This window comes from Lontra canadensis, unplaced genomic scaffold (assembly GCF_010015895.1).
Source record: "Lontra canadensis isolate GAN:19392208 unplaced genomic scaffold, GSC_riverotter_1.0 scaffold39, whole genome shotgun sequence".
NCBI classification, from domain to species: Eukaryota; Metazoa; Chordata; class Mammalia; order Carnivora; family Mustelidae; genus Lontra; species Lontra canadensis.
In genome coordinates, this window is record NW_022631033.1 from 1,509,607 (window position 1) to 1,578,818 (window position 69,212).

A 69,212-nucleotide genomic window follows, 5' to 3' on the forward strand; every position below is an offset into this window, starting at 1 on the left:
AGTAGACGCACTTGACACTTTCTGTGATTTTCTTAATTATTTTCCTGAAGTTGTGCAGACGTGTGACCGTTTTGCGGACGAAGATGACACAACACTTTGGCTGTGGTCTTCTGTGCCCTTCGCACCTGAAACCGGCGCCCTATTAATCAACGTGAGGTGTTTCCCTAAGAAGTGTTAAAAAACCAGCTCTGATTCTTGCACTCGTTTTGAGAACAGAAGGTTACTGGTGAGGCCACCTTTAAAAAGCAGATTACGTTAATCTGGCTTGTTAAAGCAGAACTCTGAGCTCCCATCACGTGCACTGATTTCTTCCACGCTGTAGGTTTATCGTCGCGGCTCACTGTGCTGACCGGCTGAAGTGAGACCCGTTTGGCCCTGTGTGGTCGATGAAAAGCTTCAGGAGCCCACGTAAATACGGTGCAAGTTAGTCATGTCCGTGCGGCCTTCCTCTTGTTAAGTCATTAAAGACCTGTCCTGGAAGGACTGGAAACCATTACTATACTCATATTTGGGGACTTTTGTATTAGTTAGATTAAACCCAAATGGGGGCTTAAGCGATTCCCTCGTCTGAGGGTCTCCCTTTACCAGCAGAGAGAGGGGGACCCCGGGCTCCCAGGTGTGACCTCCAGACGGGGCCACGCCCAGCTCGTAGACAACGAAGCAGGCACGGGAAAGAGGGACATGTTGCTCAGAGCCACCCTGAGTGCACGGGCACAAGGAGGACAGGGGCCGGAGAGAAGCCACCCCTGTGTTTTTAGTTTGGTGGACGCCTCGTGTCAGCAGAGGAATGAAAACTAGAATCAGACATGACCGCGGCCGCCCCAGCCCTGGGGCCCAGCCGACTGTGCAGCTGCCGCCGCCGGCCTCCCGACGGGCTTGCAGGTTCTCGAGCAGCCCGGGTAGGTGCCCAGGGAGATGTCCCTCACATGCCAGGCTCCAAAGGGCCACGGGACACTGGAGTGGGCAAAGACACGTGCGCATGATAAACACAAGAATGGCGACACGTGAGACCTGCAGGGGGGACGTCAGCGCAGTGATTTTCCTGCACCTGTTCCATTGGAGGAAACCGGTCCTGGGGGAGCCCAAGAGACCCGAGAGGAGATAAACAGTCCCGTGATCTTTTCAAACGATGCAAATTCTACAAAAATCCACTTCAGCTTCTGAAAGTGTAAATGTCCTGGCATTTCATAGCAAATTTAGAAAGAACTGGAAATTCTAGAGGACGTATGAAAAATGAGAGGGAGCGAGGGAGCGAATCAAACTTCCTTGCGCGTTGGAGGCCAGCGCCACGTCCGGCTCTTCATCAGTCCGCGTTCTGGGAGCGCGGACGCTCACCTGCGGCTCTGGAAACCAAGTGTCGGGACTATGACGACATTAGGGGAGTACAGTGGAAAAGAATAAATTGAATCTTTCACTTCCAATTCTCAGCAGTTATGGGAAGGTATTCGCATTAAAGGTACCGGATGAAACTGTCCCGCTCGCCCAGCGGCAGACCCTCTCGCCGTTAGCACTCACATCGTGACCTTCTCCGCCACGTTCCCCGTCTCTCCCGAGCCTCGGCCATTTTGCACCCTTCAGACTAACCCCGCATCCCACGCAGCGTGCCGTCTACCCATGCTGAGTTAAGGCTATAAACTGAAGTGCTTTGTGTTCGTACTTCTGTTGAACTACATTTTAAGAAGAATATGAAAATTAGGGACTAAAACCAAGTTATATAAAACCGACTGACTTCTAATTACCGTCTGAGGGAACCTGGTCCCTACCAAGGAGCACTTTTGTCATCGCTTCTATGTCTTCCTGAAGTGACAGCCTGATCAAAACCCGTGTCTCCAAATCTTTTCGTCAAGTCTTACAGGTTACAGGGGTCACACGCGCGAACTCCACACTACTGGCATCACCCCTGCCCAGCAGCAGTGAGAGCAGAGCTGGGGAAACACGTTCAGTTTGGGGATCAAAATGTGAATGAAGGGGAAAGTACTCTCACCCCTCCTAGGAGATGCTCTGACTCTGTCCCGCCACCTTTCTCCCTGCACCTGTCTACCGCTCCGTCCCTGAACCTACCCACTCCCACGTACCCTGTCCCAGCACCTGCCCACCCCTGTCCCTGCACCTGCCCACCCCCTGTCCCTGCACCAGCCTATGCCCCTGTCCCAGCACCTGCCCTCCCCCCGTCCCAGCACCTGCCCACCCCCTGTCCCTGCACCTGCCCTCCCCCGTCCCTGCACCTGCCCACCCCTGTCCCTGCACCTGCTCACTGCTGTCCCTGCTCCTGCTCATCTCCCCGCATCCCAGCACTTGCCCCCCATCCCCACTGCTGCCCCCCGCCCTAATGCTACACCTGCCGACCACCTGTCCTCAGGGCACACTCAGTCCTGAACCCCAGCACCCTCCCCCTCCCCCACCAGCTCCCCCCACCCCAGATCCTGACCACCACTCCAGGCCCACTGCTGCCTGGCAAATCAGATCGAGGAGGAGGGTCTGTGGGGAGGAAAGCTCCTCTCGAAACAAATTGGCAGAACACACCTGGGCCTGGGGATCAAGAAGCATGAAAACATTTTTTTTTAAGTCTGAAAGGATGCCACAGTGTTTTCTAATTTATTCACTTTTATTAAAGCCACACGTGTTCACCTTGTTAATATTCGAGAAGCGACGCAGAATTAGACGCATGAGGGAATGCCTCTCGCCTTCGGAATGATAAGGACGTGACAGTGGCACAGGACACGGCAGGTGACGGACGGGCTGGCTGCGGCTTATCTTCAGCTCGTTCAGGAAGATAAACACGCGCATGGCGAACTACTAATTGCTGATTCGCAGTGATGCGGACGCCTTCCTTTCAGATCCTGCGTGTGTGTGAAATTGTTCATAATAAAACTCTGGGGAGCAGCAAGCGGAGGTCCTCACAGGCAGATGAGAAAACAAGACAAATTGAATTAAGCGTTGAAGTCCATCGTCTTACTCTGGAGAAAATCATTTTAAGGACACGTTATGCCCGATTCCAGCACCTCGCTTTCGAGGGAATGGACTACCACTGCCTGCGGGGACCGCTGGTGCCCACGACACGTCTGGGGCCCACCCACGGGGCCATGCCTGGGACTTCTTCTGCACCGCTTCGTAGCACTTGGTCACATGGGTGTGGAGGCCTGTCCCCACCGTGGTCTCTGGCCCTCTCCTCCGGCGCCAGGCCCCGGGGGGAGCACAGCAATGGCGGGGCTTGTCTGGGGAACGCTCGGCTTCTCCACACGGGGTCTACACACACTGAAGGAGTCTCCCAGGCGCTCGGCTTAGAGGCCGCGGGTTATAGTCACTTGCATTTGGAAAATGGTGGGGGCTGTGGGGGGAGCCGGGTTTACTCCCCTGGACAGGTTTCCCCTCTGTGGACACCTACAAGGCCTCGACAGTCGTGTGTGCCCCGCGGACCGGCACAGGCGCCCCCAGGGGTATGGTCAGGACAGCCCTCCAGACAAGAAGCTGGGGGACGCAAGCTCATCCTTGGTGCGCCTTGAGCTCTAGTCCACGCTCTTCTTGAGATGGGCCGGGAGTCCAGAAATGGTGGGTCTGTGCAAGCCCGCGTGGGAGGGCGACGGTTCTTTCCTCCCCTTCCAGGACGGACGCATCTCCAGGGAAGCAGCCCCTCTGTAACCACCTCCCACCTGCCGTTCGGAAATACAGGCTCCCGTGGCGCTCTTGGTGGGAAGGCCCGAGGTCGAGGCCCAGCCCCTGGCCCCCGGAGAGGCTGCCTCCGTTCCTCACCACGTGCACTCCGGAGGGTCTGCAGGAGAGCCGCAGGGCAGCCAGAAGTGAGCCAGTGGGGACAACCCGCTCCAGCTCCACGACGCCGGTCTGCCAAAACCCTGTGCATAACTTGTATTTGTGTCTCAGGGACGGAGGGGGGCCTGGGCTCAGGGTATGGAGGCAGGAAACGGGTCCCCACAGATTCCCAAATGCTTATAGAGTATTCTGAGTTGGGATCCACTGAAGCTATTAGTTCCCAAATGATTATGGCACTAACGCCTGGCAAGGACTGGTCCATGTGAGGACGGGGGACGGAGGTGGCAGGCGTTGGAGCCACCCAGAGGTCACAGGACTGGGGCAGAGACCCGGCACGTCACACACACAGGCTTGCGTTTCCCCGAACTCCATCCCGAAGTGGTCACCCCACGCTTCTTCAGTGTGTTAAGTCCTCTCCGTGGACAAAACTACAGCAGTTACTTGTTTAAAAAGTGGTGTTTGATTGCTTAAAGTCATATGACTTAGAAATCGTTTGGAGACTTCCTGTCATGTCACAGTGGGGTCACGGGAGCCGGGGGACGAGGGCATCGTCACTACAAATGTCCGTGGGGAATCAGTTGGTGAGTCGAATGTGATGGGAGCCCAGCGCGGTGACAGTGACTTGGCTGGCCACGGGGCCCTGCGGCCGGTGGCAGGAGCTTGGACAGAGCCCAAGGCTGGGAGATGACGGGTCACAAACACACCACAGCCTCTCCCTGCACAGCTCCTCCCTCTGGGCTAGACGCTTTCAGAGCCCCAGAGACAACTCCCATGAGTCCAATGAGGTCACCAAGTCCGATGTGATTTCTTAGAAATTAGGAATTAACATCTTCATTTTTGTGGAGGCCATAAAAAGTAAGAAGGACTCAATGTCTTTTCTGTTCCTACCTGTGCCTCACCTTCTAGCTCCCCTGAGCAGCGTCACTAGGAGAAGAGCCTCCTGCGGTATAGACCACCCTTCCAGACCACACTCGTCCCAGCACTGACCAGTCATAGCCTCACAGCTGGTAGTACTTACCCGTCATCGCCTTTCCCTCTAAACCCGACACGGGCCGGCCTGGAAAAAGCTTCCGTCCGTGGCCGTGCCCCACACAGCGAATTCGAACTTTTGACAAGGGGGAGACTCACTCGGGCATTTGAACCTGACTCCCCGTGCATCACTCTTGCTTTTGGTTTCTTGCTGACTCAGTTTTAAATGTGTTTTGTTTATTCTGTTCACAGTTCTTGGTAAGATCAGGAGTGCCGTGGGGAGCGCGCAGCTTCTGATGTCCCAGAAATTCCAGCAGTTTTATTGGCTGTGCCAGCAGAACATGGTGAGCGGATCTCAGGTGTGCTCGGCCCTTAGAGGCAGCCGAGGGGGGCGGGGTCTCCGCGCTGCTCTGTCGGAGGCTCCTGGGGCCTGCAGAGCAGGGACCAAATTCGAGCAACGTCCTGGGTTGGGGTTCGGGGTTCTGAAGAGGCCACTGTGAGGCCGTGCTGGGGGAGAGGAGGAGCGGCACGGGGACAGCCCCCCAGAGCCCTAGGGTGCCTTTCCGCTGCCCGGTCCACCTCCCCAAGACCCTAGGAGGGCGGGGATGGGAACAGCGGTGATGTCCCAGACAAAGACCGCGACGAGGGGCGGCTTGACTCAACTCATGAACAGCGACATTCAAAGAGATTTGGGAGAGACTGTAGAGTAATCGGGGCTTTCTGTGTCATAGTCAGGACAGAAAAGAATATACCAGGAACAGCCCAGTTGGCTTTAAACTTGGCTCTCACTGTTCTGAACATTGAAGAGAAAGAACACCCACACGTAGGCTGACGCTTACCTACGGCTTCTGTGTACACGTGCACACACGTTCTTTGTCTGATGAAAGCACGTAGCCGTGTCACTTTTTTGTAGAAGTAACTAAGGAGCTTTCACATCACTGTACAGACTGTTTTATAAACCCATACATGGATTTCTTTCAGCGCAAACTTGTCGTTAAAATGCAAGTAGGTCTGTGCACCATGGGAGCGATGGGGCTCACGATGTGACTTTGTTTTGTTGTTTTAACCTGAAGGAGACGCGAACTTACCAAATGTTCTCACACATCAAAGGAGGCAGAGTGCACCAGAGCTGCCGACTACCCTCTTGATTAGGATTGTTTAAAAGTATGTTTTCTCTAGTATTTTCCAGTTAACCCCATTGGAGTTCATCCCAAAATGTACAAAGTGGCCCCCGTGTCTCCCGGGACAGGAGATCATAACCCCCATTAGGAAGTGGGGACAGGAAGCGTCCGTGCGCCTTGAGAGGGACGTGCGGCCACGACGTGCCCAGCTGTGGTGTTTGGGGAGCATGTCCTGCTTCTCCCTGTCTGATGACTGTCCTTAAAGGAACAGATTTAGGCAGTTACTGAGCTCCGTACGTGTCACCTGAGTTGGGTAAGCATCGGTACTCACCGTCTTTAGGAACTCACTACCTACCGCACCTAACAGGCAGTAAAAACATGTAAAAATGTTACTCGAGCTTATAAATTGTCCACGTCCTGTGTGCCAGAAGCAGCTAATACTGGATTTTTAAATCATCCATCCTAATATTTTGGATGCTTCTTACACATGTCCAGTTGCATTTTTTATCCTAACCTTCAAAAAGTCCTTTTCTGAGCTCTAATATACACAGTGTGGCTGCTTCCTTTTGTTTTGGATTCTATCTAGGATTCGAGGGGGGAAAAAAACCCACCCACCCAAACCAGCCTGCAGCAGGGGGGGCAGGAGGGGTGGCTGTCTGAGGCGGCCTGGCCAGAGAGACACGCTGGGGCGCAGGCAGACGCCATGTCGTTAGCTGGAGGACTTAGGCGGCTGACCAGTTTCACGTCAAAGGAATGAGCCCAGAAGATAAGCCAGAGCCCAGACATTCCGGATGGAGAGCAAAACAGCATGTCCAAGGCAAGGGCATCGGATACTGGCCGCGTCACGGGGCGCAGAACCGAGTGGGAGCAATGGCCCTCGTACCCTACGGAACACGGGCTTCCCGGATGGACCAGGAGCTCGGCATCCCCAGCCGGCCTGGGAAGAGTGCGTAGTCCCTTCCAGACCTACGTGCCAGCAGCGGCACCGTCCCTTATGTGCCCTTTGGAGGACGTTAGTTAGCTGGGAACACGGGAGCTAGAGCCCACGCTGTGGGGCCTCTGCCGGCCGGGCCAACAAACCACCGAACTCTGCAGAAGAGAATTTAGCGGAGAAAGACGGCACTGTGTCGCTGTGCTGCGGGAGGGGGGTGGCACAGCCCACCATGGGCATGCAGCCATCCCCACCCAGGAGAGGGCAGAGGACGGGGTACAGAGCCTGGGTGTGCCCGGTGGCTGCACACAGCCGCACCCCTGCCTCAAGAGCAGCAGAGCAGGACAATGTCCACTCTTGGGTCACCGGGAGCCTGCATCTTGCTAGGAGCACCTCCTTAGCTTTTCCCTTTGAGGACATGACCAGAGCCCAGCAACCTGACCTCAGAGATGGGCAGGGTCACTGTGCCACCTCCTGCAGACACGCTTAGGTGTCCCCCTTCCCAAACCCACAAAAAGCAAAGGTTCGTCGGGTTGGTGAAGTTGTTCAGAAGACTTCCACAGCCCCCCTTCAAAACTCCAGTGCAGATGGAACATGCCTCCCAGGTGTGAGAAGCTTCCTCCCGCCCCCCTTCCTTCCCGATGGCCGCAAGCATGTTCAGGGTCCGGTCCCGTCACCGTCACTGCCAAATGGCGGCCCCAGCTATCACACAGTCATGCTGTTTTTCCTCAGGAGTGGCAAATGAGTCAGGCTTCCACACGTGAGGGGACGAGCCCCCATGGCTGGTGGACGGAGCTGCCCCCACGAAGACACTTCCCTGGAGGCTGGCTGTACCCCTCGCCGATGCCCGTATCCCCCCGGCTTCCACGGACACACAGCTCACTCCCCCTGACCTTCACCCGCACAGGCTGCTGGCGGGTCGCACACGGCAGGCTGGGGGCCAAGCGATCATTCTGATAAGGGTGTCAGGCCAGCGTGATGTGGACTGAATGTGTCCCCCAGAGTCATGACGTCAGGCGATGGAGCCTTCAGGCTGTGATGAGGTCATCAGGGTGGAGTCCCCATGAATGAGGTTAGTGTCTTTACAAAAGGGACCCCACAGAGCCCGCAGCCGCCCCCCCATGTGACACAGTCAGAAATCAGCCACCTGGACAAGGGCCCCCCCCAGGACTCGTCCACACCGGCCTGAGCTGAGATGCCCAGCCTCCAGCACCGCGGAGCTCTGTCTCACCCTCCTGATGGACCATAGTCCATCGGACCTTTGACACAGGCAAAGGATGTGGGGCTTACTGGGAACAATTCGCAAGTCAGATGAAATTTGCACATTATAAGCAAATTCACCAAAATTTCTCAGTTGAATCTGAGATCGCTTCCCACTGAATCAAAGACACCACCCGTGGAGACACCCACACACTTAACCCGGGGTCCCAGCCCCTGTGCCTGTAGGCAGGTACAGTGCGAAGCAGCCAGCCTCGCACGTGCAGGGGACGTGGGCGGACGGGGGCGCTCATCTCGGAAAGCCGTCCGACTTGGATGCAGCCGGCGCCCTGGGACGGCGTGCGCCTGGGGCTGGCGTGCGGCTCTGCGGCCTCCCCTGTGCGTGCGGGACCTGTCGGTGAATCCACGGTGCACCTGCCTCGGACGGGCGTCCCCGTCCTCCCTCTGCGGGGGCACAGCAAACAGGGGCCGCATCTGTGCAGCCGCACTGGCCGTGGGATGTAGCGCCGAGATGTGCCAGAGCGCACAGAACCGGCTCCAAGCCCAGCCTCACCACCGCTGCAGAACACGTGTCCCTGTCCTGGGCACCAGTCTGCTGGATAGCCCCGCAGGGAGACCGAAGATGCGGCTGCCTCGTGGCTTTTACGAACTGCCCAGCGCCGGGAAACTTTGAGCGTCACCTAAGAAAGCATTTTCGAAAGGAAGCAAGGAATGAACGTAGCTCACGTATCCTCTTTAACGGGCGTTGTTGTTCTAGAACGGTTTCAGGTTCACGGCAAAACTGAGAAGGGAGAGAGATTTCCCATGCCCCCGCCCCTACAAATGACGCGCTTCCCCGACAGAATGTGCTTCTGCTGCAGTCAGAGACCCTTCATGACAACGTCACCGTCACCCAGAGTCCAGGGCGCACATGAGGGTCATCCTGGTGTCGTGCGCTCTGTGGGTTTGGACGAACGTACCGTGATGTGAATGGTATCATGCAGAGTCTCCCTGCCCAAAACGCCCGTGTCCCACCCGTGTGTGCCTCCCCCCAGCCCCAGGCAATCTCTGATCCTTTTACTGTCCCCACAGCATTTCATCCTCCAGAATGTCACAGAGCTGGGATTACACACTTTGTAGCTTGTCCATATTTGGGGACGTGCAGTGTGTCAGCAGATACCTGTGCCAGCTTACCGGGCCCTTACGAGCCCATTCGAACACTTGCATCGGAGTCTGAATTAGCCGGGCGTCTCCCTGACCCGAGGCCCTAAAAGGTACGTGCGGGGAAGAGTGGGCTGTAAGCTGTGCTCGTGTGTTGGCAGGACCCCAGCGCCATGCCGAGACCCACGTCCCAGGACCTGGCGGGCTACTGGGACATGCTGCAGCTCTCCGTCGAGGACGTCAGCATGAAGTTCGACGAGCTGCACCAGCTGAAGCTCGGCGGCTGGAACGTCGTCGAGTCGCCGGAAAGGAAGGTAATTCTGCCCGGCGTCCTCGCACCCCACCCCGGCTCGGCTGCAGGAGTCACGCTCCATGCCATGGGCTCCTAGTCTCAGCTTAGTGACCCCACATCAAGCCGTCACCGGGCACATGTGTGCAGAGGGATGGAGTCACCGGCCGGGTGTCAGAGGCTCGTTCTTGCTGGCTCTCTTGGGCTTCAGCCCCAAACCACAAGCAGATCTAGAGTCTCCCTTCATGCAAGGTCTGCCCTCTGATCTGTCCTCCTCACACCGTTGCTGGGATCATACGCAGGTGCTTTTCCACAGGGGTGTGTCAGGTCTGGTCACAGTGACTGCTTCCTGTTGAGATAAACATTTCAGTTGCTTATCTCCAGCCGAAGCCAAGAAAGCATTTCAAGCTTCAGTGAGTGGTTTGATGATTAAAACTCCCTCTAGATCTCCCAGCCTCGCCCTTAAGTACCTGAACGTGTCCGTTGAATTTAAACCCTTAAGGTCACATCTTCCCTTTGGATTTCATCTTTAGGGGACTAACATGTGGGTCTGAACCAGCAATAAACACATTGATTTCCTATCACATTTTAAAGATGATCTAAGTAAACATAAGGTAGACATTGTCAAAATAAAATAATGACACGAACCCAGCGTGCTTGGAAGCCGTGGCTGTAGCTTGTAGTACAGGACGGATGGCCATGTGGGGAGCCTGAGCAGAAGCCATCACTGCCATCAGCGCCGTGCCCACAAGGGTGCCCCCCGCCATCCTGGAGTTCTGGGCTCGATGCCGTTGACACCACTGCAGACCGTGACAAACCACACAGACAGTGGGGCAGAGCGGAGTAGGCAGCCGTCGGCGCTCTGTGAGCCGTACAGCATAGGTAAGCAAGTCCCATCAGTGCTCTGGTTTTGAAGTGAAGGTCACAAGTACAGCGGTATAATAAATACTAGTATTTATTTAGTATTTAGTATAATAAAATACTAAAAATAGAACTCAGCCAGCAGTCTAAAGGCAGGCAGGAACCCTCCCATGTTTCTCATTCTTCTGTAATTGACAGCTGATACCATCCCTCCTGCCTGAGCTACGCACAGGGAATGGCCCCTAGCTGAAGACCGTCTCTTGCCGGGGGCGGACACCCCGGTGTAGACGATGGGCAGCTCTTTCACAGCACAGAGGCCCCATGCTTATGTTTCTTGAGTGAGTCCACTCTGTAGATCTGCGGCCACCTGGTCAGCCCTCCCTACCCCGGGATACTGGAGGCTGAAGGCCCTATGCACGGCCAAGTCCCCCCACAGCTGCTGCTCCCGTGTATTTCCCGCAGCCCCTACTCCAGGCTCCCAAGCAGAGACGAGCTAGGTGGTCATGTGCCCGGCACAGGAACCAACTTCCGAGAGAGCTGAACGTCTTAGTGAACCAGTCACCCCATCGTCATAGATGCCCGCCCGAGAGTCAGGAAGAAGGTGTTGCTTCTGGTCCAAGTCATTTTATTTTTTTTTAATCTGTGGAGAGGCAGAAGGAGAGGGAGAGAGAGAATCCCAAGCCGATCCCGTACCCAGTGAAGAGCCCAGCTCAGGGTTAGATCCCACAACCCTGATATCATGGCCTGAGCCAAAACTGGAAGTCAGCCACTCCGGCTGACCAAGTCACGAGCACCACACCCCCTGCATTTTAAAAACATCTCGGTCCGAGCCATTTTAGAATAAGTCGTGGGAATAAAGTGTCAGACAGCAAAGCAAGCTTCCTACCAAAGCCGACACTCGCAGTGGAAGATTTGGCCACTGGTGTCTGCCCCGCGTGTCTTCCCCACAACGTGCCCACAGTCCAGCCCCTCTGGGTTTCTGTAGAGGCTGGAGGGAGAGTGGGGGTGAGTTTCCCCCAACAACGAGGCGTCTGCTCAGACAAGTAAGGGGTTCTGGTGCCTTGTGCCAGGCACCCTTTCCTGGGAAGGGGCCAGTCGACTCCGTAAAGCCCTGTCAGCCCTCTGCCATCAGCACAGTCCGCCTCCAGGCCAGCCTTTCCGGTTAGGGCGTGCAGTGAGTGACGCGGCAGGGTTGGGACACAGACGCGTCTCTGGAACAGTAACAAGCACTACATACCACATGCGCTACACGACTGTGGCCCGGAGCTCTCTAGAAAAGGCATACACCTGTTTTCGTGACTTCTTTAAGAGCATGAAGTAATCATGTGCGTCTGTGTACCATCTAGTTAACGTCAAGGGTTTTAGGGCCCTGACAGGGATTTGGCTGATAGCCCCGCACGTAAGATGGTTTCCAGGAAGGCCCTTAGAATCCGGAGTCCGTAGAAAAGACCGCAGCATGTGACAGGGGTGTCAAGTGTCATCTGCCACACTCCCCCGGGTGCTCAAGACCTTGGATGGCAGGCGTGTGCCAATGCTCGATGACGGCAGAGTCCGCTACCCTAAGCACGACATCAGAATAAAGCAGAGACCGAGGACACGGGCAGTGTTCGGGGGCGGGTTTGAGTTCCTTAAGTGTGACGCCGTCACCAGACCCCAATACCCACCGAGGAAGGCTGTGAGAAATCACGGGCAGGGCCACTGGGCAGGCGGCCAGGCCGTGGGGTGGGCCACGGGGCCGGGCCAATTCGGGCCCTCGGGGGGTGTCTCATGCCACTCGTAGTCACCCCCGCCTGGGGCGGGTTCATGGGCAGGTGCTGCTGTCCTCTGATGGCCCCACTCTTGACTTGTGATGCTTTTCAGGAAGAAAGAAAGGTGCCCCCTCCGATACCAAAGAAGCCCCCCAAAGGGAAGTTTCCCATCACGAGGGAAAAGTCCCTGGACCTGCCGGACAGACAGCGTCAAGAGGCCCGGAGGCGGCTCATGGCGGCCAAGAGGGCGGCGTCCTTCCGCCAGAATTCGGCCTCGGAGCGCGCGGACAGCATCGAGATCTACATTCCCGAGGCCCAGACGCGTCTCTAGGGACGGCCGCGGCCCTCGCCACCGTCCTCTCTCTGCTTTGTAACAAAATGCTCGTACAGCTTCTCACCGGCCCGGTAACTTCCCTCCCGTTCCTCCGCCGAAGCCGCCCGTCGTGTTCTCTTGCGCGCGCACTGGAATGCTTGGACTCCGCAGTTCGCCGAGCTCGCGGCGAGAACAGCTTCCTCCTCTTTGTCTTCCCCTGGAAGGTCGGACTCTCCGTCAGCTCTGATGGCGACGCATGGGGACACTCACCGGGCCACTCTGTTCTCAGAGGATAACAAGAAACACCTCGAGAGATGGAACCCGGCTGACATTTTGTTATTTATATTTTTATAAATCGTGCGATAGCTAGAGGCAAGAGTAACAAACAGCAAACTCAGTGGGTACATCTCACCGGTCACCAGACCCCCCGGGGAAGGTGCTCCAGTTCGAAGGGCAGGAAAGACAGACCCCTCTGCCCCCTTCCACCTGGGGGTGCTTCTCCCTAAATCCAGCTGACCCCTCACCAGGGTCCTTGTGCCAAGTCTCCGGTGATGAGAAGCCATCTCTCCAGGCCCCCGGCTCCCTGCCATGCCGTTCTCCAGAAGCCCAGGGGATTCCGCGTCTGAACCCATTCACGATGCCCAGCACGCGTCTACACCATCAAAGAATCCGCTGCCGGTTCATTCACACAAGGGAGCAACACATGAAGAGAGAGCAAAGTCTTACGCAAGGCTGGTGTCCCCAGCAGGCGTCTGGAAAGAAACGGCGTGGCCGTCCTTCTGACGCCGAACTCGTTGTAGGTCTTGTTCCTTTGTACCTTACATCACACTGTCTCGGCTCTACGTGTCCCCATTTCTGTACGTGGGATTTTTTACAGATGTACCTCTATCCTGAAACTGTTCTATCCGTTCCCTCTCCAGGGTGCCCCCCAAATTTGCTTGTTTAAAATGACAGTTGTGATGTTGTACAAAGTTTAAGAAATATGAATGTGAGTGGTAAGTATCTCAGTTTGAATGGTAAAGAAGAAATGTAGTTTACATTCGTATCTTTCCAGAATTCTTTTGTCCGATGCAGTATTGCTAAAGTCAAGAATCTATTTCTTGCCTGTTTTAGACGTGACGAAGAAAAAAAAAAGGTTACATATGATTCCCATCCGTAGACTCTAAGAAAAGTGGTAAGTTTTAAGAATTCTGATTGGCACCAGAGAAAAGCAGGAAGGATTCAAATGCGCAGGATTTCCGTCGGTACAATCAGACGTAGGTGCAGTGGCTGTCCCTTCAACGCTTCTCGTGTCCCTGTTCCGACACGTCTCCGGAGGAAGAGCCTGTCGCGTTTCTCCATCCGACCCCGAGCTCTGGGCTCCCGCCGTCACGCCAGGCCAAAGCAGGATGGCACCTGGAGGCGGGTGTGTCCCCCCAAACCCAGGCCTCCCCGCCGCCCTGGGGGTTCCGTGCAGCGCAGCCCCGCTTACCCACTGTAGCACTTTTTCCCTCAGCTCGACCGGCACTTTACCTGTACCCATCCCCCACTCCGCCCGCTGGCGTCGGCTGCACCCAGTGGGGTCCCGGCCGCCCCCAGGCTTCCCGCCCCTCACACTCCACATTCCAGAAGCTTCGGTTCATTGGGGCATAGTTGGTAGTAAAGCATGTCTAGCTTCAAAGTTTTACTTTTTTAAAGCTGAATAGTTGAGTTCCCTGTAAGAAAAAAACCCTGTAAATTGAGCCTCATATCTGGTATATTTTACCAAACAGCCTTAAAATATATTTGGAAGCAAAAATCAGTACGAATGTATATCCTTGAAAAAATGCAAAAAAAAAAAAAAATCCCTGAAATATTCTTGTATCAATGCACCCTCCTTCCCCAGAGTATTGAAAGTGTTCTTTTCTACCTGAGTAAATACCTAAATCCTGAGTAAGGGACAATAATGATGCTTCTCCCTGTAGTCACTGTACTCGTTAAAAACAAGCGTACTCGCAAGTATTGGCATTTTAGACTTAAAAATGATGTATTTACTTCAGGTGAAATGCTCTTTGGAAACAACCCAGAGAAGTAAGAGGAAGCATAAGATGCACACACGGAGGCCAGTGGCGCGCCTGTCCCCAGGCGGACCGTTTCCATGCGCTTGTACGAAACATGGAACAACAAATTATACAATTAGACAATAATCATTCTGTGTCCCAGATTCTCTGATCCTGACTTCAACCAAAGTCTTCACTGAATTTGGCTTTTTTTTTAATGTGTTGTATCCTCATTTTTTATCTTAAAATCCCAATAAGTCTAGGCTGAAACATCCGAGAGGAGCAAATTAACCTACCACTAAATTCGACAGCAGCCGCTGATGCGCGCTGGGGGACGTGTGCGAACCCCCGTGTGGTCCGAGTCCCAAAGAAGGTCGTGTGACGGACGCACAGCCGCAGCCACCGCCGGCGCTGCCAGGCCGCCCCGTCACGCTCCATGACGAAGTGCAATACCCCAGTTCCCACTCGGGGACGTCCCCCGCAGGGCCTGCGGCGAGCCGCGTGGGCTCGGTGTGCGTGTCGGGAACAGGAAAGCTGTCTGGAACAGGGTGTCACTGCAGCTAACTTCCTCCAGGCCCTGCGGGCAGCCACACCCTGCGGGGCAGCGGTGTGAGCCGTCACCACGGCGCGGAGACGGTTCCAGTGAACACTGTGCGCCCGCCGGAGAGCATGGCAGGAGACGCCCACGCACAGCGCCCTGTGGCCATCGTCGTGGAAGGAAGCTCAGGGTTCCCGTGGACCCTGTAGCTACGTTCCTGGAGGACACAGCCTGACTGTTGGGACCCCACGTGGGAAACGATACAGCTCACAGCCACGAGCTGACGTTGCCCCACTGAAGGCTCCGGGTGACTCTCGACACCGAAACACGAGGACAAGGAACAGCATCCTGACGTCCCCCAGACCCAGAGAAGCCAAATGTCACCTGTCCACAAGAGCACTTTCTATGTAACCCATCCCACACCACCTCACCTGTCCTCACCATGTGTCACGTAAGTGTTGCGACCCGTAACGACGGTTACGGCGTTCTTCTCAGCAAACGCGTAGAGCCATCCCCGAATGGTGTAAAGAATGGAACCGTTGGATGATACCAAAAATTCACATTTCTGTTTGAAAGGAGCCATTGCTGTGTTCCCCTCAAGGTCAGTACTAAAGACTTCTAGAGCATTAAAGAGCAAAGTGTATCATTAGAGAAAAAATTATATTTAAGGGTCCCTCTTTTAAAAAAAAAGCCAAACCAAACCACACATAGCCACAAAATCAGTGACCCGCAAAGTGGAGGGACCCGCCGTGCAGGCTCCCACAGAAGCAGCCAGACGTGCTATCGGAAGACAGACTGTCTCAGGGCTCGCGGCCATGTGGGCGGACGTCCTCACCTTGTGGTCCGTGTCCCGCTTGCCCCACCTTGCCACTTGCCTTTCTGAGCACGGTCTCCCTCCCTCACGTCAAGCCCCCGCACTGCGTGTTTGCTCCCTTGTGTGGCCACCGACCACCGGGCCCTACAGTCACCCCTGCCCCACCCCGATCTGGGCCGGGATCTCCGGAAAGCTGTGGCGCTGCAGCCACGCGGTGACCGCAGAGTGCACAGCTGTCGGGACAGCTCTCTGGTTCGGGCCAGAACCCCTGGTGGCGAGGAGGGAGGGGTCTCAGGGGATCGTGGCCTTTGCCAGACTGTCAGTCAAGCCAGATGTCTCGTGGCCCAGGGTTTTGGAGGCCAATGGAGCATCTCGGGGGGGGGGGGGGCAGCCGTGCTGAGCCCCTTCTGCCGGGAAGAGCCACCAGCCCTGTGCCCAGAGCCCTAGTGGGCAGAAGGTCCGGCGGCCGAAGGGGGGATCCGCTTAGGAGCCCATGCGTCCCCAAGCTGAAGAGCGTCCAGCCTGGCGTTCGTGAGCGTGGGGACCCAACCTCCCAGTGGGGCCAGCAGCAGGAAGCATGGACACGTGACGTGTCCCGCCCGCATGCCCCCATGTGGGAGGGCACCCGGGAACGGCCTTTGACCCCCGCTTCTGAAAACTGGAACACTCCTGCCATCAAGCACAGATTCTGCTCCCCCCAGAATCGGGCCTAAATGGCTAAATTCCACCCGTTGCCATGTGCTGCTTTCTTCTCAAGCCTCCACCGCAGATGTTTTTTTCTTTCTATTGCAAATTTAACTTACTAATCAGGTAGCTGCGGGCCAGGGTGCCCACCCTGGACTCCTTTGGAACTTCCTGTGGGTTCTCTCTTGTTTTTATCCGCGCATTTGTTTACACTTATTTGAAAGTTTGGGTCGAATACAGGAGTCCAAACCTTGAAAACAGATTAGAAAACCAGGAGCGGAGGCGATGGAGAACGTGGTTGGTTGCTGAGGGCTAACCCGGCCGCCCCGACGCGGCGGCCTGCCTGGTCCGGGGCCCAGGCCATGCTGACGGTCAGGACGGCGTGGGCAGCGAGGGAGGGCTGGAGGAGGGGGCCTCACACACCCCTGCTCCACGCCTGGGTGCAGAGCAGCTGCAGAATGTTCTGGAAATGAATGGCCAGCCGGCTGTTCCCATACCCCAGCTCCAGGTCATACATCAGCCAGACGAAACTTCACGTCGGTTTTCTCCTGTCCCTTGTCTGCCTCACAGATCGGTGGTGAAGACTGAGGTCACGTGGGCTCTACTGTCCTCCGAGCTCTTCGGGAGCAGGAGTGAGCAGGAGTGACGGCTGAGCCGCCGAGGCCCTCGTGCCAACAACCCCCGCCAGGTGTGCGATGCTTGCCAGCGTCAGGCCCCTTCATGAATATCTCAGAGGACCAGCGCCAACCAGAATTAGGCTGTGGGTTTTTCACCCTCACTCAGGCTCAGTTGTACCCTAGATGCAGGGAGAGAGTCCAGGAAGCACGGCAGGGATGAAGGTCGCGGAGGCCGGGGCACGCCCGAACGCAGTCGGGCAGACCGGCAGGACCGCCGCAGGTCGTGAAGCTGCCCTCGCAGCCCGGCGTTTCGCGACTACTCTTCCTCACTCTTTGGAGAACGCAGAAGTGGTCCATGGGGACACTCCAAGAAATAACCATCTTTTCCACCCCGCGACGTTGAAAAGCATCCATACGTTCCTGATTTGCTCCCCTAACCCCGGCCTTCTCACCCAGCAGCAAAACAAGAGCCCGTGTCGAGCGTCAACCTGGACACGTGACGGACGACTTCTTGGCCGAGGAAATGGCAGTTACTACTCTAACCTACTTTTTAAAGTATTTTGTATGTACACGAACTACGGTAACAGAGGGTTACCACCCTACTTTCTTAGATTTTATGTGACTCTTCATCATGGGTGCTCATTCCGAATCTGAGAGCTTGGGGTCCAAGCTCTCGTGTATTCGGTCGGGGGGGTTGAGGACGACAGACGCGCGCCCCGTTCGTGTTCCGACTGAAGGACAGACTGATCCGCTCCAGGATACGGTGGTCTCCATAGGCCGTGCCCTCCACCCTCCGCTAACATGCACGACGGAAGCACTAAGGCCGTGGGGGTGGCCCTTCCGGAGGCCGCGCACCCACTGTCCGATGTTCCCCGACTACACCCACCCCTGCCCCCGCCATTCCAACGTTAGGATCAAATCACGTTAAAAGGGCTCAGCACGTGTGTCTCTCCCTCTACCTTATCACTGGTTTGCTGAACTCAGAGGTCTCCCCACCACCAGTCGTGAACCCTAGGCTACTCTTAACTCTGATTCCCAAGCGCTAAGCCACTTTCCTCTCAGACACGCCCTTCTTGTCGAGAGACCCGTTCACCCGCCCGCCTCCATGTTTCATGCCAAAATACCCAGGTGTGGCCTAAGGACTGAACTCAATGCCTCCTCTAGAAATTCAAGGAATGTTAGAACCAGGAAACTAGATGTTTAGTTAAAGTTTAAAAGCAAAGTATATAAATAAATATATATAAATATATCCACATACGAAACCATATCAACAATGACGGTGAACAGAGTGCCAAATATTCAACATCTGTCAAAGGTTCCCTTCCCTGGAATTAAACTATTTTATGTAATTCTCTTTCTCATGCTTTTACAGTTCTTTTGATAAATTCTCTTCGGTCGCATGCAGGATACCGGACGTGAATGTACAATGTATGCTCTCCATCGCCGCCCCTCCCTGCTTCCTGTCGATAACCCCTTCTCCGAATGTGGGCCACTTCTTTAAGGCTCTGCCGCGTTCTGTCCTTTCAGTTCTCCGTGTCCATGACTCTCCACTCTCCGCCGATCCCGAGAAAACCGTGCCCGCCGTCCTCTCCATATTGCCTCTCTGATGATGCCTCTCTCATTTGATTTCTGTATTGCTGACACTCACCTCTTGTAAATAGTTCCGCAATTAAATTTTTTGAGAAAAGTAATGTTTACTTTTTATTGGAGTGACTTCTCGTGTTATTTTGAACTCGGAAAAAATTATATAGACCAAAGAGTTTTATCACAGAACAATGGCACCCTTCCCCCATGATTTATTTCATTGTTGAAATATCCTCAGTTTCTCTATCTACTAAGAAGAAATGGACACTTATTAAGGCTACAGATTTCATATGTATGCAGAAATGCACAGATTAAAATGAGTTTGAAATTAATAAATAGTACGGAATTTAGCTAATGGTTGTTTTAGACTCTCTTGAGTTGCACTGAGAAGAGACACGTCGTCAGGTCATGACGCCACGTTGTCAGGTCATGACGCCAAGTCTCGGCCCGGGCTCAAGGGAGGCAGGCGCCGTACTGTGCCTGCAGCAACTCAGCCCCGCCCCGAACGGGGAGGCTCCGGCCGCCACCAGCCAGCACAGCCGTGCCACGTGCTTCATCTCTCAGGGACTGGAGTGGGCCGTTCCCCAGGCTGGTTAGGCGCTGGTTCCCCTGCGACCCACGTGATCGGTCCCGCCTGGGCTTCCTTCTCTCGTCTGTTGCTGATGTCCATGCAGGGGCTCCCTTCCTGAGCCTGTCCCTCCAACCCCCGAGGACATGAGAACAGAGGTCCTGAGGAAGAAGATCTCGAGCTCAGGAGGCCCTGGCCCCCGTGCTCACTGGGGACCACGCTTCGTACGCTTTCCTGCCCTCCACCTGCTCCGACGGACATGGCAAGACGGACAGGAAGAGCCTCCGGTGAGGGTTGGGACCGCCGAGTCTCATTTCCAATCACCCGCAGCGAGGGCAACCCAGTGGGTGGAGCGTCCTGCAGAAGCCGCGGACATGTGGTGAGACAGGGCTGTCCAGGGAGGGGACCCGTACAGGGGTCGTTCCCTCGCACCACACTCAGCGACAAGCCTGACTTACAGACGTTTTGGCCGAGAGAAACCATGTCTGAAAGACACTGAGAACACACACCCAGCAGATGTGTTCTCCACTTACCCCGTTACTGACCATAACACACTTGCAAATAGCAAAAGGAAGGCTTTGTACATACGCATTGTTAATCCCATAATTCTTCCAGGAAAGTTTTAATTTTTTTGGCTTTACGCTGAAAAGTTTACACTTTTATCCACATACATTTTAACACTGTTTTCCCAGAAGTCAGCAAAAGTGCAAAGAAAGTTCGGTGATATTCTTTTTATTTATTTATTTATTTATTTACATTCAATGAGCCAACATGTAGTCCATCGCTGGTTTCAGAGGCAGAGGTCAGGGATCCATCCGTGGCACAGAACACCCAGTGCTCATCGCACACGTGGCCTCCTTAATGCCCGTCCCCCCATCCCCCGACCCCCTCCCTTCTGAAACCCTCAGTTTGTTTCCTGGAGTCCAGAGTCTCTCATGGTTGTCTCCCTCTCTGATTTCTTCCCCTTCAGTTCCCCCTCCCTTCCTCTGTGGTCCTCCACGCTATTCCTTATGTTCCACATATGAGTGACACCGTATGATAATTGACTCTCTGCTTGACTGACTTCACTCAGCATAATCCCCTCCAGTCCCGTCCATGTCGATGTAAATGGTGGGCATCCATCCTTTCTGACAGCGGAGTCATACTCCATTCTGTATATGGACCACATCTTTTCTATCCATTCATTTGTTGAGGGGCATCTCAGCTCCTTCCACAGTTTGGCGACTGTGGCCGTTGCTGCTATGAACATTGGGCTGCAGGTGCCCCTTCTTTTCACCACATCTGTATCTTTAGGGTAAATACCCAGTAGTGCAGTTGCTGGGTCATAGGGAAGCTCTGTTTTAATGTCTTGAGGAACCTCCACACTCTTTTCCAGAGCGGCTGCAGCAGCTCACGTTCCAACAAACGTGCTGGGGAAACTGAACAACCACAGGCAGCAGAATGACACTCAACCATTCTCTGACACCACGCACAGAGAGAAGCTCAAAATGGATTAAAGACCTCAACATGAGGCAGAAATCTACCAAAATCCTAGAGGAGAACATGGGCATCTTCGACATCGGCCACAGCAACTTCTTTCAAGACACATCTCCAAAGGCAAAGGAAACAAAAGCCAAAATGAACTTTTGGGACTTCATCAGGATCAGAAGCTTCTGCACAGCAAAGGAAACAGTCAACAAAACAAAGAGGCCACCCACGGAATGGGAGAAGATATTCGCAAATGTCAGTACAGACAAAAGGCTGATATCCAGGATCTATAAAGAACTCTTCAAACTCAACACAGACAAAACAGATAATCACGTTAAGGAATGTGATTTTCATTTTAAATGTGTGACTTCTGGCTTGTCAGCTGTAACAGACTGACCGGGCCAGTGTACGGTGTTGGTGCCAGGGAAGACGGGGGCAGGTATATACGGGGCCCTGTCCTGTCCGCCACAGGCTCCCCTGAAATGACCTATCAGTAAAGAGCAGCAGCAGCGGCAAATCGAGGAGCATGATTAGCAAGAGTCCGGTGCAGCTGTCTGCCCGTCTGCAGCTCGCTCTCCGTCATCCAATATTGTGCGTGAGTTCCTTTTGAAAACTCAGACACTGGAAAGATTTCTGCTCTTTATCTTTGTCCATGTTTACTCTGTGGCTCGGAAGTCGGCGACACTTAATGTGTCCAGACCAATGTCACTTGATTCTTCCTTATGGCGAAGGGCCACGCGCGGACGCCGTATCAGGGAAGGAGCCACGACTTCAGACACGGAAGGAAGCCGCGACTTCGCAGACGCGACTCCAGGCCTTGCCTCCCGCCCCGTAGCACCACCTCGAATTCCCAAGCGCACCTCATGCAGCCGTTGCTGTGGTTTAAAATGGACAAGATGGACGTACTCCCAACGAGTAGTGCCAGTGAAATCCGGTGCCAGAGAAAATCCACTTCCAGGTGATCTCATTACACTGCTATGGTCTTTTGCAACTTAGAGTGTGAAAAATCCTATTTTCTACCAACAACATATTTTGCAAAGAAGAGGTTCAGTGACCGTGAGGGCCACGTTCAAAGCATACGCACCTTTGTGGACATCCCCACAAGCACGTCCTCTTTCCAAGCTCCTGGGACAGACACCCCGCTGGGCTCTGAAGCCTGGGTGGCCTCTCAGAGGGCCCTATGTTCCTCTGGCCCATTCCTCCGACCTCTCCCATGCCCCTTCCCTCCTCTCTCCAAATGCAGGTCCTTGGCCTAAAGCACATTTCCTCCGGAGCCGAGACCCTGCTCAGACCAGTCACACAGTCCTCTGGGGCCCTCGCTCCCTGCCAGCCCCGGCACCGTGTTCCACTGAGCTGACCCACACCACTGCCAAAATGCTCTTTCTACAGTCCCGATCCCCAAACGGCTGCTCTGGGTTCAAGCGCCCAGGCCGTGCATTCTCTGAACCCCTCTCCCGCCACCAACCATGCACCAGAGTCCCTGCTATGACAGTCACCAGCGGCTGCGAATTTTTGCCTCATTCAGCATCACAGCTGTGCCATGGGCCCTGCCCTGCTCTGGGTCCCGTGGACTCATCCTGCTGAGCTTTCACGTGACCTCAGCCATGACCTTGGAGTGCCGCCCTTCTCCTTCCCAAGCGACATGATGGCTTTCTTCTTTCTTCCCCTGAAATGATGTTCCTCCTTGTAGCTGTCGTCCTGGGTCACACTAAGGCCTGGGACCCGACCGTGAGCCTCCCAAGCATGGGGACAATACAGGATTGCTCTCGGGTCTCCGGCTTCCAGTGAAGCACGTGGCGGTAAACACACACGATACTTATACACACTTGAGGGTGACCATCGGGTGAACCCATGCGTCTCTTCTGTGTCCCCATTGATCATACCCTGGTTCATGACTTAGTTATTGGACAACATTTAGGTACTGGGCGCTGTGCTAGAGAGTGTCACGACCATGCACTTGCATTAACTACCAGTAGCATTCTTGGTCTGCGAAGAGTCACAGATGCTCCTGTTTTACTTATGAGCCCACAAGCCAGTCTGTTACTGTTAGGTGGCTGCTGGCCAAAGAGCGGAAACTGGGAAATCAGAAAATCTTACCCCCGACTTGCCAGGGCCCGGGAGCCGGAGCAGGGACGGATGCTGGTGGCACATGTTGGGTAGCACAGCTGGGGGTCTCAGCATGGGTGGGGCGGGGAGATCTCATCAGTACAGATAACAGTAAGGAGGCCGGATCTCGGTCCCAGAGGGAGACATGACCTTCCTCCTCAGAGTTCAGCGAGCTCTGGCCTGAGAGGTGGCCGGGGATGTCACAGGTATGACATTGCCTTCTCAGGACGATGGATGAGACCGGGCGTAAGAAGGATCCCAGAGGATGGCTTTCCCCAGCAGCTGTAAGCTTCTGCCCTGAACAGCAGAGACTCTACGTGCCGGGAGGTCCCCGGGTGGCAGGGTTGTCTTAACCTCTCTGTCGACATCGCTCTTTCCGCTTCCAAGTCTTGTGCTCTCCGTGATTTCCACAATTCCCTCACTGCAGTTGCTTCAGCGTGGGGTCTGTTAGTGTCCCTGGGAGCTGAGCCACGTGGAGGGAGGACGGGGGACTTCGCAGCCGGGTCAGTGGACACGGGGCTGGCAAGTCCCCACCTGGACAGAGGCACCCGGCACAGGCTCCCGCTGCTCGAAGGTGACTTTCCTTTCTTGACGTTGGGTCTGAATCCTGATGAATCTTCTACCTTCTCTGGCACCCGCCAAATTCTCCCCGCCCACCCTTTCTCAGCCGTCTTGTACCCACTAAGGGTATTTGGTCTGTAATTCCGTAAAAATTTGCAAAACGAGCCAGATGGTTGATTCTCAGTAAGAGCTTGTTTTCATTGTATTCGAAGAAAAAGGTGGTTTCCTGAGAAGCTCTGAACAAATCAAAATGCTAGAGGCTTTTGGATCCTTCATCTCGAGTGACCAGTTTCCCTGAGAAAGAGCCCATCCTCCACTGGAATCAAGACTGAGGGAAGCTTCCGGGGGTGAGATACAGACCCAGGTTCCAAGGCCCAGGATCCGCCGACACACCGGATTCAGAAGCGCCAGCCTGCTCTCACCGGGATGCCCGTGAAGACGTGGAGCGAGGAGCCCTCGTCTGAGTTCGGAAACGGACACCCGGCAAACCCGTCTGCGGACTCGGGCATTAACAAGCAGCGGCCCGGGGCCGGCAGACTTCCCAAGGTGAAACGTCTTTAATTAGAGCTGCCTGGGGTCCTTTTGGCTTCCCGGCAAATGGAATGAGACTCCCCCCTCCCATCGGACGCAGGGGGAGGGCGCCCAGGCCATGAAGCCGAGGTTCCTCCCAGCCTCCACTCTGCCCATGACGAGTGTGAAAACCACCACGAAACACCGAGTTTTGAGCTAACGGACACATCGAGTCAATGTTGTTTCTGCGTATTGATTTTCGCTCAGGAATTTAAGTGCACAGGGATTGGTAAGACAACACTATGCCCAGTTTGGCACAAGCTGACAAAACCAGTTTTCTGTAATTGTGTACTGTCGGCTCCCTTCTGACCTGGCCGGCGGAGTACGGCTCGACTGTAAACTCTACCAAGAAAGTGAACGTCGTACACGGAGGAGGGACAGATCTTCCATTTTAATCCTTAGTTAAAATCAGCCAATCATTGCCTCTAACCAGCTAGTGTTTGTGTGAAAATACCAGCTGATGCGGGAGCCTGGACAGAGGGGGTCACCCGCACGCATCCATCCACAGACCCCCAGACTCCTCCACCCCACTGCAGCCCAGTGCCCCAGCAAGAAACGACGAGCATCCCCGCCAGGAAGCTGGGCGTCTGCTAGTGTAGACCGTGAGGATTCACCCATCAGGCACAATGGGGTCCCGTGCAGGCAGGAGGCTCTCCACACTAGCTCCAGACTCAGCGAATTACAGATCTAATGCTGGTTTTAATGCACAGACAACTTCACATTACGCATCTCACACACCTAAACCTGCACACGAGAGGAAGAAAGGAACGAGGGAGCAGAGTGCGAGGGAGAAAGGAGGAGCCCAGTCAGCTGGGCGCTGGGTGAGAAACAGTAAATTTCATCCTATTCCCGTTTGCCGCAGCCTCTGCCTGGTCTCAAGGCAGGAGATTAACAAAGAGCATCTCAGGTTTAATTCAGTTGCTTTGTTCTTATAAAAGGGGAAAAGTAAAACTCATAGGGAACTGTACTTGCCAAAGCTGAGGAGCCTCGACCTCACCTCAGGCCGGCTCTCACCAACCCCCCAGCGGCTCAGCTCTCCCACCCACTGGACTCAGTTCAGTCCCCCCACCAGGGTTTAAGTCCCACCTCCATAGTGCTCAGCACTAACCCACTATGAGGACTCCTGTCTCTCCCCGCAAAGGGCTCAGCTCTCCCCCCAATAGGACTCAGCTCTCCCCTCAAAGGGCTCAGCTCAGCTCTCCCCCACACAGGCTTCACTCTGCTCCCATAGGGCTCAGCTCTCCCCCCATATAGCCTCAACTTCCCATCGTCCCCGAGGGACTCTGTCCTCCCCATATAGGGCTCACCCCTGTCCTCTTGCAGCCAGCCTGCCCCTGCCCCTCCCTCACCCAAACCTCTCCATCTATAGACCCAGCAGCTCTTGCCACAGGACCAGGCAGTGGCCGCCAGTTGGCCCTGGTCGCCGCAGGACCGGGGGGTGCTGTTTTTCACTGACTTCTTTGCGGCCACAATTTGAGAACATTATGCTTTGAGCTCACAAGTCTCTAGGCAGGTTGAGCCAGGTGGTGCGAAGTAACTTCTAGGTCATGATTTTCAACACAAACAAATTCACTATGTGATTTCACAGCAATTTCCCAAACAAACCAAACCAAAACTCCAGCTCCCAGTCGCTCAGCTCCTGACTGGATTAGCAGAATCGGCCCCACCCACACACCTGCCGGGAGAGAAGGAAAAGGCTTTTCCCACGAATAATACATCCACACCCGCAAATTGTGTCTGCATTTTTTCATGCGCAGCAATCAGGGATGGATGGATGGATGGATGGATGGATGGATGGATGGGTGGATGGGTGGATGGATGGTTGGGTGGATGGATAGAAAGGCTCCCAAGGCCATGATGGGCCCTGGGAGGGCTGCGTGGTGGAAGGGGACACATGGGCCTCAGTGCTTCTCAAGCAGTATTATGAAAACAGTCTGTCCAAAGTGGCTGCTCCAGCTTCTGCCTTCCAGATGGTAGGGGAGTCCCCCACATCCCCAGTGTGAGTTGGGATCCAGCCTGAAGGCAAGTCTGAGATATGTGGCTCTGGCTTAGCTAAGCCGACACAACATGGCCACCCCAGAGAAAAGATCGATGAGTAATGGTAATAAAGAATTGTGAGGAGTAACTCAGGAGACACCGAGGACCCCCAGGCAGGGTCTGTGCCTGGCTGGATGGGGGGCATAGTGCTAGTTGAGATTATGACAGATCCACAAGGTCAGGAGAAGGCAGCCCCTGGGCTGGGTCCTGGTGGCGGCAGGGCCCCAGGAAAGGCAGTAATGTGAGCCAGCCCACGGGGTGAAGGTCACCATTGGGACAGGGAAGCCGTGGCCCAGGTGGCGTGGCAGGAGTGGGACAGTGGATGACCTCTGGACCCTCAGGGCCATGGGGGGGGGGCACTAAATTGTATGCAGGTGACACTCTGTCATTACCCTCAGCATCCAGCACGCGGGCCGGCACAGAATGAGTACCATAAACAGAAGAGACCCCTGAGCACAGAGACATCCGCCTGACGTGTTAGGAAGGAAGGATCACAACACGAGCCCAGCAGCGTCACTCAGCGCTGGCCCAGCCCAGTGGAGGTCTCAGTAAACATCGCTCGAGGGCTCGATGAGTTAGAGAATGAAACTCCCCCATTCCTTCCAGGACGGAAAATGTCTTCCCCATAAAGACACACGTCCTGAGGTGGGCAGCCGCTGACAGAAACGTTCTAGCAGTGATGCTCACACCCAGCCCCGAGGCCGCACAGGCAGAGACTCAAGCACGAAGATGCACCACGGTCAAGAAATTAATACGGTGGGTGACTTCTGCTTCCTTTCTTTGGACGTGTGATACGGTGGCTTTGGGTACTGGCGTAAGGATCAGGTGCCGCATGGACTGAGGCATGACCTCCACTGTCGGCTTCGTTACTCTGTGTCACCACACGCAGTGACACGTGTGGCATCTGTGACGAGAAACACTGAAGGTCGTTAACTCTCCCTGACTTCCAAGTCTACAATAGAGTATCGCGAACGATAGTCAGTCACTGACCTTAAAAAGGAGGTAAACGGAGTGGAGATCAAAACCGTCAAAAAGAGGAGTTGAATAAGGCCACGAGACGAATCGCGACTGGGGAAGAGCCAGCCTCTGTGCGGGCAGGGGGGCCGCGGGGGACTCGGGGCTGTGCACGGGCAGGGGGGTCAGGAGAGGACAGTTCATCCGAGTGTCGACGTCACAGCAAAGGCAGACTGAAGCAGACGCTGCCTGAGCCCACGTAACCGAGCTCAGTTCAGCTTACTGGTGAGACGCCCCGATCCGGGCCATTTAAGAAAATGCCGGCCTTATTGGCTTCCTGAAAAGCAGACCCTGGTGGGAAAACAGTGTGTCAGCCGCTCAGTGCTTGAGGGCACACGCACCGGGCTCTCTGTCCCACATCCAGGGTTCAGACGGCGAGTCCTGCCGGCCCAGTGCGCCATACGTGCATCCCCGGCACGGACCCTGTTGCAGCCAGAAGTCTGTTCCCTGAGTGGCCCTCAGAGGTGCTGGCCAGGGGTCACCCGTGGCGGTGACTTCCCGTGTTGCCGGGGACTGTCTGACACATGAGCATGTTTAAATCTTCAGGCTCTGATGGTTCCCATTGTGTGATGGAAGAACGTCATGAGGACCCCTGCCACCAAGTGCTCCGGCAGAGCAGGGTCCAAGCTGGCCGTGCCTGACCGCCAGATGCCCTGCGTGCAAGGCGGCCACCAGCACAGTTCCACGTCGTCGCCACGACTCTGGGCAGGCTCTCAGCCTGAGTGTGACCCAGCCCTGCCGGCCACAGAAGGCGCCTGGCCGTGGGGCTTGTCACGGCCACATGCCTGAACAGGGCGAGACTGCCACCCCCAGAAGGTCAGCCCCACCAACCAGAGCGGAGCCCTCCCCGAGCTCCTCCGCGGCATTCCTAACGTGGAGGTCTGCAGGCTCCCTCTGTGTCCCCGGTGGAAGGACCTTCCGGAATGATGCCTCCTGACCCATGAATTCTCAGCATCCGTGCACCTTCTCCCCTTGTCCCCCCCCCCCCCCCAAGAAGAGAACCAAGAAGGAAATAAGGCTGCCGCGGCGGGTACAGAGGGCAGGAGGACAGTGCAAGACCTGCCTGCATTCCCCGAAGTTGTTACGTGTCTTGTTTTCTGTGCCTGGATCTGTAGGAGCTCCCCGCCCGCGCCCACCGGCCCCCCACCATCGACACAAGCGCGGTGAATCACGGTGGGGGGAGCGGCGAGCGGCCGGCTGCGGGTCCCCCTCCACGCCACCCCCAGGCTTGTGACCTGTGAGCCTCCGTCTTGTAGCGCAGAGGACCACGCGCTCTCTGCCTGGCTGTCCCACACAGCTGTGGCTGGACTCCCCACGTGGCATATTTAGTTAAATGTCCTGACGATATGGAACACGCTTCTAACCCCACCGACCACCGACGGCGGGAGCTGCTCCGGGGTGGGCTGCTGGACCAGAAGCCTTCGCACTGGCACCACCCAGTGGCGAGTGGTGGAAGCAGGCCCGGGAGAGGCCGTGTGGCCTCGCAGGGATTTCGTGGGTCTGGATTTCCTGACGCCCTCTTAGGGGTTGAACTGCGCCCCCCACCCCGGAAAACACATTCCACTGCTGACGCTTCTGAGTAGGGTGCACGAGGAAATCCTCTGAGCTTATTCCCTGGGGAAACGCACGTGCCCTACGCACACATCACGGACGGGATGACGGAGGCAGCTGTGCCTTCGCCCGTCGGATGGCCATCACCGTTCCAGACGGGAAGTCTGAACTCCAGATGCCACCAGGGCCCGTGTCTGGCTGGTTTGTGCCCTCCCAGGGCAGACAGCCCGGAGAGAGGAAGCACAGTCTGTCCTGTCCTTTAGAAGGACGCTGGTCCCATTGCGAGACTCCCCCTCCCAGGCCCTGGTCACCTCCCAGGGCCACCTCCTGCACCACCTCCTCCAGTCTGGGTGGGACACGTTCAGCCTGGGATAGCCGGGCCAAGTGGACTCTTCTGCTCCTGAGCTGGGAGCTGGGGGAGGGGGGGCATCACGCTGACCTCCATGCCAGTGACAGCCTAACCTGGGCGCACAGTGGGCGTTGGGTGAGTGCTTGTGGAGTGGATGCGCGTGGTGCCTTAGGGACCCCCATTCCCACAATGCTGGTTCTCAGGCCCTGCAGACGTTCTGTCGCTGAACTGCAACCTGACGTTTAAGTTCCTGAGGCTGACCTCACGCGCTGGAGCACAGACTGGCCTGAAAGAGGACCTCTCGTCCTGCCCCCACAACCCCCCAGGCCCCCGAGCTGCACCGACCAGCCACGTGGGTCAGCCCCGTGCCCCCCTAAAGGGCAGCCTCCCTACTCCCCGCATTTTCTTCTGCGTCCCCGCCAATGCTGGAGAGGATGTGACGTCTCTTCCCCAAACCGTCGTGGACACACGAGTGCCGGGACGGAGACGGGCGGCGACACCCCCAGCCCCACAGGACGGGCCTCGGGGCACCCCGCAGCCAGGCTTCGTTGGGGACCGTCTGCTCCCAGTCTGTCTGGGCCGCGAGGACCGGCGCGTCCGGCCGACCCTCACCGCTCTCCCCGGTTGTGGCTGACCCGCTCCCGCGCTGGCCCGCAGCTGAGACACGCGGACACCGCACGCGACCTTTGGGAAAACGAAGAGCCTTCCCGCCCCTGGCGGCGCCTGTTAGGGCCGGGCCGTCCCGAGGGCCTCGCTCCGCGTGCGAGCTTGACCGTCCCCCCGAGTCGCGGGAGACCCACGGGGCAGCGGGCGGGGCGGCGGTGGGGCGCCTGGTGCGTGGGAAGCGGCCCTTGGGCCCCCTGGGGCGCGCTGGGACACGCGCCCGCCCTTGGTCACACCCGCCGCCTGGCTCGGGCAGGAGGGGCCGCGCGGTCCCCGACCCGGTGCGACGGAGCCCGCAGCCCCGGGCCCTCCCGACGGAGAAGCGCGGTCTGAGGCCCGGTGCGCGGCCTCGTCTTCCGTCGGGACCTGGAGACGCCCCGCGCGGGGTCTCGGGTCCCCTGTCCCCGACGGTGGAAGCTGTTCGCGGAACTGGTTCCTCAGCTTCACTTTTACTGCATTTGCCTAAGTGGGCGCCGCATCCGCACCGACCCAGCGCGGGCTCGAACTCGGGACCGCGACCCAAAGTCAGAGGCTCGGCGGACTCGGCGCCGGCGCCCTCAGGGGAGACTCTTGTCCCTCGTCAGGCGGAGCCGCACGCCGCAGACTCCCCCGTGCCTGGGGCGCGACTGCTTCCCGCGCTCACGCGCCCACCCGCGCCACCCGCGCTCCCGCAGACGCGCGCGTCGTCACGCTCACGCGCGCACGCCCCCACGCACGTTCTCACGCGCGCACGCCCCCACGCACGTTCTCACGCGCGCGCGCCCTCACGCACGTTCTCGCGCGCGCGCGCCCTCACGCACGTTCTCGCGCGCGCGCGCCCTCACGTGCTCCCGCAGACGTGCTCGCCCTCGTCACGCACGAGCGCGCGGTGCTGGGCGCGTTCAGAGCGAAGCTCGGAGGCGCCGAACCCCGCCTGCAGCCCCGCAGCCTCCTCCTCTCGCGGCTCGTCGCGCGCCCGTGAGGCCCGCGGCCCTCTGAGGCGGATCCACTCCGATTCCCTCAGCAGCCGAGCGCGCGCGCTGACAGGGCCGCGTCGTCGCCGCAGGGAAGCCGCCTCCACCCGGGTTCAGGCCGCACGTCGGGCTGAGGTAAGCGCGCGGGACCCCGGCTTCCCGCAACCCCCAGCCGCGACTTCGGAGACGGGCCGCCCGCGCCCCGGGTGTCCCGCCTTCCGCAGACGCCGCCCCCGGCGGCCCGAGCGTCGTGGGGACAGCGTGGGCGCCCGCAGCGGCCGCAGCCTGCGGTGCCGGGGAGAGAAGGTCCGCGGGCAAGCCCGGCGCGGGGACTCCGGCGGCCAAGCTCCCGGCCTCGGCTCGGCTCTCGGGCGCGGGAGTTGGGCGCGCCGGCCCGTGCGGCTGCGGAGCGGGAGGCGGAAGGGCGGGGAGGCGCAGCGGCCCGTGCGCGGCCCGAGGGCTGCGGCTCCGCCGCGTCGGCGGGAAAACGGACGCGGGCGCCCGGAAGGGCTTCTGGGCGCGCAGCTTCGCCCCTTCCTCACGGAGCGCCTGAGCCAGGCTTGGGCCGCGAGCGGGAAGCGCCGGCCGGAGACGGTCGCCGTCGCGGGGAGCTACGCGGGCCCCTCGCGGCCCTGTCGGCCCCGGGCCAGGCCAGGGACGCCCAGGAGGGCGCGGGGCGGCGGAGGCACGGGCGCGCGCGGTCTCGTCCCCCTCGCGGCGGCGCGTGACGTGGCGCGGACCACCCGTGGGGACCGACGCGCGACCCTCAGACGTGCTGCCTTCGGCCGTGCGTCGGCCCCGGACAGAGCGGCCTCGGCCCTTCCCCGCACGCAGCGCGGGAGGCTTCGCCGCGGGCGCCTGGCCCGTCCGCGCTGCCATCGCGCCGCCCGGGGCCGCTCGCCCCTGCGCGGCTTCCGGTCTGCGTTTCTCCGCGCGCCAGGCCCGCGCGGGCACGAGGCCCCAGGGCGCTTCTCGGAAGGCGTCGCTGTGGCGTTGAGCCGGCTCTGCTCCAAGACGCACCGGGTGGCTCTGGGCGGGTCGGAGACACGCGGCCCCGCGACGACGGTCGTGCGGGACGGAGCCCGGGGCCGCAGCAGGGGCTGTGGGGGGAGGGCGGGCTGCGGGCGGTCGCGGGGAACGGCGAGCCCACGGGGGACCAGCGGGTTTGGGTCGTTTCCGCGGCCCCGGCTGTCGGGGCGGCCCGGCTGTCGGAGGTTGGCGTCGCCCTGAGCGGGCGGGTTAGAGCCCAGCAGGGAGCGGCGCGGGGCAGTGCTGGGGGGGCTGCGGTCCGCCCCCCGGGGGCCAGAGGCCTCGCAGCCACCGCGTCCCGAGACTGGACAGTGAAACCCCGGGCCCGGACGCAAACGTGACTCGGAGGGAGCGGCCGACTCGCGAGCTCCCTCGCGCGCTTGAAAACACGGCGTAGTGTAGACGACATCCTGCCCCTTTGGGGATGCATCCAGTGGACAGGAGCCTCACGTTTACCCGGTAGCGCTCGGGCAACCCGCGCTCCGACAAAGGCTTGTATGCGGGACTCGGGCTCTCTAGCAGGGCGGCTTCCCTGAGGTCAGTCCCCGGTGTCTGGGCGTCTGTGATCTCTTCGAGCAGATCCTGTCCTGACGAGAATTCCGCTCTTACACGCCCGCAGGCCAGAGCTAACTGACCTTCACGGCTGACCGTTATCGGTAGACACGAGCAGAAGGCCTTCTCTGAGGTGCACAGAAGAAAGCAGCCTCGTTGGCGCTTGTGACCAGCAGGTGCAGCCCCCCCCCAGCAGACCGGCATGGGGGGAGCGGCAGGTCAGCGTGCGGGGGCACCTGCGGCTGGTAAGACCGCTCCCTCAGGTCAGAGACCCGCCCAGCCGCCCGAGGCTGTGATGATGGGCATCCTGAGCCGTCGGGAGCCCACGGTCCTCGCTCCGCCCTCTTCGTGTGGGGTGACTCAGGCCTGGGTTGTGCTGCGCGTGCCTGCCAGGTCACTAGGACGGTCAGAGAGGCTCTGTGTTGGTCCAGTGAGAAGTCAGCATCCTGACCAGCGAGCAGGAAGTCACCCGGCCCCTGGGGCCCCTCCACGAGCAGGGCAGGGCTGGGCCGGCTCCCTCGCCTGGGCCTTGATTCAGCTCTTTCCAAGGACTGGAGGAAACAGCGGTCGGAGGGGTGTTTCCTGATCGCCGCGGAGGTTTCTGCCAGGTGTCCCTCCTGCCTCTCCGTTGGACCTCTGCCAGCTGCGGGGGGCCGGACTGGAAGGAGACTCTCGGGTAGGTTCTCCTCGTCGGGCAGGTTCACCAACCAGCCCCCTTGGTGGGTTAGCCAACCTCATAACATTCTACCTGCATTTGTTTTTTATTTTATTTTGTAAAGATTTTATTTGAGAGAAACAGAGCAGAAGCAGGGGGAGGGGAGAGGCAGAGGGAGAAGCAGGAGCCCCGCTGAGCAGAGAGCCCGATGTGGGGCTCCCTCCCAGGACAGTCCCAGGATCCTGGGATCATGACCTGAGCTGAAGGCAAACGCTTCACCGACTGAGCCAGGCAGGCGCCCCTCTACCCGCCTTTTTAAAGACACTGAATCTCTATTTTCTTTTATATGCCTCTGTACGTGATTTTTTTTTTTTTTTAAGATTTACTTATTTAGGAGCGAGAGAGCAGGAGCAGGTGTGGGGCTCAATTTCATGACCCTGAGATTGTGAGCTGCGCTGAAATCAAGAGTCAGACGCTGCTCAGCCAACTGGGCCACCCAGGTGTCCCCTGAATTTGACTCCGTATCACATTACATTTTGTGTACGGGGGAGAGAGGGCACGTTCTGAGCACGTAAATTTGTTCCGAAACTAGTATCTGAGGTTAACGAAATCCAAGGACTTCTACCTCCCCGTCGACAGGACTTACACATTTCTCAGAGCTCCCCACATTCTCCAGGTCCCCGAGTACCTTCTGAAGCCACGCCAGGGGCTGGAACTGGCCAGACCGGCTTGGGGAGAAGGCAGCCTCTCTGCCTCGGGACTAAGTGTGTGACTGGAGGCGGTGCCCTGGGCTGGGCCGGGCTCTCTGTGGGGTTGCACTGGCCCTGTTGTGCTCCTTGTTGCCGATCCGTGCGTGTGGGACGGCGGCAGCATCTCCAGGCCCCTCCCCCCCCACCTCACCAGCTGTGAACACTGAAGGTGCCCACCTTGCCCGATGTCCCCCAGGAGAGGTGGGGCAGACAGTGGCCTGCTTGGATAGGCCCTCAAGAACAACCTGGCCTCCTGGCCCTTGAACAAACATAGTCTTTATCAAGGTATTTTTTTTAAAACGTTGGCTGTTGTGGTCATCTGTTTGGCCAACCGAGACGGAAAGATCCTTTGTGCCCCAGGATGACAGTCATTAGGTCGCAGGTCATCCATCATCTTCCACAGAGAGAGCCTGCCCTGGCTTAGCCAACAGGCACTCGGCAGAGGCCTTGATGTTCCAAGAGACTTGAGACCAGTCTCAGCTTTTTACATCTGTGGCTCAGAGACATTACTCAGACCTTCCAAGGTCACACCACCAGCGGAGGCAGGGGGAGCCAGGTTCCGAGCCCTCGGAAAACCCTGGATGTGAGCCTCAGGCACCGCGGCTTGTGGTTCGAGATCACGCTTCTCAGAACAAAGAGGCGGACACAGCGAGTACTCATTGAAGCAGGAGTGATTCCAGCAAGATGCAGTTTTCTTGGACAAATTTTTTTTCCTTCGAAAATGCTTTCATTGTGCCATATTTATTAGAAGAAAATATTATCCATAACGCTTGTTTAAAAATGCTGACGTGGATTTTATTCAGGAAACTAGCACTGTAAGTAGGGTGCCCCTCTGGTGGGCTTTGCGGCCGGCGGGCACAAGCGGGTGTGTGTCCAGGCGCTGGCAGCTGGGCAACACCAAGGCCAGGCCTCTCTTGCTGGACCAGCCGAACAGCATTCTTGCAGAAGCAGGCCAGGGTGACAGCAGCCGGGCGGGGGTCGCTCAGCAGAACTGACCATCCAGAGCAGAGCCCTATATCCGAGACTTGGGGTTAGAGGACCCCCAGGAGAGCCCGTCTGGGAGCAGCTCCTTGGAGCTGGGGCGGGCACCTACCCCCGGAAGGACCGATGTCGTGAGACTCCTGTGGGGCAGGGTGGGTGTCTGTTGTCTGCAGATCATGAACCAGGGTCCGACGCTTGAATGCCTGTTTGGAATCTGTCTCCCGCGCAGCTAACCGAGCTCTCCAGTGAGAAGCCCTTGGTCTAAAGCAGGAACTTCTCCCGTGAGAACTCGGCCATCCCAGCTGCTGCTTATGGGCGGGAGGAGGGAGAGCTCAGCAGCCCTCTGCCGGTGTCTTTTAAAAATCTGTCTTTTGCTTAACCAAGCCTGTATTGCTTACACCATCGGAACAGAAAGGGAACGTTGCAACAGTCCCCCTCCCCCAAAGAGCCCATTTCTATGGCCTCCAAACACCTCATCGCCTCATGTTTCAAAACTCAGCTTTCTTGTTTGGCCGCTGAGGGTAGTTAGACAAGTTCCTCGGCCTCACCCATGCTGAGCACTGGTTTTCTTACCGAGGAGACATGCCGGTCCGCCTACGAGCCCCTGAGAATGTGCCAGACTCACAGGGCCCAAGTGAACCATTTCGGAAAGCCCCTGCCCGGGTGCCTCACGCGTGTACATCTGTTGTCCTCTCCGGGGGAGGGAGGAGGTGAGGGACCCGGCTGGACACATGGGGGGCCCCGTGGGAGGAGAGTCCCGTGGGTCGTGTGTGCGCAGAAATCAGGCTTTTTATTCAGTCTCCTGGTTCCACCTGGTTATTTATTACCAGCTTTACCTGCCTCTTTTTTTTTTTTTTAAGATTTATTTTATTTATTTATTTATTTATTTATTTATTTGTCGGGGAGGGAGAGAGAGAGTACAAGCAGGGGGAGTGGCAGGGACAGGGAGAAGCAGGCTTCCTGCTGAGCAGAGTCCAATGTGGGGCTTGATCCCAAGACTCTGGGATCATGACCCGAGCTGAAAGCAGATGCTGCACTGACTGAGCCCCCCTGGCATCCCCTGCGGCTGGTTTTTAGCACCGACCCTGGCACTACGGCACTACGCTTTAAAGACTGCAGAGTAGAAGGCACCATCCTTGTTCCTTATACTTTCCTAAGTGCTGGGGATAGAAGGGGGACAGAACCAAGTCCCCCTTCATGCAGGTCACATTTTGGTCAGAAGACACAGAAAATAACAAAGAAGTAAGATAAGCATATAAAAATACAAAATGTCTGGGGAGTTAAGCCAGTAAAGAAAGAAAAGGCTTCAGTGGGGGTTTTCAGGGGTGAGGGCCCTGCTGTATGGTACAGGGAGCCCCTGCGCCCCATGAGTCAGAGCCCCGGGGAGACCCCAGAGCACCCACCAGCTGCTGCCACGTTTCCGTAGGGAGGTCACGCTCTGAGGTTTGGAGGGTGCACACCAACTTCTGGAAGTGGGGGAGTTCGGGGGCCCAGGTCTGTCTCACTGCAGAGCCAGCTGTTTTACACACGGTGCGGCTGCTCCTGGCTCTCCAAAGCCTGGCCATCTATGCTCAAAGACAAAACCCCCAATTCGAAGCCCCCGACTCTGTCTTCTGGGGGCTGGTCCTTGTACAGCGAACCGTGAAAGAAATCGGGGCCACAGGCAAGGGCAGCAAACTTTGCCTTTTCCCTAGAAGTCTCATTCTACAGTCTTCCTTAGCTGGAAGGTGGACGCAAGGACCAAGGTTTTGCACCCAGCTCACAGTTCATAAAGCTGTTTCCACGCATCATCTCACGATTATTTTTGTTATTAAGGAGCAGGTGCCCAGTGCTCATGCCAGCTGCTGTTCAGCACAGGGCAGCCGGGGAGGTGCTACTGGGCGTGAGCGCTCGCGGCCTCAGTTCCTTGTTGCGGGTTCAGATGGTCACAGCCACAGGCGGGTCGGGGCTTCCCGCGCAGCCCTCCCCTCCCCTTCCCAGGCCGCATCCCTGCGCTTCCAGAGTCCCGCTGGGGGCTCCGTGGGGTCCCGGTGGGGGCTTCTAGGGTCGCGGTGGGGTTCCAGCAGGGGCTCCGCGCGGTCCGCTCAGACTCCCCCTCCTCCCTACAGACTCCCTTCTCCCCGGGTCATCCCGGGACCTGACAAGGGCACCCAGGATCAGCGCACTCCAGGGACGGCGGGAGGCCCGGCAGGGCCGCACTTCCGGTCCGAGAACTTCCCCCGGGGCGGTCCCCCCCGCGCGTGGTTCCGTCCGGCCCTCCCACCCCCGCCGTGCGTAGTTCCCCCCGGCCCCGCCATAGGCCCCGCCCAGCGGAGGTGCGCCTGCGCGGTTGTGTTTGCGGCGGGGTCGTGACGAAGGCGGCGGCGGCGGCGGCGGGTGAGTGCTGGAGCGGTGCGCTACCGGGGAGCGCGGGGCTGAGCGGGTCACCGGGCGGAGCGGACGGGGTGGGCCTCCTCTCCGCTGGGGTCGGGCCGGTGCCCCCCTCCGGTGCTGCGCTGTGTGGGTGCGCGCGGCACGAGCTAGGCCCCGGCTTGGACTGGGAGGCGGGGACGCGCAGGGCAGGGCTCCAGCCACTGGGTTTGCGAGTTACTCCTGTGCAGGGGAGCCTCCGGCGTCCAGGGGAGCCCTGCGCAGGTCAGTGCCGGGGGTCGGGAAGGAGCCGGGCCGCAGCTGTGAGCCTTCTAGGAGCAGCTTCCAGGCCCTGTTTTCTGTGCAGGTTCTTGCTGAGCACCTGCTTTCCCTACCGGACAAGCTGAGCGTGAGGCGTGGGATGGAGCAGAGCAGTTCTGGGTGGGGACGGGTCTGGGGGCCGGAGGAAAGGCTCTGAAGAGTAGGGTTGATTCACAGGGGAAGCTGAGTCCCAGACTGCAGAAAGGAAAGCCACAGGAGCAAGCTGGGGTGTGTGTGCCTGATGCCTTTTCATGGGGAAAAATGGGAATTTGTGTTGAGTGAAATGGTTGTACCAGCAAAGGATCGAGCCCAGAGCAATCATGCGCCCGGAGCTGCCTTACAGAGCTTTATTTTTGTGTTTTCACGCTGCTCGTGGTTCCTAAATTGTGTCCCTTGAGTCTCTGTTTCTTTGGCTTTTGGAAGAGATACTTCTGCACACTGCCAAGGCACAATTCTCAAATGCTGCAAACGTAATTCTCACGCAAATGGGGAGCCTACGTCCGTTACTTCGATCTCTGGAAGGTGGACCCGGCGGGAACACAAGGCCAGTCAAGCCAGTGAAGGAAGGGAGGGCCCGGATCAGCTCGTGGGGTTCGCGGGCGCTGGTGGAACCGCAGCCTTTGCACTGGCTCTTTCTCCCTGGGTGGAGAGGGAGATCACAGCCCCTTGGTGTCGTCGTCGTCGGACCTACCACCCCGCCGGCTGACATGGCCGGTCCGCCGGTCCGCAGGGGGCAGTGACCGTCACCTCTCGCATAGTCTGGTGATCCTCAGGGGGTGCACAGGAAAGCATGCAACTTTTCTTTCATCTTTTTTATTCCTTTTCCAAGTTTTGATTAGTTATCGCAGTCAGATAGGAAAATGCTGGTATCCGTGGCAGTAGCTTTAGCCCTCCATGAACTCGTCTGTGGGTGTCGGATGGAGCTGCTGGGGTCCTGGTGGCGGCAGATCCCATCCCTGGAGACACGGCCGCCGGGTCGCCACAGCCCTGAAACTCTCACTCAGGAATTCTTTTTAAAAATGCCTGGTTCCATGCAGTGCGTCCGCTGGATCCACTGAATCTTACACAAGAGACAAAGACGTGGTTTGTAGGTAGATTCTTCACAAAGACAGCAAAGGCCCTCAGAGAGTCGGGAGCGGGACTCTTGGCCCTCCAGGAGCCAGTGCCTCCCTGCTGCCGCTCTCCTACCACGGAGAGGCAGAGCTGGAGTGCCCGGACCCCGGAGCCTTCCATGGAGAAGAAGGGCTGAGTGTGAGCCACTGGGCCTCCCGGGGTGCCTGGGAGGGAGCAGGGACTCCGAGCTGTGACGACGCCTGCACTCCAGGCCACGTGAGAAGCCCTCCCACCTCAGGGGTGGGCATGTGGCAGTGGTACAGCGGTGACCCGGTGTCCCCCGTGCCATCTGGGGGATGCCGTCAGGGGGCTGTGGTCTGGCTGGCAGGCCAATAGGAGATAAGAGGAGGAATGCCACTCTGTCCCACCCTGTCTGCACCGCCTTTCTGGAACAGAGCTTGGCTGGTTTTGTGGGTGCAGGGATTTGGGTCGCGTTGCGACTCTGTGGAAGGGACGGCAGTACCTCCCCAGGGCTCGGGGAGGCCGACTTGCTGCCCCAACTGGGTCCCTGCAGGTGCCTGTGACCCTCGGCCTGGCCATGGTCGCTTGGTGGCTCCCCTCGCTGGAGCCTCCCGGCCCGGCTCAGCAGACCCCGAGACACCCGTGGTGCCGGCTGCTGAGAGACACCACGTGGCAGCTGTGTCGGAGCCCGTGAGGCCAGGTTTGGAGCCGGTGTGAGGATCAGAATGGGGAGAGAACAGGGGTGTTGGTGAGCTGTCCCCGTTTTTCTCACTGGTGCGTCTGTGCCAGCTCCGGGCTGTCTGCGGCTCTGTGCTCCCACCCGAGACCGTCCCAGAACGCTCTCCAGGAGGCTCGCAGACCTGGCCGCAAGCCGCAGGTGTGCCATGTGCCCTTTGGAGCCCGAGGCTTTTCCTGGGTTCCTGAGCCCTTGCCGCCAGTCCCCGTTGCCCAGGGCAGTGCTTGCGCCGCTCACGGCCTGCTTTATGTGGGCCTCCCCCTGAGCCCTGTTCTCCCATCCTTGCCTCAGGGTCGCATTATTAGGGACTCGAGCACATATGGCCGCAGGAAGGAGCCTGTGCTCCAGCCTCATCCTAAGCTCTCAGGAGCCTTCGTGATTGGCTAGCGGCCACCTGCCCCATAACCGCCCAGGACGGTGCACAGGGGCCTGCTCTCAGGGTTTCTCTCCAGCAGGATAATGTGATTTAATTGTATCTGCTCGCTTGTCAAACCGTTCAGGCACATGGGACACAGGTTCCGCTAGCCTGTTTGGGAGAAGGAAGATACTCACTCATCCCACTGCCGAGTCCACGGTTTCTGTGACCAGACGGGGACCGGAGACCGTGCCAGCACAGCGGCTCTGCACCTTCCGCAGGCACCCGGCCACGCAGACCGTCACTCCAGGGCGGTCAAGGCAGAGTCTGAGGTGGGCCCTGTCCTGGGCGTGTTGCACTGGCAGGGGGGACACCCGCCCTTGGCAGAGCCTATGCCGGTGATCTGCATGCCGCGGGGACCGGAGCTCTGCGGCCCCTGACAGGTGCCCATCCAATCCAGAGCAAGGGGGCTGGGCCTGGGCTCGCTAGGGAAACTGGAAACAAAAACTAAATGACCTAGTGCGGTGTGCCTGGCACGTAATAGGCGCCTCGTGTTAGTAAGCACCGTCCCGCTGTCCTGCATTTCTGTGTACACTTTTTGTTCTCGTCAGAAACCGGGGCCCACGACGGTTGCGAAACATGTTTTCTTCGTGCCTGAGTAGTGGAACCAAGATCAGAACCTACTGTTTGTGTTCCTTGGGCCCTGGCCCCCCCCGAGTCCCTCACTCCCGACCCGGAGCTCCCTGAATAACGCCTGTCCTGGCCGCTTCCGCTGGGGCGAGCCTGAGTCCTGGAGTCACGGGGCCCTTCCGCTTTCAAGGCTGAGGCGCCCCAGGAGTTCGATGACTTGGCTAAAAGCACATTGATGCAATCATGGCGAAGTAGGAATGTAGCCCGGATCTCGTGTCTGACTTGGGGAAAAGTGCAAGAAGCAGTCGGGCAGAGTCCGTGTTTTCTCAGAGTAGACGGTCCTGCCGGGGCAGCCTGATGCTGGTCACTGTGCTCCCGAGCCCTGGAGACGGTTGGCCGGAAGCGGCTCGGCGCCTGTACGTGTCGTGGGTGAGCCGGCGATGTACTGCAGAACCAGATTGTTCTGGGTGCTCCTATGGGGCCGGTGCAGTTGCAGGAGGGCACGGAGCAGGGGCTCCGGAAAACCACGGTCAGCATGCTCGTGGGTCCTAGAGAGGAAGGCACGCCAGGCCACCCCCATGCTGGGCCCCGCCGGGGGAAGCGCTAGGTCCGGAGGCAGGGGACGACTGAGACCATGACCTTCGATGGGGTTTCCATGGGATGGGCAGGCAGGACAGGGTGAATGACTCGGGACTGGCTGCTCGGAACAGTTTCCGTGGCTTCGGGCGATGGGGTGGCAGCCTGGGATGATCTAGGCAGAGGAACGCTGCTCCTGGTGCGGACGGTGGGGAGGCTGGGCCGAGGGTGCTGCGCCTGGTGCGGTGAGGGTGGGGGAGGCCGGGCTCGGGGGTCCGTACCCTGCTTCGCTGTTCCCTAGGAGTGGGCTGGGCTGGGCGGGCAGCGTCCCCAGCCGGGGGGTTTGAGATGTCCGAACGTGCAGCGGGAGAGACGTGCACACCCCTGTGCACAGGCACCCAGAGCCAAGTGCTCTCGCCAGCCTGTGCAAAGTCAGCGAATGAGTGTGGTCTCGTCTTTTCTCCCTGAATCCGACTCCTGCTCCCGGAGAGCCAGCCTACTTCAGAGGTCGTGTTCGCTGAGAAATAGGAAGACGAACACTTCCGTGGCTTTGGCCTTTGATTCTAGGAGCATTATCAAATCCAGGCGTTCAGTGGTTAGAAATGGTTCCTTTGTAGCTTGGGTTAAACGAGCTAGTACTCTCTGCATCCTGACTAGTCATGGTGACCGTCCGGGCAGAAGAGCCGTTTTGCTGCTTTTTGCTGAACAGTCACAGATCGGCAGCTGGTCTAATGCTTGTGGCTCTAGGCTCCGCTCAACATGGTGTCTCCCGAGGTCAGAGGGTCATGGCTGCGCTGTGGGCAGCCCGATTCCCCTGCAAGCTCATCATTCGCCAGATGTGGGGGACAGCCCTCGGCTCCCCGGGGAAGTGCCCAATACGGCAAGCCCCTGCAGAGCTGGGGGGACCCAGGGGGCGCCTGCAGGCCAGGCCCCTGAGGCCCCTTGGTGAGCCCCTGATCCTGGGGTCCCCTCTCTGAAGTCCGACATAGGGAGCTTGTTTGGAAGACTCGAGACTCTGGCGTTCGCACTTTTACAAACAAAACATGTCCAAACTTAGGTAAATTTGACTGGTACGCGTAATTTGAAATCTGTGCCCATGTTCAATAAGTGCTTCTTGAGCTCGTCCTCTGTGCCAAGTGCTGGATCAGGCAGTGGGGGGTGCAGAGATGGACAGGTGGGCACGGCTCTGGGCTCTGAGAGCTGCTGGTCTGGGAGAGGTTGGGGTCCCAGCAGCAGTGGTCAGACACGTGTCTAGATAGAGTGGTGGAGGGGCCGGAAGGTGGGTGGTCTGTGGCACTTGCTCTGGTCTCAGAGGGCTTCTGGAGAAACAGCACGGATGCTGAGATCTGAAAGGTTAGAGGGGCTGATGGGTGGGGCAGGTGATGGACTCTGAGGTAGGGAACCCAGGAGGAGCAGAAGCCCAGAAGTAATAAGGGAGACGGGTTTCCAAGGAAGCAGAAGCCTCAGTAGGGCAGGAGCGGGGAGCGGGGTGCAGCATGGGGTCCTGAAAGCGCCGGGCTCAGACTTGATCGGCCGGGAGCACAGACCTGCACCACGTTCTTCCAGGGGTAACTGGGGTCCGTTCTGTCTTCCTAACTAGTGTCACCCCTACGACAGCTGTCTTCGAACACGCAGGCAGGACACTTCTTAACGCTCCCAGAAATCGGATTTGAGGTTCCTTTTCACGCGATCTCCAAGTTTTGTCGAACCTGCGTAGGGATGGGAAGACGGTTGGTTGTGAGAGGAGATTGTTCATGTTTCTGGGCATTGGAAAAATGAACTTTTGTTTTCATGTTGTTACAGAGAATAGTGAGCGGCATTTTCCGCTGAACATATTTCTTGATTAGTAAGTGTGTTCGTGATATTTTCTCTTCCCGTAGGCAGCCATTGGTAGGAGAATAGGAGTTTTGGAAACAGGGCAGTGATAATCTCTACCCACAGCCCTTGGGTCACGTGCCCCGTTCATGTTTTTATGGATGAAGTGGAGGGAGTTGTTTTCATGGTCAGAAGCAGACTTACTTGAGTTGGAGAGCTGCACGTGGCCCTGACGGTGATGTGGTCCAGGGTGGGAACCCGGCACCAAGCCGCGGGGAGAGCAGTTTCCGCGGTCCTTCCTGCGGTCTATGGATGGGCGTGCGCAGCCGCCCTCGCCCCCTCTGATCCAGGCCCTGCGCATGCTTCCCACGGGGGACCAAGGGTGGACTTGGTGCCGTGTGGCAGGTCAGCAGACGAGATCAGGGATGCAGGCTCTCCTAGGTTATGGTAAGGGCTGTGCTCATGATGGAGCGTCTGTGAGCACCTGCCACAATCCACGGGCATGGGAAGCCAGCCCATGGGACACGGGGCTGTGGCACGTGGCCGTGCCCCCACCGGCACCATAGGCGCCAGCAGCCCTCCAGACTGCAGATGACCCTGGCCGGGAAGCTGCAGTGGAACCAGCAGCCACGTGACTGAACGCATGTCACCCCCGGGAGTGTGGCGTGACCCTGGGTGGGCCCGCGGTCGGGTCCGGGATGGTGCATGCTGTTGGCTCCGCTCCTGGCCTCGTGCAGGGCCCCCGGCAGGGTTCTCTTGTGGGGTCTGTGTGCCTTCAGTTACGGGGAAGAGGGTGTAGAAATCTTCACGACAGCAGCATGTCGGTCACGCTGGAGGGGGCTGTGGGCTCGCTCCTGCCTTGTCCACGTGGAGTGACCTGTCCTTTCTGCAGGTTTCTGTGAGTTCATGCGGACCGCCGAGGCCCCCACACTGACACTGTGTTCCTGGGACGCCCATGGTAGACTCCGCGAGGACGATGACTCCTGGGAGCGAGGGGGGAACGGCAGAGAGCGTCTTCGACCTGGACTACACCTCCTGGAAGGTCCGCGCCACGCTGGCGGTCGCCGGCTTCGCCTTCTACCTGGGTGTCTTCGTGGTCTGTCACCAGCTGTCATCCTCCCTCAATGCCACATACCGCTCTCTGGCGGCCAGAGAGAAGGTCTTCTGGGACCTGGCGGCCACGCGCGCCGTCTTTGGCGTTCAGAGCACAGCGGCGGGCCTGTGGGCCCTGCTGGCAGACCCTGTGCTGCACGCCGACAAGGCCCGCGGCCAGCAGAACTGGTGCTGGTTCCACATCGCCACGGCCACCGGCTTCTTCTTCTTCGAGAACGTGGCGGTTCACCTGTCCAACGCGGTCTTCCGCACGTTTGACTTGTTCCTGGCCGTCCACCATCTCTTCGCCTTCCTTGGCTTTCTGGGCTCCGTGGTGAACCTGGGAGCCGGCCACTACCTGGCGATGATCACGCTGCTGCTGGAGGCCAGCACCCCCTTCACCTGCGTGTCCTGGATGCTCTTAAAGGTGAGCATTCCCGGCGGTTCGCGGGGGCCTGGCCTGTAGCATGCCTGGACGACAGCTCTGTGGGTACTGTGCTCCGCGGTCACCCCAGACTGAGTCGCAGTGTCGGGAGTCCGTGGGGAGCTCCTCCCGGCTGAACTCCGTGTCCCTCGCTGTAATCGCTGTGGATCTCACAGGCTCCCAGCCCTGCCGGGGGATCAGTGTCCCCTGCCTCCCTCGCACCCAGACCAGGCAGCCATGTGGTGTGTCCGTGCATCCGCTGCAGGGACCCGGGGTAGGGGCGCGTCTTAGCCGTGGTGAATAGCGCTGCTGTGAGATGGGGAGGCATTCGCCACTCCTCAAGGTCCTGGGGGCAGGTGTTGTTTGGGGACAGTGCTCGGAAGTGGGATGACCGGGTGATGGGGTGGTTCTCCGAGATGCTGACCTGTGTGCTGTCCTGTCCCCAGCTGCCCCCTCCCGTGCCCGCGACGCCTGCCGGTCCCGGTGTCTGCGTGCTCGTCCGCCCTGGTCTCCTGCGTGTCATGGATTCGGGCCATCCTGGCCACGTGTGGCGGGCCCCTGGTGGCTTCTGTTTGCTTCTCCCTGGTGATTGGTGCCCTTGGACACTTCCATGCGGCTGTGGGCCGTGCATGTGTCTCCTCCAAACTGTCCACGGTGCCGTGTTCAAACCAGAGGTTTCTCTCCCCTCGTGCCCTGTAGTCCTTTTCCCGCGATGGAGAGCCGTGTGTTCTGCTCACGTGGTCTGTGGGTACCTTCCCCCCACTGGGGCCTTTCAGCTCCATGCAGTCCGAGTTTACTCGTCTCTCTCTCTCGCCCGAGTCCTTGGTGTCATGCCCAGGCAGTCGTCGCCCAGACCAGTGTCGTGAAGCTCTGTCCCCGTCTCCTCCCGGGACTGCTCGTGTTCCGTCTTCGTGTGAGCTTTCGGCCCATCCTGACTGTAGCGTCTGGTGTAGGAACATGGCCCAGTGTTCCCAGCACCACCTGTCGGAGGGACAGTCCTTTCCCTGTTGTAGGTTCTAGGCCCCTTCGTGGCTGACGAGCTGAGTGTCCACAGTGGACTTTCTTCTGGGCTCTGGCCTCGGTGCCCGCGTTCGCGCCAGCGCCGTGCCGTTGGGAGCAGCTCTGTCGTACAGTTCAAACTCAGGACGTGTGGTGCCTCCATGTGTTCTCTCTCAAGGCTCAGATGACTGTTGGTGGTTTTCTGCCGTTTTCTGTGAATTTTAGAATGGTTTCTCCTGTTTCCGCAGAGAGCGCCATTGTGATTTCGGTATAGACGGCGTTGAACTGGGGCTCACGTTGGTGAGCCTTTTAGTAAAATTTTCAGTTCCTTTACTGTGTTCTCAGCTCCTTGATTTCCTTTTGAGACTTTTTTTTTTTTTTTAAGCATCTTCTGTGTCTGCTGAACTCGTTTTGTTGGTGCGCCATTCTCGTGACTTCAGTGACCTGTGTCTTCCTGACAGTTACGCCCAGTCCTGTGGGGTCAGCTTTTGGAGGTGGACCTTGGCCCAAGTCTACGCTTGCCCGAGGCTGTTGCTGTCCGTGCGTCAGACAAAGCCGGCCCATCTCTCAGGCTCCGCATGCTGTCCCCACGCAGACCCGACCCTGCTGCTCAGCCCAGCTGGAAGTCCTGGGCTCTCTGCTGGCTCTGTCCCTCCCAGGGGATTGTGGGCCACCGGGCCGTGTGCCCCCTCCATGTGCAGCTGGAGTGGGGGGCGGAAGCCGTAGCGTCTGCCAGCCCAGCCGCTGCCTCTTTTCCCGTGGGCTGGGGCAGCTGGACCCTGATAGACCCGTCAGAACTCCAGGACCAACCGGACCGAGGCCAGTCCTCCGCGAGCCCCCAGGGAAGTTGGGGTGCAGGACACCTGCACCAGCTCCTCCCTCTTCTGGGGTCACCTCCTGACCCTATGCTGTGGGAGGGTCCCTTCCCCCCATGTTGAGGGTGGCCCACAGCTCCTCGCACGCAGGAGCCTCTCTCAGATTTCAGATTTGTCACAAGGCGGCTTTGTGCCGAGCCAGGGCGTCTGTGGGCGGCTGGGTCCGGCTTCCCGCCCACTGTGTCCCGGCGTCTGTCCCCGCTCGCGTGCCCTATGGCGCTGTGTCTCCAGATGCGGTGTTGTGTTACAGCCCCAGGCGTCGGGCCCTCACCCTCCCTTGTGCGGCATCTGCGGCTTGTTTCTGAAGGCATATTCTCGGAACCTGTGTGGGTCCTGCGTCCAGTCTTGATTCTCGTTTTGATATCAAAGCGTCCAGGCAAGACTCGAGAGTTCTTTCTTCAGCACACGTTTCTTGCCGTCTCTTTCGGCTCACTGTTCACAGGGCGTTTTGTATGAAACGTGAAATACTGCTTTTCCTTGAGCAGATGTCTGATGCTGGCACCACGGATGGCTCAGGTCCCTGAGCAGTCCCTAATGCCATGGTGAACTTCAGGAGAAAATCGAGAAGCGGGAAGACTCCTCGGAGCCTTCAGGTCCCCTGGGGTAGGCGGTTCGGGAACGTGGACTGAATTACCATGTCCGCGGGCGGACCCCTGCCACGCAGCAGACGCTTGCAGGGCACGGGGCTGGTGTCTGGCCTCGCCACTGTTGACTGGGGTGGCTCTGCCCGGTGCTGCAGGAGGACGTGCGAGGGCAGGGACGGGCACCACGGCGAGTGGGCGGGCTGGGCAGCACGGGCACAGGGGGGTGCTGGGGCTGGCCCGCGAACCCGGGTGCGTGCTGGGAGCTGCAGCCGCCGCTCCATGGAGCCCCTGCAGAGAGCGTCAGAATGCGGGGTTTGGGGATGGTTGAGGTCCTTGGGCTGTGAAGGTTGGGGGAGGGTTGGAGACTGTAAATGGAGTGGAAGCCAAGCCAGCCAACCTCTGAGCAACCACGGAGGCTACCGGTCCAGCAGTGGGTCGTTGCAATAAGAGGCCGTGACTCGGGAACCTCTAGTGTGTCCTGCCCGTGCCCTGCGGCTTTCCGTTCTCTCCCTGTGGGTGTCCTCCCCACAGAGAGGGGCTTCCCGAGGATGGAGAGCAGAGCTTGTGACTTCCCTGTGTTCTCTGGCCATGAGCACAGCACCAGCGTCGTGGTCGGCTGTGGTCGGAGGCCGTGCCGGACAGACAGCCTGTGGTCCTTCGGTCCTGTCCCATGTGCCCCTGTACGGCCTGCTTGCAGGGATGGGCTGGACCGCCGTGGTCAGCAGGGACCTGCGCCTTAAGACGGGCCTGCGATGTAACGCACGTGTTCAAGAAAATAGACGATTAGTTTTATGGAATTCTTGTTGTTTTTGAAAGGAACATCTTAAAAGAGAAAGAAAAAATATCCCTGTCTCTTGCCAGTCCCTAGTGGTGATCAGCGTTGAATGGTTTCACAGATACCTCTTCTATGTACTCTGCCTGGGACAGGCATGGCCACCAGCCTCTGGTCCTCGGCATCCTCGGGACGAAGGCAGACTCCAGCGGCGGGTGGGCACGGGAGAGAGACTTGGTTTTGGGTTTTTCTGCTGTCTCTACAGCTTGCTGGGTGCTGTTTGTGCAGGATGGACGAAGGGATCTCTGTGCTCGCTTCCTAACACCTCACCCTCTGCCTAGCCAGCAGACCCCAGCACCAGAACTGCACCCCAGGTTGGGGCAGCGTAGGGCAGGTTTCTAGATGTGCTGTTTCTTGTTGAGGTTTCCCTCCTATTACATGTAAATAAATGGGGCCTACGGTATTGAAATCATTTTAAGCTTTTAATGAAGCTGCCAGAGTCGTGCGCAGTGGGGCTTCCGGGTTCAGGAAATCCTGGACCGTCAGGTCTGATTTGCTGAGATAGCAAAGGACAGGCGCAGAGTCCGCAAACACCACCGGCTCTTCCCCGGCAGGGATTTGTTCTCCGCATTTCCTTCTTGACTGATTCTGGAAGGTTAGAGTCAGCGAACGAAAGGCCCAGGACTCGAACCTCGGGGTAACATTCGCCCACAGAGGACGGGCCGTGCTGTGAGTGGGGTCGTGTCGGCGTCTGGGCACATGTGCTATGCGACGCTAGCCCCGGGAGCCAGAGCTGCACCCAGCAGGCTCTGTACAGGCCGTCACCGGTGACTTTGTCCCTGTCCCTGCTCAGAGCACGTGGTAACACGGCACGCGAGCTGACGGTGCCCGAGTTACGCTGAAGAAGGCTCAGTTTTCAAACGGAACTTAATTACTGTATGCGGACGAGTTTGTATTTGTGATATGAACGTTAATAATTTAAGAAGGCCACTTTAGCAGTGAGGGGAATAACGGAGAAGAGACCTTCGTTCTGTGAATTTGGGGGGAATGGTGAAGTGGGACGGAGTCCGTGCTGCTCAGTGTGAAGGAGGAGTGATGGGGAGGTGGCCTTGAGGCGTGCTCTGTCCTGGGTCCTCCAGAGTTTGCCTACGGGAAGCCTCCTCTCCCACGGAGCCATCTGACTTGGGAAACGTCACACCTTCTGCGTTTCTGTGCTAGAGCAGTGTGTACCTATGGTCTCCTTGCACAATCCCACAGAAGATACACACTCTCGTTGGTAGGAATCAGGTGCTGTGCCAGCTGCAGGCGGGCACAGGGGAGGAGATGCGGGTGATGGACTGAGCTCTGCAGGTGCAGTCCGTGCGGGGCCGACATACGCTTTGTTCCCGTGGGAAACAGTGTAGCCAAGTCCAGTGGAGCTCACACAGGTGAGCAGAGCCCATGCATGCAGTTGGGGCCAGGTGTCCCCACCTGTGTGCATCCAGGCTACAGCCGGTGCCACCAGTAGGTGTCAGAGGAGGGCACGTGAACAGTGCGCCCATGCCCGTGCCGGGTGCTGTCCGTCGCCGCCTGTGGACCTGGGATGGGGCCACTTGGCAGGGTCCGTCCGCACTGTTTCTCACCAGACTGGAGCACGCGGGAGTGCTGGGGCACCCGGTTCTTGCTGATGGAGGGCTGACGGCCGTCGTGGCTTCGCCTTCAGACAGGAGCCTCAGAGAACTGTAGCCTCGCCCTCTGATTTTAGAGACCAGTTAGCGGACACATTTGGTTTTGTCCTCCTGTCACATGGCCGTCAGGACTGATGAACACTCATCTCCGGGTCTCAGCTTCTTCCCTGTCCCTTCATTCTGGAGGGGCCGCACTTGTTTTGGATTTGTGCCTTGGCCCTGACTCCTGCGTGTTTATCACTCCCACAGAGCAGGGTCCACGGGAAGCACGTGGCTCTGGTCCCCCCTAAGTGGCACCAAACACAGGGTTGGAGCAAATGAAGTACTTGGTGATCATGGGAAACGCTGCCCGCAGGCTCTGAAGGTGGAGCGCTGCGTGAGCACAGCCGTATGCACCGCTGCGGACTCCGCGGCGGGCTGCCCGCGGGAGGCCCGAGGATGCGTGCCCAGAGAGGGAGCACGCTGTTGGAGCCTCCACGGGCCTTTCTGTGGGCCCTCCCGTCCTCGCTTCCCGTCCTTCTCGTGTTCACACTCTGCCGGAGCGGGCAGGATGCCTCTGTGGGGTGTCACACTGACGGGGCATCAGCCGACTGGAAAACACACACAGGTACGTCTGCTCTGAGGTAGTGGACCACGCGGAGGTATTGTGCAGTTATTTTTGGGTAAGTTCACTGTATTTCAGACAACAGGGGAGTTTCTGTTTTTATTAGTTAATTTTTTCCGAGTCATCAGGCCCATGGATTCTTGTTTTCCCAGGTCAGAGCCACGTGGACGCATTTTCATGCCGTGAGAGGTCAGGAGTCCGTCCTCGTTGTTTAAAAACAACTTCGGGCTTTTCTGCATCCCCTTCGGGACTTGGCAGACGCACCTAAAGAGCAGCCCTTCCCTTTTCTGAGGCCACGCTCTGGGGCCCGCTCAGAGCTCCTTCTCAAAAAAGACCTGCCCACCCTGGGGGCCACCTGCAGCACGGAGCTCCTGGGGGAGGTTTTGTAGCTTGGGTTCAGCAGAGAGAAGGCTGGAGAGGCTGCTTTGTGGGAGGTCTGAGGGGTGCTGGAATGTGATGTGTGGCTGTCCTGGTGCCCGGCTGTCCCAGTGCTGACTGTCCTGGTGCCCGGCTGTCCCAGTGCCCAGCTGTCCTGGTCCTGGTGAGGTCCCACCTTGGTATCCGCTATCTTATGGGCCGTCACGTTCTCTGTTCACTTTTGGCTTTGACTCTTGAAAACCAGTTGAGTGTAAATTTAATTGTTTCAGGGAAGGTCTGCATCTGCCTGTGTCCATGGGCCCCTGGGGAGAAAGTGTGGGAACTCCAGGCAGGACACACGTGTCTCCCTCCACGTCCCTCCTCCCGGCTGCGGTGCTGTGGGAGCTCGTTGGTCGGAGTGTGGTTGGGTTACATGTGGGCTCTGCGGGGAGACTGGAGAGAAGATCGGACGCTGCTCATGGGAGGGACAGCGGAAGGGCCCCACTGTCCGTGCGTCCACGCGGGCGGCTCCGTCCTCCAGGAACCCCGGGGAGAGGAGGGCACACACGTGCAGGGATGCGCGGGGACGCAGGGGTGGAGCGCTGACGGCATGTGCTCTGCCCACAGGCCGGCTGGTCGGACTCGCGGCTCTGGAGGCTGAACCAGTGGCTAATGGTGCACCTGTTTCACTGCCGCATGGTGCTGACCTACCACATGTGGTGGGTGTGCCTGCGCCACTGGGACGGGCTGCTCGCCAGCCTGCACCGGCCGCACCTGGCGCTCTTCCTGGCCGGGCTCAGCCTGCTCACGCTCGTCATCAACCCCTACTGGACCCACAAGAAGACGCAGCAGCTGCTGCACCCCGTGGACTGGAACTTCGCGGAGCCCGCACCGAGGAGCAGCCGGCCTGCTGGGGCCGACGGCCAGGTGCCGCCCAAGAAGGGGCAGTAGCCGCAGGGCCCAGACCGCAGCACGCTGCGGCTCCTGCCCCCGGGCCCGCCGGCGCCCCCCACCCCACGGTCCCCCAGCACAGACTCTGAACCCAGCACGGTTTCCAGGTCCGAGCCACTGTGGCGTGCGTGTAAATTGCCACGCAGCCGCCGCGGGTTCTAGAAGGCACGGTTTGCCTCCGGGGCGGGGTTTTGCCATTCTGACTCGGTTGCCTGCTGTGGTCTGTTCCTGCACGCCTGCCTGTATGGGGCCCTGAGCAGCACCGAGGAGGGGTGGGGGGTGAAGGCTGGGCCACAGGCTCCCATCCATGGCACTGTGGCCGCCAGTGTGGTCTTTCTGGTCCCACGGTCGGCGTGTCCTAGGTCCTGTCCAGTCATGGTGTCCCGCTTAGCTGGAGAGACCTGCCCTGGGCTGGTAGGGTGTCCTGTTTGTGCCTCTCGTCAGAGCGCCCTGCGTGAAGCCTGTGGCCCGCTGTGCACATGCGTGTCAGGCGGTAAGAGCACGTGGAGACCACGGGCAGGGCCCTCCACCTGGGACTGGATCCAGCCTGACAGGAACGTGCGTGACAGCGAGGCCTGCGAGGCTTGTAGGTCAGGGCATCTGTAGGAGGACAAGAAGTGTGTGTGCCCGCTCTGTGGCTCCCTTGACAAACAAGGGAGGTGTGTGGGCATCAGGTTTGTCTGGACCGGAGAACCGTCTTAAGTAGACCGAGTTGCCAGTGGGTTCTGTGGCTGATGGCTGGTTTCTGGGGGTGTCCAGGCCGGGCACCCGTCGCCTTCTGCTGTGCGCTGAGGGCTGGACGGCAAGGCTGGCGGCCTGGCTCCCTGTGCAGCAGCCCTTGCTGGGCGCCTGGAGGTGGGTCCCGAGGCTGTCGCCTTGTGCATGCCGCGCCCGGTGGTAGTTACAGCAGCCTGGCACCTGTGCGGGAAGACCTGGGCACCCCACTTCTAGAGCTCGCCAGCCTCTCTGCCTTTCCTAGACACCGGTGTCCCCGCGGCAGCACCTCCTTCCAGGGGGGCAGCCCCCAGTGGGTGTCCGTCAGGCCATGAACACGGGCACAGAGTAAGTCTGCGAAGCCTTAGTGCAGACGTTAGGAAGGTGGGCCATTGCAGCTCATGATGTGGGGGCCCACACACGCTTCTTGTTCTGGCCATGACCGTGCAATTAAAAATTTATTTTTTATCGAAAGTCCCTTAGACAAATTTGCAAAAACCACGTGTTTCTTGGTCATGGGGATGCCCGACCTGCGCTCACCCGGGACCCGCAGCTCACAGGGCCGTGTCCTCAGTGCTGCTGCCTCGATTCTCGGATCGGGCTTAGGTCAAGGTGTGCAATACCTGTTTATCTCCTTGTAAGACGTGCCGTGGGGCTCAGCAGTGCCTGGCGCGCCACGTCCCCGCAGAGACTGCTGGGAAGGCCCGTGCTCCTGCTGCCCGCGGTCACGTGCTGTCTCGCGGAGCTGGTGCGACTGGTGTTTTCTGACGGGACAGAGGCGTAATAAAGTAACTTAAGTTTATAGACTCGAAAGGATGTCTGTTCTTGTCTCTCGATACCGTCCGCATCCGTGCAGGTCTCCTGCGTCCGGGGGAGGCAGGCGGATGCTCCATCTCTGCTCAGAATTTGGGTTACAGTACCAAGTATTTAGCTTTTTTCTTAAGATTTTATTTATTTGACAGCTCCCGTGAGCAGGGGAGGGCAGGGGGAGAAGTAGGGTTCCCGCCGAGCAGGGAGCCCTGTGTGGGGCTTGATCCCAGGACCCCGAGATTGTGACCTGAGCCGAAGGCAGAAGCTTCACCCACTGAGGCCCCCAGGCTCCCCCTTCGTTTTTGTCTGACCTGCGTGAGGACTTGGACCTTCCCCGGTTCCCCCTTGACGCCCTGCATCCTCACAGAGATGCCGTTCTTGCGCAGGGCGAGGCCAGGCAGCGCAGGAGCTCGCCCCCCGCCCCCAGGTCAGTGCTCCCTCCGACCGGGGACACTGTGAGGGACACAGAAGCAGCCTGTCTGTGTAGAAAGAGGCTTCTGAACCCAGTGGACGGAGGACTGCGTGCCGTCACTGCGCAGGGACTGGCGGTGCCTTCCCGGGGGTGCAGCCCCTCCCAGGCTCTGCGCTAGCTAGTGCGAGGCTGAGGCTGTGAGCAGAGAGGCCCCTGCGGCCCGGGCAGCGAGCCACTTGCCTATCCCCCGCGGGTGGGCGCGCACGGCAGCCGGAGGCGCTGGGGAATCGGGAGGGCCTGGCAGCATTAGCTGGACTGCCCTGGCCCGGGTGTCTGAGGGGGAAAGCTGTGCCCCTAGCGAGGACGTGGGCTCTCCAGCCGGGCCTCAGGCAGAGGTCACGCGTCCCGGATGAGCGCGCGGCCCTGCGCTTTCTCCTGGGAGCCAGGCTGTGGTGTTCAAGATGGGGACACAAACCAGGCCAAGGGGGCGGAGCGCGTTTTCTCTGCCCCCGCCCCTGCTCCCCTGTTCCTGAGCGCCCTGCGGGCGGGGGCCGTGCCCCTGTCTCTCTCCGTAGATCCCGGGCCCCTCCAAGTGCCCCGCACACCGCTGACACCCACAGCTCTGGGCCGCGGGGCTCTGCTTGGCGCCGTGCCGGGGACCCTGCAGGTCTGTTTTCATAGCCGGACATCAGGAACCTGACCTGCCTCTGGGAGACGTGGGACAGCCACGCGTCCCCGGGGACTTTCTCCTCTGGTGTCGGAGCTGAGGTTGCCAACCGTCAGCTCAGGACGCAGGACGACCACTGGCAGGTCCTTGCCCGCTCAGAGAACGACAGCCCGGGCTCCCAGACGACTGTGTTGCTGAGGGCGGGGTCTGTGTCCGCCCATCCGCGTAGCCGCAGTGCCTGGCGTGGGACAGCGGGTGAGGGACGAGCAGACGCAGACAAGCAGAGTCCGGAGCCAGCCGTGGAGAAGGTCCCTTCGGAGAGCTGGTACTCGCCAACCTGTGCAAACAGATCGTTCCGGACAGGGCGTGGGGGGGGGCCGTGGGGGGTGTTCTTGGTGAGGAACCGGAGTGCCTGGAAGCTGGCTGAGCTGCTGGCAGGACTCGTGACAGTCTTCAGGCCCCTCTGCCCGGTGGGTGCCGACGTCCGTGCCGTCAGATGGCGTGACACTACGGAAGTATCATTAGATGTCTCTGTCCTCCCAGGAACCCGCCTGCCCTCTGTTCCATCCAGGGAACACGCGTGCGGACAGCAGCAAAGTGGAGAAGCCCACCTCATTCTGCATTGGTGCCATCGGACGGTGGAGACGTCCCCTGACTGACTGGTCACCCGCCAGGGCTCCCGGGTGGTGGCGGATCCCTTCGTGACCCTGTAATCATGCTGTAGCCTCCTGCTCCGGCTGGCCCAGGCTTGGCACCACTCAGACGTCCTGACGGGTGCGTGGGTCCACTGACCCCAGGCTTCGGCAGGCAGGACACAGAGCCCCTACCCCAGGATGAGGTGCAGGGGTGAGTGGGGCTGGCCTTGAGCCTGAGGGCTGCCCCCCATGCCGCGATCAGAGTACCTCCATGCTTGGGGTCCCCAAACCAGGTGCTTGTTTCCCGCCCGCACCCTGCTGCCCCTTCCCAGTGGAGTTCCCGTGAGCTTGCGGGACGGGCGGGAGTTCCCGTACAGCAGCCACATCTGTGGGACCCCGGAGCCCCCGCGCCAGCCGGTGCCGCTGCCGCCAGACTGACGCCCAGAGCCAGGGCTCAGGCCTCCTGCCAGTAAGCAGACGATGCCCAGACTGTGACTCACCCCGTGTTACCATTTGTTTCGCTCTAGTGGGGGACCTTACGGGTTTGAAACCGCTGGTCCCCTTTGTCAGTAGCTAGAGCGTGATACACGTGTTGTCTTCCTGGGTCTTGTCCAGACTACGGCGTTGGGAGGGATCTGGGAACCCGTTTTCTTCTAATGACCTGGGAGGTAGAATGTTCTGGAATCGACTCCAGGGTATCCGGAGCCTGGTAGTCTCAGGACGGCCGGAGCGCCACGTCAAGAGGGTGTGGGTGGGGAGGGGATCCACACCCTTCTGGAGCTGCCTGACGCCTTCCCCTTGAGGGGACTGTCCTCACCTTGTGCCACAAGCCCAGCGAGGGGAGCGGAGGTCTTTTGTCACTCGGCGTACGGCTCTCCTGCATCTGGAAGGGAGTAGTAACGTACTGGGCAGTGGTGAGGGCAAGAGGGCGAGACGGAAGCAGGGGTCCGCAGACGTGGGGTCAGCCAGCACTGTGACCTTGGCCTCCCCACCTCCTGGCTGGTGGTCACCTGTTCGAGCAGCTGGCGCCAAGGGCCCTCGGGTTTAGCGTTATTTCGGTGTTTTATGCCTGCAGCCCCAGAGCAGCTGGAGGACCCCAGACATTAACCCGGAGGTAGAACCCCCCGTTTTTAAATGTCTGCATCTTCAGTCTCCAAATTCCCTGTCGACATTCACCTGGGAAAACGTTTCCTGTACCTTGTAACCCTCCCGGTCACGGAGACCGTAGAGGGCGGAACCACCAGCGTGAGAGGCCACACTTCAGCCGTGTCTTTGGTTCGTGTTAAGGTAACTCAGTTCTCGCCCGAGAAATTCCCGAGTCCGTTCGGCCCACCCCGGAGACTTTATTTCCACGCGACACAAACCCAGAGTGCAGGCCCCTGGGGCCACAGAAGCCCTCTGTGTGCAGAGCCAAGGTTTGGCAGTGGGAGTCACCCCGTGCCAGGACCCCGTTTTCTATCTTTTGTAGTTGCATGTGTCTCAGGTGTGAGACGTGTAGTCCGTCAAAACACGTACAGTTCAGAAAGAGCTTCCTCACCGAAGTGATTATTTTTTAAGGTTTTATTTATTTACTTATGAGACAGAGACCACAAATAAGCAGAGAGGGTGGCGAGGGCAGGGGAAGCAGGCTCCCTGCCCTGGGGCCATGACCTGACCCCTTTAACCCACTAGGCCCCCCAGGCGCCCCTGATTTTCTGCATTTTAATTTGGAGCCAGTTACAGGGACGGTGGTTGACCATGGACTTCAGTCAGTGCATTTCCTTCCCAGATGACGCCTGAGAGCAGACGCCCTTTGCCTCTTTCCTGCCTCCTGCTGGTCTGGGGGGGCAGTCGTGGTCCTCGTCACAGAGGGGACAGCACGAGGACCAGGGACGGCAGGGCACACGGCCCTCCCACACAGTCCAGGCCACCTGCATCCGGACGGCTTATCAGGTGAGACAGACCGGGTGAGCCCTAGAGCCACCGTCATGACGTAGGGTGCGCTAAAGGGACACCACGTTCAGCCCACTGTGTGTTCATAGTCTTCTGTCTGGGGCTCAAGGGAACAGGTGTATTTAGCTCTTGGGGGAGGACGTTTCCGACGTGAGACTGAACTTTTTCAAAATTATGTCTCTTGATGGGAGGGGACGCTGCGGGGACCCTGGGCTCCACACTCTCCTCTCAGCGCTAATGTCAGAGAACAGTTGGGAAAAGAACCTGTCTCATCCCTCCTTCCCCGCATTCCCTACACATCGCTTTCCCCCTGAGCTGGTAAGTGACACCGGTGAGGGATGACAGCCACCTATGCTCAGACCTTCCCTCAGCGTGGGTGGGTTTGGTGTGTTGTCTGTCACAGTGGGTCGTGTGGGGAGGGATGGGGAGCCTGTAAGCTTGTGTCTGCACAGTACAGGCCGCCGACACTCACAGCACCTGCTCTCCAGAGCCCGCTTGTGACGCCGGCCAGCTGTCCCTCCTCGCACGCCATCCTCCTTCTGCGTCTGTTGTCAGGATTATCCTCACCTTCTCCCCATCCATGCTAGTTACTAGTACGAGTTCCTAGAGTCTTTGTGCTCTGACTGTGGTTACAAGAGCCAGAACCACTGAACGTTCTGGTATGTTCTGAGGCTCAGGGTGCCCCAGATCTGTGAGGCGGCCGCAGTTCACACCGGCCCCAGTCCTTGCGTTCGCCCTTTCCTTGCTTCTGACCACTGCCGTACTTCCCCAGTGTCCCCTCTGTGTACTGTCCTTGCACTGGACTCCACTGTCCCTTCAAGGACGTGCTCCAAGTGAGGGCTGGTACGTGGAAATGAGGCGATGAGATGTGCTGGTTGTGCGCAGACCGTCCCGACGTCAGACCCTCCTGCTGCAGCACCAGCCCTGCCCCATCTTGGGCAGTGAGCTCGGCCGCACGGCATCGGCAGTGACACGTGCTCCAACCTTCCATGTGCACGAACCGGGCTTGGGATCGCTTCATCTATGGGGCTGCCCAAGCACCCCTGCTGCAGGGTGGCAGCTTGCGTTCTGTGCCTCAGCCTGAGGGCGTCTCCCCGAGAGTGGCCAGATCCAGTCCCCTTTCCTGCACCATGATCGGGTCCTTCTCTGGAGAACAGTTGGCCACTGGCCATTGCTGCTGTGAACATCCAGGTCACTGCGTTTGTATCGTTAGGGTAAATACCCAGTAGTGCGATGCTGGGTCATAAAGTAGCTCCACTTTCAACTTCCTGAGGAACCTCCGTGTTTTCCACAGGGGCCGCACCAGCCTGCGTTCCCATCAGCAGTGCAGGAGGCTCCCCTTTCTCCGCATCCTCGCCAGCATGTCGTTTCCTGTCTAGCCACGCTGTGGAGAGAGCCAAGGTGCCTTCAACAGACAGGGACAGGGAGGATGTGGTCCACAGGCGCAGTGGAGGAGGACTCCGCCATCAGGAAGGATGAACGCCCACCGTTTGCATCGCCACGGACGGGCCTGGGGAGTAAGTCAAGCCGGGAAAGTCTGTTATCACATGGTGTCACTCACTTGTGGGGCGTAAGGAAGAGCGTGGAGGACCACAGGGGAAGGGGGGCGAGTCGGAGGGGAGATGAACCGTGAGAGACTGTGGAGTCTGGGAAACAAACGGAGGGTTTCAGAGGGGAGGGGTGGGGGGTTGGGGGAGCCTGGTGGTGGTACTAAGGATGGCGTGGACTGCACGGAGCGCTGGGTGTGCTACGCAAACACTGCATCATGGGACACGAGTGACCTCAAACTGATGACGGACTGTGTGGGGACTGACACGACATCAAAAAGGAGAGACGGTGGTCGGCTTCGTTTGTTTGCTCTCAGTCTGTGAGTCTTCTCGAGTCCTTGGGTTTGATTTTGCTGCTTGGATCAGTAGAACACGGTCATGGTTCCCGATCAAACCCTTGCTGAGCAGTGTCTACCCTCCTTCCCTCCCTCCACCCTGAGCCCTCCCCTTCCTCCCTCTGCCCTGAGCCCTCCCCTCCCTCCTGCACCCTGCGCCCCCCTCCCTCCTGCACCCTGCGCCCTCCCCTCCCTCCTGCACCCTGCGCCCCCCTCCCTCCTGCACCCTGCGCCCTCCCCACCCGCACCCTGCACCCCCCTCCCTCCCGCACCCTGCGCCCCCATCCCTCCTGCACCCTGCGCCCTTCCCTCCTCATCGGTAACTGACTCCATTTGCGTTCACAGCTGTCTTGAGCCATACCTCATGTCCCTTTCAACGCACTCATTTCAAGTGTGTGTTTCGGGGTTGTAATGTTCACAGGACCGTGTTGCCATCACCATGTCTGCGTTCGAGTGCCGTCCTCGCCCAGAGCAACCCCACACCGTCAGGAGCTGCTCCCTATGGCCACTGGTGGCCCCCCGGCCACAGCAACCAAGAATCTACTTTCTGTCCGCAGGTGGGCCAGTTCTGGACGCGGCTGGTGGTGTTCTGTGAGCGGCGTCCTTCACAGGGCGCGAGGCTTCTGGGCTCATCCCTGTGGCCACGCAGCATCCCTGTTATGGCCAGGGAGCTTGTCTTCTGTGGGTAGAGCACGTTTCCACCCTTCGGGGGTGGCCCACCTTCCCGCCATCGTGGACGACACTGCCGTGATCGTTCCTGCGCACTTTCTCGCGTGGACACGTGGTCTCCTTTCAGGTGTGAGTGGGGGATGGACCTGTGGGACACGGTGTCTCTCTGTGGAAATCCAGGACGGCTTCTGGGAGTGGACACACCAGCTGTGCTCCCCCCCAACAGCTGTGAGGCTCCAGGCTCCCCCTGGCCCTGGGCCTCGTCGGCCTGTCTCCCTGGAGCCATTCTGGTGGGCGCCCAGTGATCTCATGATGCCCATGATTTTCCTTTCCCTGGTGGTTAATCATCCTTTCATTAGCTCATTGACATTTGTATATCTGCTCTGGAGACGTGCCTACTTACGGTCTTTTTTATTTTTTGTTTTTTTAAGTGGGCTCTACGCCCGGCACAGAGCCCAGCTTGGGGCTTGAACTCAAGACCCTGAGATCGCGACCTGAGCTGTCAAGAGTTGGACACTCCCCTGACTGAGCCAGCCAGGTGCCCTGCTTTGTTCTTTTCTGATTGTTTTCTTGCATTCTTAGTCCTTCTGTCATTGGGCTGTAGGCAGTCTTTACATGCTCTTGTACGTGCCCTTCCCAGACATAAGATTCGTAAATATTTTCTCCTGTCTTTGGGTGATCTTCAATCTTGACGGTGCCCTTTGAAGCACAAAAGCCTTTATTTTTCCCTTGTCATGTACTCTCGGTGTTTAGGAAAGCTTTGCCAAACCCAAGGTCACAATTTACGTCTGTTTCTTTCTTCCAGGAGGTTTATAGTGTTAGCTATAGCAGAGGAGTTTGGTCCATTTTGAGTTAACTCGTGTGTGAGGAGTGAGGGAGGGCCCGCCTTCCTCCCCCTGCAGATGTGTGTTTCCCGCTTTGTTGGAAAGGTGGTTCTTTCCTTGTTGAAAATTTTGGCACCTTTGTCAAAAGTGAACAGACTTCAGTTGCAAGGTTCTTTCTCGATTCTTGGTTCTGTTGTTTATCTGTACATCTGTCCTCCCACCACTGTCCCACTGTCTTAGTACTGTAGCTTTTTCCTACGTTGTACAACTGGGCAGTGTTTCCACCTAGGAACAGAGAGTGTCTCTACGTGTTCATCAGAAGCTGGCAGGTGCCTTCCTTTTCTTGCTGCCTGTCCTTCCCTGCCTCACAGACCCTCGCTCCTTTCCCGGATCTGCCCCCTCCGTTCAGATACCCGTTGGCCCACCACGATCGCGTAGTCCTCTCGGCTGCTCACACCGGGCCTTCCACTGCTGCCGTCTGTCGCAACGACAGACGATGTGTCCGTGAGTAACGTGCCTGGTCGTAGTCCGAGAGGCCTTCGGAGATCCGCTGGGTGGGAGGTGGCTGTGAGTGCCTGTGCAGAGTAGGCGGCCCAGATCCCCATCCCCGAGCCGAGCCGCGTGCGACCGTCCCCACGGCGTCCCGGAGCTTTCTGACCAGTGAACGGTGTCTCTCACACGTGAGAGGTGCTGATGATGACGTGTCTATGAGGCTGAATGTCCCCGTGTGTAATGCCTGTTCACGTATGTACGGTCTAAGTCGTCTGTTCAGGTCTTTTGCCCGTTTGTTTTCCATGGGATCATTAACTGGTTTGTGGCGTTAAAGTCTGTCGCGCATCAGGGATCTGATCCAGCCTTTGCCTCCACAATGTGGTCCCCTTCGCTCAGTCTGTCATTCGTCTCTCCGTGGAGAAAGGGTGTTCTGCTTGGCCGTGCACATGTTTCTGAGTTACAAGGCTCAGGCTCCCGTCGCGTCTGGACCCGTGGTGGGACAAGCATCCTGTCCACCAGGCCATGGAAAAACCAGCCTCATCGTTTCACGCCGCAGTCTCGGGCCCTGGAGAGTTTGCTCCCGCACGGGGTGTGGAGAACAGACCTGATCTCGCCTCTCTCCACGCAGCGCGCCGGCCGTCCCAGCACCGTGTGCTACAGCGTCCATCTTGGCTGTACCGACCGGAGAGGACATCTGTCCATCCATGCTGGGCTGCTTCTGCGCTCCGTCTGGCTGGTGAGCTGAGCAACGTGCTTCGGCTAGAGTGTGTTGCTTGTTCACCGGTTCTTTACGGAGGCCCCGTGGGTTTTGCACGGCAGCTTGGAGCCCTGACATCTGGTGACTCGGAAGCCACACCCAGCGACCGTGGGAGCCTGCCTGTGTATGCATGTCCACCGTCCGGTTACTTGTGGCTGCGTAGCTGACCGCCTGAGATGTGGCACGTTAAAACCCCGTTTGTGAGCCCAGATTCACCGGACTCGGCTTCACACCAGAAGTGGCCGGCCCGGAGAGCCCTTGCTCCCTGAGAGGCTGGTTGGAGGACGGTGACCTTGTCTGCCGTGTCTGTGCGCGCGGGAAGTTTTCTGTGTCTCCTCACACAGGTGTCACACGTCTCGGAACGTCTGCTTGCCAGCTGCTGACTCTGTTTCCCTCCTGTCATCCGTGTGCTCTTCCCTCTTCTCTCCCCCACCGCGGGGTCACTGTGTCCGCATCTGACGGTGACTGCTGTTCGCAGGTTACCTTCTGTCTGAACTTGCTGATTTGTTCTGAGTTCGTTTCTCATAGATAACCTGGATTTTCCCAGCGTAATACTATCCCGCCAGCTGCACACATAGGTACTTTCGCTTTTTTTCTAATTTTCAGGCCTGTGGTTGTGTTTCCCTTGTGTAGTGACGCTGGCTGACGTGCAGCAGGTGCAGAGACCACGGGGAAGCCGTGGGCATCCCTCAGGAGGGCCCCTTCCGGACATGCCGGCCTCTGTCAGGGCAGACCCCACACTGGAGAGCGTTCATGCCCTTCAGTTAGCCAAAGCACTTGTAATTACAACGGTGCTGGATTTTGTTAGTTTCTCTCTTTTTTCTCCGGCACATCTGTAGAGGTAATCGCATAGATTTTCATTTTAGACCCATCATAGGATATTGAGAGATTTCCCAGGATCGAACCACCCTTGTATTCCTGTAAAAATCTCACGCGGCTGTTGGCCACGATTCTCTGACTGCTGGGATCTGTTTGCCAGTATTTTGAAATTTACATTAACGTTCATAAGCGCTACTGGTCTAAAATTCTCGTGTACGTATGGGTGCTTGTCTGTATCAGTTTTTGTTTTGTGTGTGTGTGTGTTTGTGTTTTTAAAGATTTTATGTATTTGACAGTGCAAGAGAGCACAAGCAGGGGGAGAGGCAGACGGAGAGGGCCAAGCAGCCTCCCTGCCAAGCAAGGAGCCTGATGTGGGACTCGATCCCAGGACCCAGCGATCATGACCTCAGTTGAAGGCAGACGCTTCACCAACAGAGCCCCCGGCACCCCGTCTGTGTCAGTTCTAGGTATGTTGTACGCGCTTACGTGCTTGCTAAAAGCAAACTGAACTCTGCTCTCTACAGCCTGCGCAGATGTGGTAGGTCTTTTGTGAAACCATCATGTGGCGCTTTTTGGGGTGGGGGAGCTCCTGATGAATTTCCAACTTTCTTCTCTGGAAATTGGTCTCTTTAAGCTTTCTGTCTCTGTTGGGGTTGATCTTGGTTTTTTTTTTGTTTTCCTAGAAAATTTTTTTTCCTAGAAAATGACTCATTTCATCTAAGCTACCAGTTTTTTTAGATTTTGTGTGTGTGTGTGTGTGTGTGTGTAGAGGGTTCACACGTTTCTGAAGCGACTCAGAATAATCAGATTTCTGATTTTCCAAGAGGGCTTCAGGGTCCGCCCAGCTGAGCACAGAACTGTGAGCCGACAGTCGTCCTTCTCGTTTTTCTTGGTGCCAGTACAGCGAGGTGTTCTGATGCGCCTTGCGTGAGATGCAGGACCCGGAAACCAAACCCAGTCTGTGACGCATTAGCTCTCAACACGGTCGCCTCGTGGGTGGGTGTTCTGACCGTCCTGGAAATAATACCACCTCTGTCGCCTTCAGCATCCAGGCCACACGGTTCTCTGCTTCAGCAGGAGACTGAAACGAGAGCGTCCGTGTGGCCCCGGCCCCGTGGGCTGGTTGTTCACTGCAGGCTGGGCAGGCTGCGGCGTAGGGGCTGTGGGGACGGAGGTAACGCGCACTTTACACAGTCCTCATTCTCCATTAAAAGTTCACACTGAAGCCAGCGGCCTCCTCCTGGGCCCCTTCCTGGGGGAGAACAGCTAGAGGTTTGTCTCTGTTCTCAGACGTCCGGTGTGGGATGGAGCCCATCCCACTCTCGGGCTGTGGGTGGACGTCCCTGGTGGCCCCCGTCAGAGTCCCCCTGTCCCTGCCGCTCCCCGGTTTCCTAGGGGGTTGCTTCTGTCCCCAGTGAGATTCCCTCGCCAGCAGCCTCTGAGACAGAACGTGGGTGCAGGAGCCCTCGCAGCCGACACAGGAGGCTCCTGGTGGGGCGGGGTGGGGGGGCAGCGAGAGGCAGAAGGGGAACCGCTGCAAGGGTGTCCTCAGTCCACAGCCAGCACGGCAGGCAGAGGACCCCGCCAGAAGCACAGACTGCGGGGAGCACGGGTTTTCCGCCGTGTAGCTCCGGTGGAGGCTGGCTCCACACCTGCTGTAGGCGGCGGTCGGGTCCCAGCACACTCCGTCCTGCTCTGGGTGTGGGTGGTTTCTCCAGACTAAGGGATGCAGATGGTGGTCCCGGGGACTGGGCAGTGCTGCCCGGGGCGGTGCTCCGGACGCCTGCCGTGGCAGCTGCGAGCCTCACAGAACAGGTGCTCGCGAAGACAGTATTTGTCAGATCGCGTCCGTGGTGGAGGTGGAGGTACAGATACGGGGTGTTTCTTCCCCTCGGGACTTGTTTCAAGACGCACCCGAGTTGCTGTGAGGACGTTCCACTGGTTCTGAGCCCCGCCTGGTATCCAGTGTGCCATCCCCACGGGGGCCACCAGGCCCCGTACCGGTCACCGTCCGCCTGTTCCGGACCCCAGAGCGGGGATGGCGTCCAGGGGTCTGCAGGAGCGGGAAGCCCAGGTCGGTAGGTAGCAGACTCTGGATTTGGCTGCTTTCTGCCTGACGGCTCACAAGAATGGTTGGCGCAGTTGAGACGTTGAACTCTCGCCCAGCGCGCTGGAGGCTGGGGACTGGTGTCGCGTGCTGCTGCTGCTTCTCGGACTCCTAATGATGGAGCGAGTCTCCCGGGCCGTAGCTCCAGACCACTGTGGGTGTCCCGCTGCTGCTGTTGCTCTGCGTGTCGACAGCACAGGCCTGCTCTGTGGTCCCGAAGCTCTGCTGTGCAGGCGGGTCTCAAAGGGCAAAAACCAGGTGTTGGCAGAGCTGGGGTCATCTGTGGTGGCTGTGGGGGAGAACCCTTTGAGTTGCTGGCGAAGTCAGCTGCTCGCTGTGGCGGGACAGAGACCCCTTGCCGCCGACCATCAGGCCGGCCCGTCCGCTGCCCACAGGGTGCGCTGCTCGGCCCTTGCCCTGCTCAGTCCTCCTCCGGTCCAGGCCCTCTTCCCAAAATCCGCGGGAGCAGGCCTCCCACCTCCAGGGGTGTCTGTATTGACCTTGGATCCACCTGGTGCTCGGGGCCAGACCGCTGCACACCGCGGCAGAGCCCCTTCCCCACGACGGGGACACCTGCGCAAGCCCCAGGGGGTTCGGATGGGGACATCTTTGGGGGCCCATTGTCTGTGCCCGTCATAATGTCATGTGCCTGGTTTTCCGCTAGAATTCCTGTCCCTTTTCTGAACGTTGATGTCCTGGTTTCTTGGCTGTGCTAGGTACTACGTTGTTTGATTGCAGATCTCCTCGTCAGTCTTCTGTCTGCTTGTTCGTTTCACGGTTTACCCCATTTAGCATGAACCGTTCACACGGGTGTCATCAAGTTAATTTTGATCTCGCGGGTTGTGCTGCTGGAGACTGGGGGCGGGGGGGGTTTCCCCATGCTGTGTCCCAGAGACGCCACCCTGTGTCATCGGCTGTTAGTCCTGTAGTTTCCTCTTCCCGTGCCCCTGGAACTCACCCTTGTTTGTGGTACGACTGGGTCTTCTGGTATTGCAGGGTCACAAAACACCCCAAAACTTGGCGGTGTAAGCAACTCTTTTTCCTGTGTGCGTGGCTCCTTGGGTCAGGGATGCAGATGGGGCCTGTTTCCACTCTGCACTGGTGGGAGCTAGAATCCTCCAGAAGTTTCTCCATGTGTACGCCGGGGTCGGACACTGGCCAGCTCTGAGTCTGTCCCCACAGAGAGGAGAGCTCCCCCTGCCCTCCCTGAGCAGCCGGTTAGTAACTTCCCCGGGAACACGGACAGCGTTCACTTGTGCTCGTGTGTCCGGACGTATCCACAGGGCCCCGTCGGTCGGTCCGGTCTGCATATCTGGTGTCCCCGGACCATCTCTCTGCAGAGTTCTGGCCTGTCCCGCCGTCCCTCCGTCCTTGCTATTCTCGTGAGTTTGCTTTGCGCCTTGGCCAGCCCATACCGCAGCACTGAGCCCGGGCACCCAAGGTTGTCATCGGTTCCCACTTCCTTTCCGATGCCCAGTCTGTGTAGAGAAAGGCCGCGGCCCTCCCCCGGGCCATCACGGAGCTTGAACACCACAGGTCCTGCCCTCGAGTGCCCCGTGTGCACCTCACGGATAATCTCTTAGACTCTCCCTTGTCAGCCCTGCTTCCTGTGTCCCCAGAGGCCAACGCAGCAACCGCTACACATTCCAGCTCAGACCGGCTTGGCCTGTTCTAGAAGGTCCCGCAGCCGCACCGTGCAGGCTCCGTCCTTGGGGTCTGGCTCCTCCAGCTCACGTGTGGGCTCTGTGCACAGACCGGGTCTCAGGAGCGCACAGCCCTGGGTCTCTGCCCCCGCTGTGTTGTGCGCCTCGCTCGGCCTGCATGCTGGCTGCCGCGCGCAGGTGCTGGGTCACGGGCAGTTTCCGGCTCTGAGGCACGCAGCCGCCACGACAGCCCCTCCATGTGCACCTGCCAGTTTTCCCAGGTAAACGCCGCGGGGGGACTCGTAGGGATTGCTGGGAGCTTAACTTAAGGTAAAAATCCATCCTTGCCCAAGGCAGTCACCACAGAAGCAAGGTTGTCGGCGGCGTGGCCAGTCCTGTGTTCTCGTGGTCCCTGGCTGCTGGGTGACCACTGAGACATGGCCACGTCACTGCCCTGTCTCAGATCAGCCTCCCGTTCCTTTGCGGCCACTGACCCAGCCTCGGGCTGGGCTGGGGCTGCTGCCGCCTCCGAGCTCGGGTAACTTCCCATCGGGCGCCTTCCCGAGCATGTCCCTGGCGCAGTGAGCACAGGGTCCTGCTCTGTTCCAGCCTAAGGAGCACGTGGCCCCCAGGCGGCCCTGGGTGCATCTGCCTTTATGGAGACCGATGGTGTGGGTGGGCGTGGGTGAGTCCATCTTCCCTTGCCTGCCTGTCTGTCCTCCTCCATTGCCCCTGCCTCCCTCCGAGTCCATCCCTGTTCTTACTCCATTTTCCGGCCCCTCTTTGAACCAGACGCCTTCGCTGTGTTCCTGGGCGGCACGCCCTCCCCCTGCACGATCATGGCACATTTCCCCTCGGGAAAGAGCCACCTCGCTCCCATTTCACTGCCCTGTGCAGTGGTTTCTGTGTCTCGTTCTTGTTGCAGTTGCAGCGTTTGTGTTTTCAAAAAAACATGCCTTTCATCTGCATTTTCTGAGGAATGCGTAACTTTAAAATACATTGTTCTTGTTTTGGCAAATCTAATGTCCGTAGTTGTCGGGGGGGGGGGGGGTTGTATGTTTTATTTGCGCTTTCTTGTCTGGTTGTTGTTGTTGTTGTTTAAGATTTTTATTTGAGGGCGCCCGGGTGGCTCAGTCCTTAGGCGTCTGCCTTTGCCTCAGGTCACTATCTCAGGGTTCTGGGACTGAGCCCTGCATCGGGCGCTCTGCGCGGCAGGAAGCCTGCTTCTCCCTCTGCCTCTGCCCCTGCTTGTGTTCCTGCTCTCGCTGTTTCTTTCTCTGTCAAATAAATAAGTAAAATCTTAAAATAATAAAAAATCTTAAAATAATAAAAAATAAAGATTTTTATGGGAGAGGGAGAGAGAGGAACACAAGCAGAGGCAGAGGGAGAAGCAGGCTCCCCACGGAGCAGCGTAAGGACCCTTCCCAGGACCCGGGGATCATGACTTGAGCCAAAGGTGGACACTTAACTGAGCCCTCAGCGCCCTGTTTTCTGGTGTTGATAGTGTTGCTCGGGGTCTGTTTATATTAGTAAAGCTCCCAAGTAGTAGGAGTTTTCCGTTGTTAACACTTTCACTTTCTCAGTAACTTATTTCTGTTATTATCTCCTGTTACTTTGACTTAATTCAGTTTTTTTTAAATGTTTGTATTGAGTATTTGGGTTTTTTGGCAGTTTTCTTGTTTTCTGCACTTTGAAATTACAGAATTTCCTGGAAGAACTGCTTTATCTTTGTGTTGACATTTCTGTTTTCATTTTCATTCAGTTCTAAATATTTCTTAACCCTGTTGGGTTTTTACTTTTAGGCCCCAGTGTTATTTAGTATTTTCTTCCCCCAGATGTGGTGTTTTTACAGATATGTCCTGTCGGTGTTGACGCTGGAAACCGCCGTCCTGCGCCAGCGAGCACGTGATCGCTTGGCTGCTTCGCACTTACTGGGTTTTCCTTCGTTGCTAAATACAGTCTTCGCGACACGAGATCCAGTTTTATAAACATCCCACGTCATCTTTTAAGAATCGTCGTCTCTGTTGGATGCGGAGTCCCACGTAGGTCTAACAGCTTAGCCTTACAAATGCGTTTAAGTCTTCATATCCCTGCAGTGTTTCCTTTTTACAAGAGAATAGGAAACCTCCAGCCGCAGCTGCCCACTTGTGTTTTTCTCTGTACAGTTGTCCGGTTCTGCCTGATGCGTTCCCAGTGCCGTGTGGTACCTGTGTGTCCCTGACGGCCCCCGGCCCGGCTGTTCGTGGCCTCACGTTCGTCCCTTGGAGGACGCCTTGTCTTCACCCCCAAACATGGCAGACCCTTTGGCCGTTCTCCAGCCGTCCGGGTTCTCTTTACCATCTTCTCAGTTCCCTCAGCTGAAGCCCGGGGCTGTCCTCCCGGCCCCCGCTGCCGGTGCACCTCCCCGCTCCCACGGGGGGTGGGGGGAAACAGGTCCCCTGCCCTCGCGCCTTGCCAGGCCCCCGTGTGGCCACGAGCCCCGCCTGGGCAGGCAGAATGAGCTGGGAGGCACCTGCGGTCACCTGTACCAGGTATCGGGAACGCCTTGGCCCGTGGCTTCCTCCCGCTCTGGTCCCCGTCCCCCAGCATTGCCTTCTTCCGCCCTCATGCTCCAGACCCTTAGCATACCTGTTTCCGGAACCAGCGCAGGAGACACCCACCTGCCTGGAGCGTCTCCAGCGTCCCAGCTGCACCGTGGCCTGGTGTTAGGGACATGGGCTCTGTGTGGCTCTGCTCCCGGGAGGGACGGTGTCTCCAGACAGGTACACGTGGCCTCTTCCTCCTGGAGCCTCGGTGCTGCACCCCTGGAGGTGGCCTCCCTCCCTCTCCCTGTGGAGCTACTGGGGCCTTGGACCCCCTTGCCTTTCCTCCACGCCAACTGCTGGCCCCACCGAGCTGTGGAAAGCCCAAGGGAGCCATCTGTGAGGTCGTGTGGAGGAGCAGTGAGTGCCAGACCCAGGGAGTACAGCCCAGCCCACTGGAGCCCAGTATGGCCCAGTGCAGCTCAGCCCACTGGAGCCCAGTATGGCCCAATGCAGCTCAGCCCACTGGAGCCCAGTATAGCCCAGTACAGCCCAGCCCACTGGAGCCCAGTATAGCCCAGTACAGCCCACTGGAGCCCAGCATAGCCCACTGCAGCTCAGCCCAATGGAGCCCAGCTGTTGGGCACAGGGCAGGGGAGGGAGACTCAGGGACTCAGGGGCACAGATGGCTGGGCTGGAAGAGGACCGCGTCCCGGGGTGGGCGGTGGCAACCGGGGGCCCCGGTGTGCCTGCTTCATGCTGCTGGCCTGTCCACCTGAAAACGGCTACGAGAGTACATTTCATATTACGTGTGTTTTACCACGATTAAAGCCAATACTAGTAGTAGGTGGTCGGAGTTGTTTATCGTTTGCCTTGATTTTGCTTTTACTGCAAAATTCTGAAAGAATAAGCAATAGGACTAAATTCCTGCAATTCATAAACCTGTGAACATAGTCTGTGGCCGTGTGAAGCCATCGCAGACCTCAGGGACTCCTGTGCGGTCCACGGGTGACCCCCAGCCACAGTGCAGCGGGCCGCACCACAAGGGGCTCACGCGCAAACCCCACTCAAACCGTCCCGAAGCTCCATGAGGCCGGTGGGGACCCGGGCCGACTCCCCCGGCCTCACCACCACACATCTGCAGATGGCCTGGCCCTGCGCCTCAGTCCCCCAGCCTAGGCACGAGGCCGTCCGAGACATCCAGACTGCCACTGGGAGATCACAACCCCTGGGGGGATTACGTGACATGTGGTCTCTCCGGAGCATAGGACGGGAGCCCCACAACTGGAAGCCTGTCTGCGTGCGCGTGTGTGTACACACGCCAGGATGTCCATGTACCTCGTGGCTCACAGATCCCATCTGACTTCGTGGTAATGGGCACGGGGTACATAGTCCAACAAATCTTACCAGGTGCTGGGAACGTAGCGTTTTGGGGGAGGACACATTTGGCAGATGTGGGTGACCCCGTAAGAGCACACACGGGGAAAGCCAGGGGCTGAGCCCAGGGAGGGGTCCCAGCCGCTTGTGGTCCTCACACGCTTGCTGGCAGGTCTTCCCTAACGCCCGGTCACACCCTCGCTGGCCCGCCGCCTGGCGATCCAGGCCTCTCCCGGGGCCACGCTGCCTCTGGAGTTTCAGGACAACAGATACCCAAAGGCATCCACAGGGAACGTCCAGCTCTCACCATCGGAGGGGCCTCTCATGCTGGCCTTGAACCTGCGGCCGCTG

General features: G+C 58.4%; 2 protein-coding genes and 3 pseudogenes across 3 annotated transcripts in view; all 5 read left to right on the forward strand.

Annotated features, from left to right (window-relative positions):
* DLGAP2 (DLG associated protein 2) overlaps positions 1 to 12,454 on the forward strand; it is a 707,896-nt gene extending 695,442 nt beyond the window's left edge. For both annotated transcript variants that reach the window (XM_032869809.1, XM_032869810.1), the window contains 3 exons: positions 4,990 to 5,081; positions 9,309 to 9,461; positions 12,158 to 12,454. In XM_032869809.1, the coding sequence (XP_032725700.1) occupies positions 4,990 to 5,081; positions 9,309 to 9,461; positions 12,158 to 12,376 (464 nt within the window). In that variant the 3' untranslated portion in view covers positions 12,377 to 12,454. The remainder of the gene's footprint in view (positions 1 to 4,989; positions 5,082 to 9,308; positions 9,462 to 12,157) is intronic.
* A 30,717-nt stretch (positions 12,455 to 43,171) lies between these two features.
* CLN8 (CLN8 transmembrane ER and ERGIC protein) lies at positions 43,172 to 50,641 on the forward strand. The gene is made up of 2 exons (XM_032869811.1): positions 43,172 to 43,793; positions 50,276 to 50,641. The coding sequence occupies exons 1-2, from the start codon at positions 43,230 to 43,232 to the stop codon at positions 50,597 to 50,599; spliced, it is 888 nt and encodes a 295-aa protein (XP_032725702.1). The 5' UTR covers positions 43,172 to 43,229; the 3' UTR covers positions 50,600 to 50,641.
* A 3,086-nt stretch (positions 50,642 to 53,727) lies between these two features.
* On the forward strand, positions 53,728 to 57,248 carry LOC116874926 (annotated as a pseudogene).
* On the forward strand, positions 57,249 to 59,801 carry LOC116874927 (annotated as a pseudogene).
* A 1,767-nt stretch (positions 59,802 to 61,568) lies between these two features.
* On the forward strand, positions 61,569 to 68,858 carry LOC116874929 (annotated as a pseudogene).
* Positions 68,859 to 69,212: the final 354 nt, after the last annotated feature.

Bases quoted from the DNA above. Each gene is read 5' to 3' on its own strand.
- CLN8 (XM_032869811.1), top strand. From the start codon at position 43,230: ATGGTAGACTCCGCGAGGACGATGACTCCTGGGAGCGAGGGGGGAACG. The intron at 43,794-50,275 runs GTGAGCATTCCC...CTCTGCCCACAG, and splicing joins TGTCCTGGATGCTCTTAAAG to GCCGGCTGGTCGGACTCGCG.